The 60,948-nt window shown below is 38.3% G+C and overlaps 1 protein-coding gene and 1 long non-coding RNA gene across 2 annotated transcripts; one reads left to right on the forward strand and one right to left on the reverse strand.

The window, feature by feature from the left end:
- Positions 1 to 14,922: 14,922 nt before the first annotated feature.
- Positions 14,923 to 46,304, forward strand: ATP6V1B2 (ATPase H+ transporting V1 subunit B2). Its single transcript, XM_032332073.1, has 14 exons — positions 14,923 to 15,110; positions 22,025 to 22,080; positions 27,466 to 27,564; positions 28,326 to 28,419; positions 28,551 to 28,628; positions 29,083 to 29,222; positions 29,818 to 29,919; positions 30,820 to 30,917; positions 31,667 to 31,790; positions 33,381 to 33,531; positions 35,238 to 35,320; positions 36,563 to 36,667; positions 37,724 to 37,853; positions 45,728 to 46,304. The coding sequence occupies exons 1-14, from the start codon at positions 14,975 to 14,977 to the stop codon at positions 45,865 to 45,867; spliced, it is 1,536 nt and encodes a 511-aa protein (XP_032187964.1). The 5' UTR covers positions 14,923 to 14,974; the 3' UTR covers positions 45,868 to 46,304.
- A 4,157-nt stretch (positions 46,305 to 50,461) lies between these two features.
- On the reverse strand, positions 50,462 to 58,343 carry LOC116584142. The gene is made up of 3 exons (XR_004283063.1): positions 57,285 to 58,343; positions 51,621 to 51,743; positions 50,462 to 50,762 (listed from the first exon to the last, which is right to left on the reverse strand). It is a non-coding gene; the product is annotated as an uncharacterized LOC116584142 (long non-coding RNA).
- Positions 58,344 to 60,948: the final 2,605 nt, after the last annotated feature.

Below are 60,948 nucleotides of genomic sequence, written 5' to 3' on the forward strand. Positions count from 1 at the left end.
GATGATATCCTTGTGGTTTTGATTTGCATTTCCCTGATAATCAGTGATGCTGAGAAGCTTTTAATATGTCTATTGGCCATCCTGATGCCTTCTTTGAAAAAATGTCTGTTCATGTCTTCTCTCCATTTTTTAATTGAATTATTTAGTTTTTGTATAAGTTCTTTCTATATTTTGAATACTAGCCCTCTATTGGATATGTCATTTATAAATATCTTTTCTCATTCAGTATGTTGCCTTTTAATCTTGTCGGTTATTTTCTTCTTTTTAAAATTGTGTTATGTTCATCACCATATTGTACATCATTAGCTTTTGATATAGTGTTCCAAGATTCATTGCTTATGTATAACACCCAGTGCTCCATGAAATACATGCCCTCCTTAATACCCACCACCAGGCTATTTTCTTTTACTGTGTGGAAGTTTTTTATTTTGATGTAATCCCAGTATTGTATTTTTGCTTTTGTTTCCCTTACCTCAAGAGACAAATCTAGAAGGATATTGCTATGACCAATGTCAAAGAATTTACTGTCTGGGCTCTCTTCTAAGATTTTTATGATTTCAGGTCTCACATTTATGTCCTTAGCTCATTTTGAGTTTATTTTTGTGTATGGTATAAGAAAGTGGTCGAGTTTCTTTCTTTTTGCATGTAGTTGTCCATTTTGTCCACCATCATGTATTGGAGACACTGTCTTTTTCCCATTGCATAATCTTGCATTCTTTGTCAGAGAATAATTGACCATATAATTGTGGGCTTATTCCTGGGCTTCTTGTTCTATGTTCTATGTGTCTACTTTTGTGCCAGTACCCTATTGTTTTGATTACTACAGCTTTGTGATATAACTTGAAGTCTGGAATTGTGATTCTTCCAGTTTTGCTTTTCTGTTTCAATGTTACCTTGGTTATTCAGGGTCTTTTGTAGTTTCATACAAATTTTAGGATTGTTTGTTCTAGTACTATGAAAAGTCCTGTAGGTGTTTCGATAGGGATTGCATTAAATGTGTAGATTGCTTTGTGTAGTATAGACATTTCAACAATATTTATTTTTCCAATCCAGAAATTTTCAATTTCTTTCATCAGTGTTTAATAGCTTTCAAAATACAGGTCTTTCACATTTTCATAAGTATATTCCTAGACATATTAGTTTATTCCTAGACATATTATTATTTTTATTTTATTTTATTTATTTTATTATTTTTAAATTTATTATTTATTTTATTTTTATTATTTTTGGTGCAATTGTAAATGGAATTGATTTTTTAATTTCTCTTTCTGCTGCTTCATTATTAGCATATAGAAATGCAATGGATTTCTGTACATTGACTTTGTATCCTAACTTTACCAAATTCACTTATCAGTTTTTTCATCTCTGATATAATTTCCTAATGTAAAAAAAATGAAGCAGATATGTATATAATGAAATGCAAATTCATGTGCTACTAATTCACTATTAGTAGCTATGCAAACAGACACAATTCTTTTAGAAAGCACTTTGGCTTTCTATCTTTTGTCTTTCAAATCATAAAATGTTCATACCTTTTGATCTAGTAAGTTCACTTCTTAGGAATCTATTCTAAGAAAATAATCTAAAATATGTGAGGAACATGATAAATATAATATTTTTATCATAGTAATTAAGGAAAAATTGAAAATATTAAGCATCAAATATCCAAGTTTTAAGAAATGTGCAAGTACATGGTATTAAGAACTATCTGTTGTTAAAACAGAGAAGAAAAGATTATTATGAAGACCACATATCTGGGGGTGCTTGTGTGGCTCAGTCATTAAGCATCTGTTTTCAGCTCAGGTCATGATCCCATGGTCCTGGGATCAAGCCCTGAATTGGGCTCCCTGCTCACTGCTTCTCCCTATCCCTCTCCTACTCCCTCTGCTTGTATTCCCTCTCTCTCCTTGTCAAATAAATAAATAAAATAATAAATCATAAATCAAATAAATAAAATCTTTAAAAAAACTACATATGAACCTGAAAAAATTATCTATGCATATACATAGTTATTATAATGTGAAGTGAAAGGTAGGACCTGACAGCTTATGTATATTCATGGTAGAATTATATGCAATTGCCAAAAGGTAGAGATAGACCCAAATATTCATTGATGTATGAATGGATAAACAAAATGTGGTGGGATATATCCATACAGTGAATTCTTTAAAAGGAAGGCAATTCCGGGGCACCTGGGTGGTGCAGTTGGTTGAGTGACTGAGTCTTGGCTTCATCTCGGGTCAAGATCTCCAGTCACTGGGGAGATTGAGCCCTGAGTCAGGCTCTGCCCTCCATGACAATTCCGTTTAAGACTTTCCAGGGCAGAGTCTGCCTGAGACGTTTTGTCCCTTTCCTTCTGCCCCTCTCCCTCCAAATAAATAAACGAATCTTTTTAAAAAAAAAAAAAAAAGGCAATTCTGACACATGTTAATCTTGAAGATGAATCTTGAAGACATTACGCTAAGTAAAATAAGCTGGTCAGAAAAATACAAATGCTGTGTAATTTCACTTATAGGAGGTATCTGGAGTAGTGAAATTCATAGAAACAGAAAGCATAATGGTGGTTTCCAGGGCCTGGAGGCAGAGGAGGAAGTGAGGAATTGTTGTTTACCTAATAGACTAAACTAATAGAGTTACAATTTTGCAAGACAAAAAACTGGAGACAGGTTGCACAACAATGTGTATATACTTAATACTACTGAACTGGAAACCTAAACATTTTTAAGATAATAAATTTTGTGTATATTTGACCACAACTAAAAAATGTTTGACATTTCAAGTATATTGTAATTATATGCCTAGGAAAACTCCATATAAATAGTATAAATACACATAAATTATATTAGTGGTTATGCTAAATGGCAAATTATGGGAGATTCTTCATTTATTATCTAAATTGCAGTGGAAAATGTAAAAATAGTCACCAGTAAAAAAAAAAAAAATAGCTCATTCTATATGCTTTTGGACTAGCTAACTCTGAGTCCTTGATATAGACTAGTGATTTCTAGACAGAGCAGCTTATTGAGAGCAATTTGGGACTGAAATGGAAGTTTGAGGACCTTTGATAGTGGTTTTGTTATCATTCCAGTTAAAGCGGCTGGCACACAGCATCATCAGACAGATAGATTTTTCTCCAGACCAAATAACATGCATAACCTAATTACTCTTTTGCCTGTGACTGACATAGCCTGCCAGAGCAGATGGTCTGATAGCTCAGACCTAGAGGGTGCTTTTGTTTCTCATTGCTTCCTGGTTTTCTTGCTGTTGAAATATTGAGCAATCATTTCAGACTTCCTCTTATATCAAGTGTGTATGTCAACGTTCCAGCCTCAGACTAGAGGGGTTTGGTTCCTGTCACAAGCTTCTGAAAAGAACGCCAAGAAGATGTTACTTTATGGCAACGATTTATATGGTATTATAGACCCTGCAGGAATGGGTTTGTGTCCAAAAGGCATGGAAGTGCTATGCCCAATAAACTGAGGGAAGAGTTCATTTCAGAGCAAGGGAAATGAGGTAGTTTAAAACCAAACTCAAAATAAGCTGGAACTTCATAGAATAATTGTATTGTAGGGACCCTGGACACAAACTGGATAAAATGATTAAGTAGACTGGAGATTAGGGAAATTCAGCATTCCCCCATTTCCAACCAACACCTCTTGATCCCCAGTGTTCTTGAGGCTATAGCCCTGCCTATAAGAGATAGCAGACTCAGGAATGTCTAAAACCAAAGAAGATAGAAAATTTGGCCGTATGATAACCAGCTTCTTTATCCCTAGAGCCAGGTCCCTTCAAATTCAGTCTGGATTTCCTTTAGCCAGGCCTACCAAGAGAAGCCTGCAGCCCTTCCATGACAGTAGTAGGTATCTTTGTAGAATTAGGATTTTCTAGCTGTTGATTCTCACCTGCTATCTCAGTCATTTCCTTTGTTTCTTCAGTATAGACCTAAGAATCATATCCACATGGCTGCCTATCTTGTACTTTCTACCTGCTTTTAATCTAACCTGATAAAGTCCCTCCCTTCTTTCTAGTTTCTTATTGCCTTTCAGTATGTCATTTCAGAAATTCCCCCTTGCTATCAATTTTCTGCCTGCTGTCTTTCCCTGATTATCAGGGTGCATCATTTCTGCCTAGTGTGAGTCAAGCCCACTGTGCTTAGGAAATGCAGTCCCAACTACATTTACCAGTCAGTGCTTCCATCTCCTTTCTTTAGTGCCCACCTTGGAGCTATGCAGGAAAACAAGACTGGCCAAAAGCCAGAAGCAGAAATATGATACTTTATTACACTTGTGGCATTTTTCTTTGAATTGCCATTATCTGCTTCTAGACTGCACACCGCTTAAGGGCAGGGTTTTATCTTCCCCATCTTTGCATTCCACATAGCACCTGACATCTTGCCCAGTAGAAGTACTTGATAACTACTAGTAGTAGTAGTAGTAGTTGTTGTTGGTAATGATGATGACAATGATGATGAACTTTCTTTCCTCTTTGAGCATTGCATAAAACTGGTGAAGCATTAGTTGCCTTGAAAGAGACTTGCACTTTCCAGACACTCACTGGTTAGGAATGGGAATAAGGAAATTCCCTTTCCATATGGATTTCAGCTCCCACTCACACCCGCTTTGACTTGTGTGAGCAGAATTCCACAAGCAGAATTGAGAGTTTTGAAATCCACCACTGACCCTTGGGATCTCAGCCTCAGTCATGGCTCCTTACAAAATTAATTCATGGATCAGGGATGGAAAATCTACCATCTCATGCATGACTACATTGGATCAGAGAGTGTATAGAAATATCCATGACTTTAGTAGGCTATTTTTAGGCCACTGGTATTGTCTCTTAAAAACAAGGCCCCTGTTTTCTATAAACATATTTTTATAAGCACAAAGAAACAGAAAAGATACACCTGAATTAGCAAGGTTTGGGTCCTTGTTTCTCTCTTTCCTAGCTATGAAACTTTGGATAAACTACCTGACTTCTTTGTGTCTCAGTTTGCTAACTTCTAGAGTTTGTGTGGAGTAGAGTAATCTACTACAATGAGTAGATTAAAAATGAGTACCTGTAAGAGTACATGGCACACAGACAACATATAATATTAGATTCTATGAACTTATTTATCAGAAAAACAGTAAAACATTGACTGTGCTCCAACTGAATTCTATTTTGGAGTAGAATTTACAAATACTAAGTTTCTTAAAATAAATTCCTCTTCTAAATGGATCATCCACCATGAACCGCTTCAGAGCTATTACTTCTTGTTTACTATGATAATTTACATGCCTGTTCAACTCACATCAGACACCCAATTAATGTCCCTCTGATCCAAATTCTTTCCAGATTCTAACTGAAAAATTTGCATTTCCATGGATATTAACCTAACCTAAGTAAATCTTAGCTGAGTTTCCCCTTACCAATTAGACAATCAACATGTCATTTTATGCTGTTTTGCCTGTTGATTTTTGTCAAGTCAAGTGTGTTAAACTTGTCACCACAATTTAACCTTTAGCTTCTTAGAAATAACACTTTATGATATGTCATCTTTACTTTGAATATGTGACACAGGCCCAAAGAAACTGTCTGCCTGAAAGGACAAAGCTCAGTCCAATGTAGTCCACTCTGCTTACCACTTAGGAGGAGAAACATGTACTCTAGTTCTTCCAATGCTAGGCTTTCCAATGCCTAGTGCCATGTTGAGTTTATTACCAGTATTCATTCAATATGCACTTGTTGATAGAAAATGTCATTTAAGTGCTAACTGTACTTCTTTAATGAACACATGAGGCCTTCCCTAGTGATGGTCAGATGGAGACATTGAGATTGCACAGGCATGTTGCCATGACAACTAGTGGCACAACAGAGATGATCCAGCTCAGAATAAACCCTCGATTTTTTCCTGAGAATCCCAGATATTCTAAGTCTAGTTTGTTTCCATGTCATCTTTGCAACCAAAGTAGGAGCTTCAGGCAAACACCAGCTCAGTGTCTGGGTCTCAGATTCTCATTTCAGAGAATCAGAATCCCCCACCTTTATCAGAATTAATTTAGTCTTCCAAAGGACCCATAAATAGGGATAGAGTAGACCATCTATAATTACTCTGCATCAGAGGGAATCTCCCAGACTTAAAGAAATGTATACTCAGGTGACAGAGAAAAAACTAGGCAGTTGAAGACCAAAAAAACAAAAACAAAAACAAACCATGGTCTAATGTCTAGGAAAGTTAGATTATCTTCTTAGCTCTGCTACTATATTGCTTCTGAAATTGGGAAAATCACTTTCTTTCCCTGAGCTGCAGGTTGCTCATCTGCAAATTGTCCAGTTATATCTAGTTGATTCTTATTGTCTCTTCCAAGTCAAATAACCATAAACTAGTCTGAAAGGTAAAAACAATGAGTTTTTATCAAATGCTAACTCTGTGTCATCTGTCACTACTTTCTTTGACCCAAATTCCTTCCAGGTCTCTGTAATACAGAAGTTTTCATTTGCTTGATTGTATACCTATTTTACCCCTAGTCAAAACTTCTACCTATTAAAATAAAAACTGTACATTTTATTTTAAGATTTTATTTATTTATTTGACAGAGAGAGAGATCACAAGTAGGCAGAGAAGCAGGCGGGGCGGGGGGGGGGGGGGGAAGCAGGCTTCCTGCTGAGCAGAGAGCCCAATGCGGGTCTTGATCCCATGAACTGAGCTGAAGACAGAGACTTAACCCACTGAGCCACCCAGTGCCCCCAAAACTGTACATTTTAAACAGAAACATCTTAACATTCTTAAATTTTGTTGCTGATTAAAAAGTGTAATGGAGGCTGAAGCAAAGAAAAAAAAATTGGCAGATAGAATACAAAACTTCCCATAACTCAGAGGTCACCACTGATAACATGTATTCCTTTTCAATATTTTCTCTGAGGGTATGTGCACAAATACAGATAATAGAGATTATACTGTGTATTCCATTTTATATAAAATTTCAACTTAATACTTTATTATAAAAGGTATTTTTTATGTCTAAATGTCTGAATAATATTCTATCAAAAAACATATCAGCATTTATCCAACTGATTTCCTTTTGTTTGGAGTATTTAGGATGAGAAAAGGCTATTTAGATCTAAGGAAAAAAAAGAAAGGCTTTGACAAGGGGTACCTGGAGTTTCAAACTTTTTCCCACTTTACACTACTAGGCATGATACAGTCAGCACCTGGTAAAGGAACTTCCAACCATTGTCTTTTTCTTGGATTTACATGTTTAAACATTTAAGCCCAAAGTCACACTGTACAATAAGAGATAGTTCACACTGAGACTGGAGCTGCTGACTCTGAGTCTCATGTTCTGAGCTACTTGCTCAGTAGCCATTGCTCTGAGTATAGGGGGACCTCTATTGTTCCCTTCCTTTCCACAATACCTCAGTGACCCTAGTGACATTGAAAATAACACAAAATAAAACCAAAGATCAGTTTTCAGGAAGTCAATACAGTTTTCAACCTACAAAGCTCACTTTCCATCTGATGGTCAGAAATACAAGATAACCACAGTTTGGCGACCGTGGCCATTGCTGCTATAAACATTGGGGTACAGATGGCCCTTCTTTTCACTACATCTGTATCTTTGGGGTAAATATCCACTAGTGCAATGGCAGGGTCATAGGGAAGCTCTATTTTTAATTTCTTGAGGAATCTCCACACTGTTCTCCAAAGAGGCTGAACCAACTTGCATTCCCACCAACAGTGTAAGAGGGTTCCCCTTTCTCCACATCACCTCCAACACATGTTGTTTCCTGTCTTGCTAATTTTGGCCATTCTAACTGGACGAATGGATAAGGAAGATGTGGTCCATATACACTATGGAGTATTATGCCTCCATCAGAAAGGACGAATACCCAACTTTTGTAGCAACATGGACGGGATTGGAAGAGATTATGCTGAGTGAAATAAGTCAAGCAGAGAAAGTCAATTATCATATGGTTTCACTTATTTGTGGAGCATAACAAATAGCATGGAGGACATGGGGAGTTAGAGAGGAGAAGGGAGTTGGGGGAAATTGGAAGGGGAGGTGAACCATAAGAGACTATGGACTCTGAAAAACAATATGAGGGGTTTGAAGTGGCGGGGGGGGTGGGAGGTTAGGGCACCAGGTGGTGGGTACTAGAGAGGGCACGGATTGCATGGAGCACTGGGTGTGGTGCAAAAATAATGAATACTGTTATGCTGAAAATAAATAAAAAATAAATTAAAAAAAAGAAATACAAGATAACCAACACAACAACAACGAGAAAGTATACACACACACACACACACACACACACACTCACACACACAAATACACTCACACCCATATGCAGGGTTTAATTAGGTTCCTTTCCCATATGATGCAAAAAATTTTACATAGATGATTTCACACTGGTTTTTGTGTTCTTACATGGAAATTCACAGCTCTGTTTATTTAATCTACTGTGGTTTGTCTTCACAATGCTTTCCTTGATCAAAATTTTCCAGCAAGTGAAGAGAGATACACTGTATGTGGGGAAAATTAGATCACTGGCATGAGCTTTTCTTTCACTTCCCTTCTCTGATTTTCTTCCCCAATAATAATTTGTAATAAAAGAACAAACTTTTTAGTTTCTTTGTGAGATGTTGATTTCTAGGTGCCTTCTTTTAATTCCTTGAGAACTATCACATAAAAATCTTTCTCACTGACATATGGATGCTCACTGACAGAAGGAATTGAGAATCAGCCCAAAGTCACACTGTACAATAAGAGATAGTCCACACTGAGACTGGAGCTGCTGACTCTGAGTCTCATGTTCTGATCATGTTCCCTACTGCTAGGGCCAGCTGTCTTGTATTCCTTTGGGGTAAAGTAAGGACAAGATTTTAGCAAATAATAAAAGGGCAATAGCCAGCATATGGGATGAGTATTCCTTAGGAAAAAGAAAAAAAAAACTCTCTGTATGGAAGTATAAGATTGGTGAAGAGCTGCTCATCTTCAGAAAAAGAGCAACACATTTTGATTAATCTAATCGCTATGTATTAAATATTATGTGCAAGTTGCCTTGCTAGGTACTATATATATAAGATACAAGAAAATTACAACATTTAATGTCTGCTTACTATGAACTAGTTAGGTAAACATGCCATTTACAAAAGCTATAGAAAAGAATCTAACATATAACAATTAATATGTAAATGTTTGATCAGTCAGAGTATATAATAATAACACTAGCTGAAACATATTTAGCTTTTGCTATTTGCCAAATCACTCTCTTTTATTGCTTACAAATTTATGAAAAAGATAGTATTATGTTTCTCAGTTTGCAAATGAGACCTAGAAAGAATTAATAAACAAATAATTTTTTCAAGGTCATAGAACTAATAAAATCAGGACTCAAATTAAATCTGTCTGGCTCCAGAGTCCCTTAACCCTAATACTGTATTCCATTCCTTTCCTCAGGTTACACTGTCTGCTTGAGTGTATGAGTTTAGATACTTAATTTCTACTTTAAAAGCAAAAAAAGAACCTTAAAAATTCAATATCAATTATTCATATCAGTGCATAATGTCTCCTGGTTTTTATCAGCATACAAAAGTGTTTTATGCTATTGCAATTGGTATGTATTCGTGTTTAGCTCTTTTTACTATTGTTTTGTACAAATAGTTCCATATACTTAAAATCCACTAGTTATATATTATATGTATACTAATACTCCATTAAATATAGATCCTTCTACTAAAAGTCTATTAGAAGTAATAAATGAATTCACTAAAGTTAAAGGACACAGAACTAAGATACAAAAATCTGTTGCATTTCTATACACTAATCATGAAGTAGCAGGAAAAAAAATTAAGAAAACAATTCCACTTATAATTGCACCCAGGAATAAACTTAAACATAGAGGTTAAAGGCCTATATTATAAAACTTTATAAGACACTGATTAAAGAAATTGAAAATAACACAAATGAAAATATATCCCATGCTCATAGATTGGAAGAATTAATATTATTTTTTTTTAATTAATTTTTTATTTTTTATAAACATATATTTTTATCCCCAGGGGTACAGGTCTGTGAATCACCAGGTTTACACACTTCACAGCACTTACGAAAGCACATACCCTCCCCAATGTCCATAATCCCACCCCCTTCTCCCAAACCCCCTCCCCCCAGCAACCCTCAGTTTGTTTCGTGAGATTAAGAGTCACTTATGGTTTGTCTCCCTCCCAATCCCATCTTGTTTCATTTAAGAAGAATTAATATTATTAAAGTATCCATACCACCAAAAACAAACTACAGATTCAATGCAATCCCTATTAAAATACCAGTAGCATTTTTCACAGAACTAGAACAAATAATACCAAAATTTGTAAGAAAAACTCCAATAGCCAAAGCAATTGTGAGAAAGAAGAACAAAGATGGCAGCATCACAATCCCAGATTTTGAGATATCTTACTAAGCTATAATAATCAAAATAGTATGATGTTGGCACAAAACAGACACAACAAGGGAAGAAATAGTATACAATGGGAAAAAAATAATCTCTTCAATAAATAGTGCTGGGAAAACCAGACAGCTACATGCAAAAGAATGAAACTGGATCACTTTCTTACACCATACAGAAAATAATCTCAAAATAGATTCAAGATGTAAATGTGAGACTTTAAACCATTAAAATCCTAGAAGAAAACATAGGCAGTTATCTCTCTGACATCAGCCTTAGCAACATATTCATGGATTTGTCTCTTGAGGAAAAGGAAACAAAAGCATAAACAAACTATTGGGATTACACCACCACCAACAACAACAACAACAACAAACACACAAACTTTTGCATAGCAAAGGAAGCCATCAACAAAGCAAAAAGACAACCTACTAAATTGGGAGAAGATATTTGCAAAAGACATAACCAGTAAAGTGTTACTATCCAAAATATATAAAGAACTTATAAAACTCAATATTAAAAAAACTGATAATCAAATTAAAAATGGCAGAGGACCTGAATAGATACTTTTCCAAGAATACATGTGGATGGGCAAAAGACACACAAAAAGATACTTAGCATCATTAATCATCAGGGAAATGCAAATTAGAAATGTATATGTATATGTATATGTATATGTATATAATGGAATATTATTCAGTCATCAAAAAGAATGCAATCTTGCCATTTACAGTGGTATGGATGGAACTAGAGGGTATTGTGCTAAGTAGAAATAAGTCAGCCAGAAAATAAAAATACCATATGATTTCACTCATATGGAGTGGAATTTAAAAAACAAAACATGAACATAGGGGAAGGGAAGGAAAAATAAAATAAGAGGAAAACAGAGAAGAAGGCAAAGCATAAGAGACTCTTAGCTATAGGGAACAAACTGAGGGTTGTTGGAGGGGAGGTGGGTGGTGTGATGGGGTAAATTCATGATGGGAATTAAGAAGGGCACTTGATATAATGGGCATTAGGTATTGTAAACAACTGATGAGTGACTGAAACTAGTAATACAACATATGTTAATGAAATTGAATTTATTTTTAAAGACTTTATTTATTTATTTGAGAGAGAGATTGAGGTCACAAGTAGGCAGAGAGGTGGAGGGAGGGGGAGTAGACTACCTGCTGAGCAGGGATTCCCAGGACCCTGAGATCATGACCTGAGCCGAAGGCAGAGGCTTAACCTCTGAGCCACCCAGGCACCCCTGAAATTGAATTTAAATTGAACATTAAAAAAATAAATTTTGAGGTTAATACTTTGCTTATGTACTGTAGACCAAAACTGATTCCTGCTTTCAGAATAACAATTACATAAAACTTTTTTAAAATTAAGAATTTTGAACTACTCCTAAGATAAAAAGATAAAAGGTGTAATTATATTAATTCACCTTTTTTTGTTATTCAAGATGTAGAGTCAACCTAAATGCTCATAAAAAGGAGATGTTAAATCAACTACAGTAGATTATACTATGGAATATTGTGTCAAGTTTCAAGACAATGAAGTAAATTTTTATGCATTGATATGAAATGAAACCTAGATTTATTATTAAATAAAAAGAGCAAGTTATAGAACACAGAATGGTATGTACAACATCATCTTATTAATATTAAATACTTACACACACCTCATATCTGTATAGATACCTATCAAATTGACAAGACTGGTTCCCTCTGGATGGAACTGGATGGGAATCAAGAGAAACTTTTGACTGATTTGTGTTATGCACACTTAAAAAAGAAAAAGAATAAATTACTGTATTACTTGTTTGAAAAAAATTAAGAAAACAAGAAAAACAGGTATAACAATAGCTGATAGTTTGATATTCATTATCTGAAATGTACCTACTATTATGAAAAATTAACATAAGAATACCAGATTGTATTTTTATAAGAAAAAAAAAGCTATTGTATACACAGAAAAAAAAAACAGCGCAAAAATCTATTAAATGACTGAAACTACACAGACAGGTTATTAAATTAAAAGAATTCTCTTGGGGTGCCTGGGTAGCTCAGTTAGTTAAGCATCTGTCTTTGGATCAGGTCATGATCTCAGGCTTTGGAATCGAGCCCCATGTCAGGCTCCCTGTTCAACAGGGAGTCTACTTCTCCCTCTCCCTCTGCTCCTCTCCCCTACTTGTACTCTCTTTGTCAAATAAATAAAGGCTTTTTTTAAAAAGTAGAATTCTCTCTCATATATGCATATATCTACATATATACTTTATACATATAACTAACTACATTTATACTTATATAAACTTTTACATATATACTTACAATACTACATATTTATACACTACTTAAAATGTATACAAATTAGGGGTGCCTGGGTGGCTCAGTGGGTTAAAGCCTCTGCCTTCAGCTCAGGTCATGATCTCAGGGTCCTGGGATCCAGCCCCGCATCCGGCTCTCTGCTCAGCAGGAAGCCTGCTTCCTCCTCTCTTTCTCTCTCTGCCTACTTGTGATCTCTGTCAAATAAATAAATAAAATCTTTTTTAAAAAATCTTTTAAAAATGTATACAAATTAATCTACTTTGCAATAGCTTTTTTTAAAAAACAACAATAATTTATTTTGAAAGATTTTTTTTATTTTTAATTCCAACACTTAAGGCTATGAATTCTTCAAAGGTTAAGGAATACCTTTCACTGGATAGGCCGTAACTTATGAATGGGCATCTAGATAATTTCTAGGTTTTTGGCATTTCAAAATGTTTCAATGAATATGACTGTATATATCCGTGTATATGCATATAGATTAATATAGATCACATATCATATAATAATATACATGATGTATATGTATCTAATTAATATATAATTGAAAATATTTATAATATATACTGACATAGATAAATACATGATAGACAGATGAATATGATACCAAATTGCTTTTCTAGATAATATACCGATTATATTTTTAGCAATAAAATATGAAAATTCTTGTTTCCTTATGCTCTTGCCAACTTAATTATTGCTATTCTCACAAAACAAAATGGTGTCTGTTTTCCCTTTTTTTTCAATAATTATTAAGATGTACTAAATGATGCTCAGTATCACTCAAATTTAAGGAACGTTTGCTTCAGTGATATGGTTCAAACGAGCTGTGAGCATTTATACGGAAGGGATAATGAGATTCACCTAGAATGAGATGAGATTCACCTAGAATAGACTTGAAATAACCAAGTAATGTTCACTTAATTTGTAATATACCGTCCAGATGTAAAGTTCAAACCCTAAAATTTTCACATATGTACAAAAGGTTATTGTTCTCTATTAAGCATCTATCTCCCCCGCATATCACAATGATTTTCTAATGGCCAAATATGATGAGTATTTCTAATACTTCGATCACTTGACTTCTCTTCGGTTTTCGGCATTATACAATAATTATACAATATTATACAATTATACAATAATCTTTCCTAAAGATTTTCTCTTCCTTTTGCATCTCGGACATGTGTTCTAGGTTTTCACAACTCTAATATCGTCCAAATTTGATTGCAGGATACTCTTCATTTATTCATCCCCTGATTTTAGTGATCCCTTAAAGATGATCTTTAGCATCTTCCCACAGTGCGCACCTGCTCTGACCTACATATTTTATTTCCTTGTTAGGTACCTGGTGATAAGTCAGAAATTTTGATATTGGTTTAGTCTAGATACCTCCTTGTGAGGCACTAACCCATATAATTCACTAGAAATCTCATTCAGAATGAGATTTCTGGAAACTTAACACATCCCCAATTAGCTTTTCTCTTTTTCTCCACCACCACTGATGAGGTTTTTTACTTCCTTCTCTATGCTGTACCTATAAACAGCACTGCAATCAATTCAATCACTCAGGCCCTACTCCTGGACTGTCACCTCCTATAACCATCTAGTCATTTTTGTATGAGTTCTCCCTTTAAAATAATATTGAAAGATATTACACTTTGAGTTTCACACCGTCCTAAATAGTCCACTATATGTTTTTTAAATGGATATATCAGTAAATAAATCGGATAGGAAGACAGTAAAGTGCAAGAAATGATAGCACATACTACTTTATGTTAATCACTAGAATAGGTTTTACGTTTTTTGTTTTTCAAAGTGGTTTTTCAGCACTTTCAGTGTCATGAAAACGGACACCAGTTGACCTTTTCTTGTACGTGCTTGCCTTTCTTCCCCCTCCCTCCCTTCATGCGCATCCTTTTTTCCTTGTTTCTTCTCTTTCTTTCTTAAGTCGTGCCTTTTTTTCTATCTGGGACCCTCTCAACGCTTCTCTTCCGTCGCCTGGCCCAGCGCCCTCCCTCGCAGCACGCTGGTCAGCTCCTCTGGCCAGTGCGCCCGCTCAGCCCCGCCCACGCGGAACTCGAGTTGCGAGGCTGCGGGAGGTGCGCTGCGCAGGGGGCGGGGCGAGACCGGCGCTCTGCAGCGGGCGTGGGCGGAGTCGGGAGCAGGCCACCTCTGCTATATCTGCGCCTGCGCTGGGCGGCTGCGAAGCCAGTCGGGACGGAGGAGACAAGATGGCGCTGCGGGCGATGCGGGGGATCGTGAACGGGGCCGCACCCGAACTACCCGTGCCCACCAGTGGGCCTGTGGTGGGATCTCGGGAGCAAGCGCTGGCAGTTAGCCGGAACTACCTTTCCCAGCCTCGCCTCAGTGAGTATCAGAGAAAAAGACGAATCCTGTCTTGCTCCTTAGCTCAGCCTCTTGCTTCCATTCACCTGCTTAGCGGGGGAGGGGGCTTTATTTTTCCTTTCTCATCCCACCTGCTCTGACTCATTAGTCTGTCTCTAGAAGGAGATTTGAGTGTACCTGATGTTTTCGTAATATAGGTGGCGGAGGGCAAGAGCGTCGACGAGAACTTTTTCCTGGGGTTGGTGGGCTCCTGGCTATTGACCCGCCCTCTCCAACTTCCTCGACTGGAGCACCCTCGGGCTCTTGCTTCTTGTCACTTCAATCTTAATCACCCTCTGACCTCAGCTGGATATGTAGGGGTCGAGGGAACGCCTCTTCCCATCTCCTCCCACCAGTGTAGATCTTCAGGGCTGGTCAGGAGTTCTTCCGAGGGAGACTAAGTGCCATCGCTGACGTGGTCTGGCCCTTGGTTGATGAAGGTCAGGCCCGCAGCCAGAAGGAGATGTTCTGTGGAGGGGCTGCTCCACAGGAGGACACGTTGGTGTCAGAGACGCTACAGCTGAAAAGTACCCTGTAGGTCATCTAGTCTAACCCTCTCATTCTACAGTAGGAAGCCTAAGGTTCTGGGAGGGACAGGACTTGCCAGATTTTAAACAATTATTGGCAGAACAGAAACTAAAATTTTGTTTGTTTCTTTCTTTCTTTTCTTTTTTTTTTTTTTAAGTAGGCTCCATGCCCGGCGTGGAGCCCAACACTGAGTTTGAACTCAAGACCCTGAGATCAAGAGTCACCTGCTCAACTGACTTGAGCCAGCAGGCTCTTCTGAAATTCCGTTTAATTCTCGTTGGTCCTCCTTTTTTTTTTTTTTAACCATTGTCTCTTCATTTACTGACAAGTTAAACCTAACACAATTAAGTGCAAGGCTATCTTGGGGAAGCCAAGCAGCTTTGGCCATATTATATAGTATTTTTTTAAATATTTTATTTATTTATTTTACAGATCACAAGTAGGCAGAGAAGGGGTGGGGATGCAGGCTCTCTGCTGAGCAGAGAGCTGGATGTGGGGCTCTATCCTGGGACCCGAGATCATGACCTGAGCCGGAGGCAGAGACTTAACCCACTGAGCCACCCAGGCACCCTCATATTATATAGTATTATGTGCAGAATATATCATATGCGTGTTTAAGTGCTGTGATTATTTAAAAAAAAAAAAAACCTGCCTTAATAAATGTGGTTTTACATGGACTACCCAGTAGTTCCAAAAGAAATTTTTTTTTATTACTAACCAGTACAGTTGTACAGCAGCAGAGCTCTTCACAGCTTCCTTCAGAATTCAGGATGAGCCTTGGAAATAGACTCTTTTTAAAACTTGGGAAGCTGATGTTTCCCCAGGTGGTGAGACTATGTTTGCACTGGTTAGTTGCCAGAATGCTTGTTTGTGGGTGGCTCATTGCTTTAAAAGAATTTCAGATGGAAGTGTTTCAGTCTAGCCACCCTCCAGTCTGACTAATCCTATCCTGATCTGTCACTAGGTCATATGACAGCACTGCAGTATGAGGAAGAAGAAAAACACAGTTGATTCCATGGTTTGCTGAGATGTGCTTTTTACAGTGGGGATTAATCTGAATTATCTGAGAATGCTTACTGGAGGTTTATATAAGCTGAAGTGAATGTTTCAAGAAATTAACTGATGCTGCATTCTTCTGTAGATTTTGATAATAAATTTATACCTAATAATTCATATTCTTTTATGAACTGCATTTGCATGCTTTACTTTTCTTTGGGTAGACAGATAATAGTGGTGCTTCTAGGAAAAGATTATAGGGGTGCAATAGTTTCCATATAATTATTCATTCTCTGTCAGTTCAAAGAGTATCAACAGAAATAATAAAATTGTTTCAAGAGTACACCATGATTGTTAACCCTTAAGGGAGATGAGTACGCTTTTTCAGTATTCTTTGTGTGGTTAGCCAGTGGCTAAAGAATTCAGATGAGGGGTGCCTGGGTGGCTCAGTGGGTTGGAGCTTCTGCCTTTGGCTCAGTCATGATCTCGGAGTTCTGGGATGGAGCCCCGCATTGCATCAGGCTCTCTGCTCAGTGGGGAGCCGGCTTCCTCCTCTCTCTGTGCCTGCCTACTTGTGATCTCTCTCTCTCTGTCAAATAAATAAGTAAAATCTTAAAAAAAAAAAAAAAAAAGAACAAAGCAGAATTCCAGATGAGATTCCTCCTGACAAAATTGTTATTATATAATGGTTAAAACTGAACCTCAGGAACCCTTTTTTGTATCCTCACTGCCTATCACAGTACTTGACACATAGAAGGTGTCTTGTAATTGTTTTATAACTTGCATTTAAACCTTGTTCTAATACTTGAGTAGATTTTCAGTGTAGCTGGAATCAGAGTAGGGAATTGCGACACTTGGTTGAGTTGCTTTTCTGTATCTGGGTTATTCTGAATAGCATAAATGATTCCATACTTAGGCTAACAGCAAACTACATTTGAATATCATCCTTTTCTTAAATTGCCACATTCTTTATTTTAGCCCAACAGTTTTAATTGCTTCTGAATAAATACTGATTAACCTCTTAATTTTTCTAAAGATTGATTATACTGTCTTAGGTGCTATATTAATGTAGTTACTTAATGTGTGCTTTTGAATGAAGGAATGGGACTAATAATATTGGCAGTACCACTGTACAAATTGGATCCTGTTTTAAAACAACTTCACGATATTGGATCTGTTAACAAGAAATGGGAAATGAGATGCACAGCCTTAGAATAATCTTGTGCACTTTAGTTGAGTCTCTAAATTCACAAGGAAAGAAAACTTAATTATTTAAACTTTGAGCAAAGTTCAGTAATATATACTGAACTTTTAGATACTGGACATTTTGAATTAGATAATCTCCATTGTTCTTGAGACCTTAGATCAGAACTAACCTTCTTTCTTATTTCATAAAGCAGAGATAGCCTCAATGAAAAAGTCAAGTAAAGGAATCATAGATCTACTTTTTCTGGAACCTCTCCCTTTTTGTCCACCTGTCAGGGTGTGGGTCTCTATTGTTCTTGCACAATAGAAGATGATTGCCGGGGGTTTTTGTTTTGCTAATAAGGTAGAGACTAGAGTACTGGATCTCTTGTGCAATGACTGTCCAATTTTCTCGTTGAAAATTTCACAATCATTAAGTGGCCTTACTAGTGTTGAACAATCTCATATCCTACAGGAGGAAGAGGATGTCATCTTACAGAACATATGCTTCTACAAAAACCTTTATAGATTTTGGTTTTGAAATATTACTCCATAAATATTTATTGCCTGCTTGATAGTTCAGAATCAAAGATGTAACTTTTTGGTCTTAGAATGTGCTCACCACATAATGTAATATGTGTCAGTGTTGTCTGAAATTCTGAATATCACCTGCAGACTTAACTTCTTATTCATTTGGAAATTTTCATAAGAAGAGTGCTCATTATTTTGGTAAACAGAAATTTTTATATAACTTGTGAAAAGGTTTTGAAAACAATACTGTTATGCTGAAAATAAATAAAAAGTAAATTAAAAAAAAAAAAGAAGAGCAGCTATAATATCTTTGGCAGCTTTACTTGAAACTGTTCTCTCTACTTTGGGCCATTAATGATAATAGTGAGGAAGGCTGGATAAATACTGTTTAGAGTTAAGTAGAGTTTGATATCATTTTTTTCTGCTTGTATTTTTTTTAACATTTTATTATTATGGAAAAGAGCTATAGTTGCTATATAAACTGTCTTCTAGTACCTGTTTGTAATCCAAAATGTTAGGAACTGTGTCATCTATATTTTTTAATTATATTGGAGACTAAGTTCAGAAATACTATAAAGTCATAGAATGCCAACCTTAGAATTGGGGTGGGGGGTGGGGGAAACCAAACAAACCAAAAACCAAAAAAAAAAAAAAAAAAAAAAAAACCCACCTCCCTTTTAGTAACAAATTTCTCAGAGCCTTAGTTTCTTTAAATGTAGAGTGGGTATATAAGCCTTGCCTACCCCCAGCATTTTGTGAGCCTGAAATGAGATGACCTATCTGAAGACATTCTGTGTAAGTACAAAGCACTCTCCAAATGTAGTTTGGTGATATTTCTGTTTGGATTTGGGTTATTGTTAGTGTTAAATTTGTATATGTCAGTTTAATTTAAATCATGCATGCTCCTGGGGCACCTGGGTGACTCAGTGGGATAGGCCTCTGCCTTTGGCTCAGATCATGATCCCAGGGTCCCAGGCCCACATCAGGATCTCTGCTCATCGGGAAGCCTGCTTCCCTCTATCGCTGTCTGCCTCTCTGCCTACTTGTGATCTCTGTCTGTCAAATAAGTAAATTAAAAAAAAAAAAAAAAAAATCCATGTTCCTTAAGCTCTGATTTGTATCCGAAGTAGTTTCCTTGCTTTTGTGTGTGTGTGTGTGTGTGTGTGTGTGTGTGTGTTTCAGTGAGGGGAAACTGCTGAAGAAAGCATCTCATTAGATTCTCTCCCTTTTCTGCTTAAAAACTCCAGTGGCTATACTCCCATTAGAGAAAGATTGTTCAGCAATAGTGACAAAATGTAGACACAAGAAAAATACTGTCCAGTGCATTAAATAGTAAAAATAGCTTGCTTTTTTTTTTTTTTTAAGCTTTTTCATAGCTAAGTTGCAGCCTCCTGAAATTATTTTGAGATAGTATAGCTAAGTAAGTCTTGCAAATAATTACAAGAGTGTACCAGACCACAAACAACCAGTTTGTTTTGGAATTTGAGCTGCAGTACAGAGTTAAAAGAACAAGGGACTTTGGTGCCAGACTGTAAGTTCAGATCCTTGGGCAATTTACTTGAGTTCTGAGTATCATTTTTCTCTTCTATAACTTGGTAGATCTTTTATGGAGATTAAGTGGGAATTCCTGACAAGTACTTATTAAATTATATTGATGGTGTAGGTATTAATCAGTTAATTTGAATAGTTACTTGTAGGCTTTTTATATGAAAAGGCTATATACATTGTTGCAAATTTAGAGACTGCTTTTGATGAAGTAGAATCTTAATAGAAGTCAGCTTGATTCACTGTTTCCAGCGAAAACGATGAGTAGTGTTTCTTTTTCTTCCTCATGCTTATGCTTGTGACTGGCAAAACTTCCTAATTTTAAATGAGCTTGAATTTAAACATGAGATTGTGAAGCATATTTGTTGTAGAGGTTAAAGTTAAAGGAGGTGAAATGGTGGAAAAAATTTTCAGAATCTGAAGGATTTTGTTGGTTACATTTTATTCAAAACAGTTGCTTCTAAATCTTAAAACTGGATCTTCCCCCCAACCCCACCAGCCCTCACCCTATTCCTATCCCTTTTTTAAGTAAAGGTTTTGAGCTGCTATTCCTATATTTTTAAAAATTGGTTTCTAAGAAAAAAATGTTTCAAATGTAGCTCCCTCTGCACTTCTGTGTAGCAGTTTTAGAAAGTCATTAAAAAATTGAATGTTTGAACACTAAAAATGAGAACAATAAATTTTTTAGGGGTAGAAATTATTTTTTAGAGTATTAGTTTATTTTCATACAGTGGGGAAGATTTTCATAAAAAATAAGTGTGACAGCTGAGGTTTTTCTGTAATTTAAAGGGAGCAAATGATTAATTGTTTTACATTACCACCCATTCAGGTAACTTAAGTTTTTAAATTTGTGACTTGCTTCTTATTATCTGAGGTTAAAAAAGTCATTTGGGAGCCTTTTAAAATTATTGCAATTGTAGATATTCAGGCAAATATTAGGATCACGTTTAAATGTACTATGAGTATGAATGAAAAGTAAGTGCCCCAATAGTGCTTTCCTGCTTTCAGCATTTGTACCAGGGTACTGGCTTCCTGTTTTTAAGTTCTCAAGCCCCTTGAGTGGACAGACTAGATATATTAAATGGTTTCCTCATTCTTGGAATTCTACATTTGTGCCAGAAATTTCTGTCCCAAGACCTCAGAAGAAATCAAGCAAGTAAAAAATTCTGTCAGTGGACAGTGTATCACAACATATTCAATGCCTTGTAGTAAGTTTTCTTCATTTTTTTTTCAACTGTTCTGATCATTCAATTTAGTTAATTCTGACATTGTTAGAATTACTGTCTCCTGAATGTTCTGTTTTATACTAATTACCATTACATTTGACATGTTTGTAGGTGTGGTAGGGTTGCAGGATAGCTACCTCCTTTCTAAAATGAAGGATTTGAGTCATGCCCTATAGACTAGTAGTTTAATCCTAGAGAATAACTTGGAGTAGAAAATAGAAGCCTCTAAACTGACAGTAACATTTGACTTTTTTTTGTTTGTTTGTTTAAGGATCATATTTGATCTCTGGCCTTTCATTCCATTAGCCACTCCCCTCTTCCTAAAGCACTTTCCCCTGTAGTTTTTATGACATCATGTAATTATGGCTTTTACCTCACAGATGACATTTTCTCAGATTTCCTTTGTGAGTTTTATCACTTGTGCTTCAAGTTGTTGAGACTTTCCTTTATCTACTTTGCTAAGTGCCTCCTTTTCTTTAAAGCATTTCCTTTTCTAGGTAACAACTCCTTACCTAGGTTTTTCCTCTGCTCCCACAAACCCTCTGTACACCTCTGTTTTAGCCCTTAATTCTTCCCCCTTCTCCATATAAAACTGGGAACTCTTCAAAGAACTCTGCTCTTCTGTGTCTTCTTTGTTTTTGTATTCTGGGTCCTTAAAGTGACTTAGAGTAAGAATGCAAAATGGTTTTGGTTGGATGAAGGTAGATTATGAAAAGTTGTACAGGCACAGGTATATTTTATAAATTCAATTAAAAAAATTTCTGTTTCAGTGCTCCATATTATAATAAGTGCCATAGAGAGAGGAGCTTTTTGATAATATTGCAGAGGTAATTGTAGGTTGTCCTGTCTGACTGACTAAAGCTTGATTCTTTTCTTTCTTTCTAGCATACAAGACAGTATCAGGAGTCAATGGTCCACTAGTGATCTTAGATCATGTTAAGGTAATACCACTGTGATAATCATTTAACTATTTATGTAAAAACATGGTTCTGTTCAGTACACTTTAAATTTTATGTTGTGATTTTTTAACCCACTTTTTGGTCTGAATGTCAGTGCTAGATAGGAGATGAGTTTTAAATCAAAAGTCAGAAGACTGGATTCCATTGGTGGATCTAATATGGATTCTGTTAAGCTACATCATCTGCAGAATTCTTTTTTTGGGGGGGTCAATCCTAACTCATAGGTTTATGAGGAAAAACAATAATAATATATGATTGTGTTTTATAACCTATAGGTTATTGTATAGCTCTGATAGCTTCTGGTTCTTGTCATAGACTGCCATGTGTTATAACTATTTGTTAATAGTATTTGTCTTTTTTTACTAAATTTTAAGATCTTTGACTGAATAAACAAAGTTAACTTTTATCTTTGAGGGCCTGATACTGGTATTTAGGTAGCAAACAAGAGCAGATTCTCTCAACAGTGATTAAAGCCCTAAAGCAAAGAATAGTTTTTACTTAGTTTGTTTTAAGGATGTGGAGTTATATCTTTTTTTTTTTTTTTTTGCCACACCTGTACATAAGAATTATAAACACTAAGACTGTTATCATAGAAAAAGTGACGTAGAATATAGACCATAATTGCATACCCTACAGAAAGCCTCCTACCTGAGCTTTATGATCAAAATATCTTCAGAGAAAATAATTGATATAATATGCTCTCTAGAACAGTAATTATGTACTGGTTGATGTTGGGGTACTTTGGGCGTAAGGCACATAATTATTGTTTGTTGAGAAAAGTAATGATGGAAATATGTTTGGCATGTGACCCTTCTAGAAGCAGAAAAGAAATTTAAAAACAGCTCATAAAAGAAAGGGCAAAATGCATTGTTTCTTCAGTTTTATCACTAAGATTATATTTTTATGCATGACAAGGTATCTATACAAATTAACCTCAGTATTAAACATAACAAATTTACCTCCGGGCCATAATCTCATACTAGTAGTCTGCAATTTGATTCAAAGTCTCAATATAGTGTACTCAATTTGCACAAAGTTTAGATCAGTACCCATTAATGTTTTGTGAAAGAGTGGAGCCTGCACTTTTATTTTTGAGGAAAAGATAGGAAGTTTTTTTTTTTTTTTCCTATAGTCTTTTATTAGATAGCATTTTTGGCTTACATTTTAAAAACATGAAACTTTTTTGTTAGCAAATGTTATTGAAACTAAAAATATTTGCCTTTCTTTCTTTTTTCTTTTAAGATTTTATTTATTTGAGAGAGAAGAGGGAGAGAGAGCATGAGAGCATGAGCAGAGGGAGGGGCACTGGAAGAGGGACAAGCAGAGCCCAACACATGGCTCAGTTCAGGACCCTGAGATCATGACCTAAGCTGAAGTCAGTGTTTAGCTGACTTGAGCCACCTAAGTGCCCCCAAAATATTCAGGTTTCAATTATGTTAAACACTGAGCTCAGAATAGAAGATACGATGGTGAACAATGAGTCCTCCCCCAGTGGAGCATCATGTAGGGGAGAAGCAAATATAATGCAGATAAACATACCTAATTAGTAAGTGCTATGAAGGTTAAGTGGGGTGCTGTGAGAATAAGGAGGAAGACTTTAGAAGACATCTTTGAGGAAGTAACTTTAAGAGTGTTCAAAAAGCTTCATTGAATGCTTGCTTGGGGTAGATAGAGCTCCAGCTGAGGAAAAACTGGTAAATAAATGATAGGTAGGTGTAGGAATGGTTTTATAACCCCAGATTTATAGTGGCTTTTTAATTTAAAGGGTAAAGGAAGAGATAATCTTACACAAATTTTGTCAGATTAGAGATGGAGACTGCTACTTAAGTCATGTTATGAAATTGGCTTTTTTTTTTTTTTTTGAGATTTTACTTATTTATTTATTTGTCAGAAAGAGACAGCATAAGCAGGGAAAGTGGCAGGCAGAGGAAGAAGTGGGCTCCCTGCTGAGCAAGGAGCCTGATGTGGGACTCGATCCCAGGACCCTGGGATCATGACCTGAGCTGGAGGCAGACACTTAACCAACCAAAGCACCCAGGCATCCCTGAAATTGGCATATTTTTAATTTCCAAACCAGACAAAGGGTAATACTAGAAAAGAAGAAAGATAATTATCCTCACTTAAAAGCACAGATTCCAAAATTCTTAATAAAAATATACTCATATATTGGAAATTAGCAAATATAATTATGTAAAAAAACAATAGAATTATGACAAAGTAGAATTTATCCCAGTAATACAAAGATGATTTGATGTGGGCACCTGGGCGGCTCAGTGGGTTAAAGCCTCTGCTGTCGGCTCAGGTCATGATCCCAGATTTCTGGGATCGAGCCCCACACCGGGCTCTCTGCTCTCCAGGGAGCTTGCTTCCTCGTCTTTCTCTCTGCCTGCCTCTCTGCCTAGCTGTTATCTCTGTTTGTCAAATAAATAAATAAAATCTTTGAAAAAAAAAAAAAAAGATGATTTGATGTTAAGAAATGTATCAGTAGGGCACCTGGGTGGCTCAGTTGGTTAAGCAACTGCCTTCGGCTCAGGTCATGATCCTGGAGTCCCGGGATCAAGTCCCACATCAGGCCCTCTGCTCATGAGGGAGCCGGCTTCTCCCTCTGCCCCTCGCCCCTTTCATGCTCACTCTCTCTCTCTCAAATAAATAAAATCTTTAAAAAAAAAAAAAGTAATTTTTTTAAAATTACATGTAATTTAAAATGTAAATGTAATTTACATTTTTACATTTACATTTTACATTTACATTTACATATAAAAATGTAAATGTAAAATGTAAAAATGTAAATTTTTTTTTAAAGATACCCACCATAACCTATAGGAAACAACATACTTAAGAGATTCTGGTAAAATTCTTATTTAAATCAGAAACAAGATGAGGATATCTGGTTGTTCCCGCACTATCCGTCTTTGTACTTAGAACCTAACCAGTGCTGCAGAGGAAAAAGAAATAAGGGTATAAAGCTATTAGGAGGGAAACCTAACCAGTGCTTCAGGGGCAAAAAAGAAATAAGGGTATAAAGCTTTTAGAAGAGAAAAGGCACAGCAGTCATCATTTCTTGGTGATACAGTTAACTAAACCAAGTCATTCAGTGGGCAAACTATTAGAAATAATGATGTAACACAGTTGCTGGATACAAGAATCAGTCTACAGAAATCAGGAGTGTTGTATATTCCAGAATTCATTATTTACAGAAAACCATAAAACTTTGTTGGAAGACTTAAAATAAAGGGAGATTCCATGTTTGTGAATGAAAGGACTCAGAGTAAATATATTGATTCCACCCAGGGAACAGAATCCGTTAGAGATAGAGTAATTAAAATTAAAGACTGGGTGCAGGCATAAGCAGTTGTATCAGTGGAGCAAAATTAAGCACTCTGAAACCAGTTCTTACTACACTGGGTATTTGACTTGGGTCAATGATAAAAGCATCATTACAGGTCAATAGGGGACATGTTGTGCTGCTTAGTAAATATTATTGGGGTAATTGGTTTTCTATATGAAAAAGAATGAAAATGAGAAAAGTAAAATTGCATACCACAAACAAAGCCAATTGAATTAAAGGCCTAAACCTGAAGAACCTTTTAGAAGACAAAATCAAAAGCCATTTGTATAAATTTAAATTAAAAGGTTTTCCTAAACAAGATACGAAAGGCACAAATCATAAAGGAGGACAAGTCATTTTAGTACTTAAGAAGTTTTGAGACTTCTGTATGATAAGATAAAAAATAAAGGGCAAGATAACAGAGTGGAAGTCTATATTTTTGAAAGGGTTGATATCCAGAATCTGTAAAGCTCCTACACATTAAAGAAAAAGTAGATCCATTTGAAAAGTGGAAGAAACATAGGGAATATAAAGAGGAGATATAACCCAATAATAGGTAATTAAGTCTCAATTGTCAGTGAACATGAAAAGCTGTTTAGGGCGCCTGGGTGGCTCAGTGGGTTAAGCCGCTGCCTTTGGCTCAGGTCATGATCTCAGGGTCCTGGGATCGAGTCCCACATCGGGCTCTCTGCTCAGCGGGGAGCCTGCTTCCCTCTCTCTCTCTCTGCCTGCCTCTCTGCCTACTTGTGATCTCTGTCTGTCAAATAAATAAATAAAATCTTTAAAAAAAAAAAAAAAAGAAAAGCTGTTTAATACTGGGAAAATACAAGTTGAAAAGATGCTAATTTTTCTTTATCAAAATGGCAAAAATTAAAATTCAGTAAAGTAAGATTGACATAGTTGTAGGGAAATGATGATTTTGTATACTGCTAGGGAGATTGTAAATTAATACAATTCCTTTTCAGAGTAACTTGAAAATTTACGGAATGGGCACAGCCTGTATGTAGCCCACCGCTTGGTTACCTTAGGGAAAACACACTTGGCCTGAGGGAGCTGCATGGAAGAATGTTCTTGTTGAATGTTTGTAATAGTGTAAATTTGGAATAGCCTTGAACTCCATTGACACATAAAATGTGTCATTTTAACTACATTTGTTTTATTTTAACATTGATTCTAAGATGCCCATTTATTCATGTTACCATCTCCATAATCAAGAATTTTAAAATCAGTGATGTACCATATTTTAATTGAGAGATATTTTCCTTCACATCAGTCAAAGTAGTGATGTGCTTTTCAATAGATTAGGTTGATAAAATGAGGTAAATATTACCAAAGTGGATCTATAATATAAGGTCAAGTGAAGAAAACGAAAAGTTGCAGGATAATATATTTAGTATGTTGTCATTTATGTAAAATAACTAAAATCTATTTTTGGAAACTGCATTTTTAATTATTAAAAGTGAAAGAGGAATATGTATTTGGTTAGGAGAATTTGAGGACACATTTATTATAATAGTGATTATTTTTTTTTTTTTAAGATTTTTTAAATTTATTTATCAGAGAGAGGGAGAGAGAGCGAGCACAGGCAGACAGAATGGCAGGCAGAGGATAGTGATTATTGTATTTTTAATTGGCATTTTATCCCCCTCCCCACAAAGCATATAGGTGAGTACACACAGAGCCCAGAAGCAAACATCAGTTCTGAGTGATGGGAATGTGGTTATTGTAAGCTTTGCGTCTTTCTTTAGTCTCAAAGTTCAAAACCTGTACACCGGAGAAAAAACTAATTGCTGCTGTTTTATGGATTTAAGACCTTTCTCACTACCTTATGCTGTGTTTACCAAATTATATGTGCCAGTGTAAGTGTTTTAAGGTTGTAAACTACCTGAGGATGTTACAGACTCTCAGTATATACCTGTGTGGTTTAGAGAGGTGGGGAGATTTTACCTGTATACATGCTTTGATAGAGATAGAGCGTATAGAATAATTTGGGGAGCTTTTAAATATTGGTTATTGACCCTTTATTTTATCTGGTATAGTTTCCCAGATATGCTGAGATTGTCCACTTGACTTTACCAGATGGCACAAAGAGAAGTGGGCAAGTTCTAGAAGTTAGTGGTTCCAAAGCAGTGGTTCAGGTAAGCATCACTTTCCAAATCTGGCCAGCTGAACAAAAACATAAGGAACACCTCTTGCCTTTTCTAGAGATCATTGAGTAAGTCTATTTTTAGAGGTTGATTATTTACTGTGGGAAGAAAAAAATTATTTTTTCTTGTTGTCTTGCTAAATGATAGCCACCTATGTCTATCCTAGTCCAGTACCTCCACTGCCATTGGTAAACTTTTTTTTTTTTTTTTTTTTTTTAAACAAAGCAGATAATCTCACGGAAGGAGAGAGATGAAAGGCAAAATTTATAACTTACGGGATAAAACCAAAGCAGTATCTGAGCCTATTTCTTTAAATCGTCTCTTGTAATACCTAGTTTTTAATGTTACCAATTATGGGAAATGCCAGTTTTCTCAAATTACATGTTCCCCTAAAAAGTAATCTAGAGCAAGTTTTCTGAAAGGGCTAGATAATAAATTGTTTAGGCTTTATGGGACCACCAAAGGTCTCTAATGCATATTCTCTTCATTTCTTTACCTTCCTTTCTTATTTTCTTAAACCCTTTAAAAATGTAAAAAACATTCTTAGCTTGATGGAGTTGGACTAGAGTCATGATCCTTGGTCTAGAGGTTGGCAGTTTGGTTCATCACCGTGGACCTTTCTTCGTTATATTGAAAATAGTTTGTATATATGTATTTTACTTTATATGGGCTGTTGAACAGACAGAAATAATACTTAAGTACTTACAATCTGAATTCCTTTTGCCTTTCTGATTACTTCTCTTTCTCACTAGGTATTTGAAGGGACATCGGGTATAGATGCCAAGAAAACATCCTGTGAGTTTACTGGGGATATTCTCCGAACACCCGTGTCCGAGGATATGCTTGGTAAATGGATGTTGTTACGTATTCTGAGCAGGGATCTGTTTTCTTTTAAACATATTTCCATGGCGTCTTTCTTAAAAAATTACCTATTTGAGTCATGGTCCACTCTGTACTGTCTTGCTACTGTTTCACAGGTCGGGTCTTCAATGGATCAGGCAAACCCATCGACAGAGGTCCTGTTGTACTGGCTGAAGACTTTCTTGACATCATGGGTAAGATAATAAATGGGTTTCTGTGTTTTGAAGAAAATAGCCTCTGTTTTATATCTTTGTCAAATAGTGATTTTTGTGATAGTTTAAGTAGATAACCAATATGGTCCCTATTAATTGCTTTATTTAATAAATTTATGTTTTTTGGAAATCATAAAAATTTTATGTAAAATATTTTAAGGTATTATCAAATGTCACTGTGACGTATCTGAAATGAACATTGCTTTGAAATATAAGTGGCTTCTAAATTAGGATTTTTTTTCTTATTTACTGTATCTTTTTTTCTTTAGGAACTTGTTCTGCTACCATATAGTTTGTAAGTCTACAAAAGACTAATGGGAAGATTTCTTAAATAGTTTCAGATTTTAAAAAACTGATTTTTTTTAAGAGAGCAAAGAAATGGCTTATATGTTTTAGTCTTAATGTCTTAAAATTTTCTCTTTCGGAAATATATTAGGCCAGCCAATCAATCCTCAGTGCCGAATCTATCCAGAAGAGATGATTCAGACTGGCATTTCGGCCATAGATGGCATGAACAGTATTGCTCGGGGGCAGAAAATTCCTATCTTCTCTGCTGCTGGCTTACCACACAATGAGGTGAGAGCTAGGATCTGTTTGGTCTGAAATTTAACAAAGGAGAATTTCTAAATGCTTCACTGTTAATAAGAAGCTAGATAAAAGGTTTTTTTTTTTAAAGATTTTTTTTTTTTTTAATTTATTTATCAGAGAGAGAGAGGGGGAGAGAGCGAGCACAGGCAGACAGAATGGCAGGCAGAGGCAGAGGGAGAAGCAGGCTCCCTGCCGAGCAAGGAGCCCGATGTGGGACTCGATCCCAGGACGCTGGGACCATGACCTGAGCCGAAGGCAGCTGCTTAACCAACTGAGCCACCCAGGCGTCCCTAGATAAAAGGTTTTTAACAATACTCACTTGTACCCAATATCCATTTTAGCAATTTTCAATGTTACTGTTTATATAATCCAGCTACATTGAATCTCAATCTATGCCTGATGTCTGTGTTCTTGCTTACTCTTACAAATCTTTACAAAAAGTACAAAGTAGCTTTTTGGGGTAAGTCCTTTAGAACATAATTTCATTCATTATAATTGCAATTACAAAAAGTTTAGGATAAAAGTTTTTGTTGTAGAAGTATTATTTTAAATTTCAACTTAGTTTTCTTGTACTTCTCATCAGATTGCAGCACAAATCTGTCGCCAGGCTGGTTTGGTAAAGAAGTCCAAAGATGTAGTGGACTACAGTGAGGAAAATTTTGCAATTGTATTTGCTGCTATGGGTGTAAGTATAATTTTTTTCTGTTTTGGTATGACATTATAAGATTATTTATTTTATTAGAACAATGTAGAAAACCACACATACATCATTGGATTTATTTCTAGGCAGAGAAGTTGCAACTTGGCGTTTTGGATAAACTCTGGATTAAAATTTAACATTTGCAAATTTTTTTTTTAGTTTTTATTTTATTTTTTAATTTCTTTTCAGTGTTCCAGAATTCATTGTTTGTGCTCCATGCAATATGTGCCCTCCCATAATAGCCACCACCAGGCTCACCCAGACTCCCACCATCCCTCCAAAACCCTCAGATTGTTTTTCAGATCCACAGTCTCTCATGGTTCATCTCTCCCTCCAATTTTCCCCAACTCCCTTCTCCTCTCCCATCTCCCCATGTTCTCTGTGTTATTTCTTATGCTCCACAAATAAGTGAAACCATATGATAATTGACTCTCTCTGCTTGACTTATTTCACTCAGCATAATCTCTTCCAGTCCTGTGCATGTTGCTACAAAAGTTGGGTATTCATCCTTTCTGATGGAGGCATAATACTCCATAGGACCACATCTTCCTTATCCATTCATCCGTTGAAGGGCATCTTGGTTCTTCCACAGTTTGATGACTGTGGCTTTTGCTGCTATGAATATTGGGGTACAGATGGCCCTTCTTTTCACTACATCTGTATCGTTGGGGTAAATACCCAGTAGTACAATTGCAGGTTGACTGCAAAATTTAAGAGTAATTTTCTTTATGCCCAATGCAGTTTGTTTACTCTGTTGGCTTTTATGAAATTTTGTGGGTACTTGAGATTTCAAAAGAGGGAACAGTGTAGATCCATAGATTAGCCTTCATCAGAAATACTGAGAATTTTTCTTCTCCTAGCACTGATGAAGTCATTGCTATTTAGGTAAACATGGAAACTGCCCGGTTCTTCAAATCTGACTTTGAAGAAAATGGCTCAATGGACAACGTCTGCCTCTTTTTGAACTTGGCTAATGACCCAACGTGAGTAAATAGAGCTGTTTCTTTCTGTTCACTCAGGCTTCAGATCAAAAATGTTACCTAAGACAAGGGAAGTGAAATATGACCATGAAAGGAACATGGGGCTAGGAGTAGGAGAACTGTGGTTAATTAAATTTGGCTCTATTTCTTGCTGGTTACTAGGCTTTGGCCAAATCACAATGGCTCTAAATTTCAGTTTTCTCTTTGAGGAAATATAAGTAATACTTGTCTCATACTGTTGTTGTGCATCTTAAGTGAGATAATACATGTAAATTACTTAGGACCCAGACCATACTTAATGATCTTTTCCTCTTACCTGAGAAATCTAGCCACTCCCCTGTTTCTTCCCTCCCTCCTTGTTTCTCTCTCAATTTTGAGAGGAATATAGTTCTGAGAAATTATGGGTCCATTTCTAAAATAATCTAACTTTGTAGCATTAGGTAGTTCTTATGAAAAAAATGACTACTTATTCTAAAGTAATAATTGCTTTTTTATTTTTTAAATTTAAATTTATTTAGTTACTTAAAACTTAAATAAATTTTCTCAGTTTATTTAAAACTTTTGAAGGGGGACTCTAATTTCTAGCATCATGTTGGTTTGTCTTTTTATTTTTATATATGTATATAAAATATATTTTAATATAAAATATAAATATAAAATATATTTATATAAAATATATTTATATATTTTAATTTATATTTATATTTTTGCCTTTTTATTGGAGTAACAAAGGACTTAATATTCCATTTCAGTATTGAGCGAATTATCACTCCTCGCTTGGCTCTTACTACAGCCGAATTTCTGGCCTATCAATGTGAGAAACATGTATTGGTTATCCTAACAGATATGAGTTCTTATGCTGAAGCCCTTCGAGAGGTAACTTTTTTTTCAAAATGGGTTACTTTTCAGAGTTTTCTGTCTCTTTACAAGTTTTCATTTTTCTTTAATCATCTTTTTTTAAGCTTCATCTCTCACGTATTAGTAGAATACCTTAATTAATTGAAAAGGAAAACACAACTTTTTTGTGTCTAGTTGGAGTGATTATAAATTATATATAATTATTAGCCTAGTTATACTGTCACATCTTTATGTATTTAAGACTTGACTCTAAAAGGCAGCAAATGATGCAAGCTCTTTGTTCAGTTACTCTCCCAGGATGTTTTGTCCAGATTGTCAGTTTTTAACCCTTTTCAGAATTTCATTTTTAATAATATTAATATTTAAATAAATGAAGAGCATACTCTTGACACCACCCTTTTTAGAACTTTTTCCTTCAGAAAACATGGTGTTTATTTAGGAACAGTGTTAAGATTCTAACAGGTACCACCCAGAAGTTTGGGGTGTTCATTCTAATACAAATTACTGAAATTTTAAGCAAGTTACTCTTCTAAACATGTAAAAGGGGATAAAAAAGCTTCTGAAGAGACATGCTATATAAATACCTGGCTTCTTAAAAATCCCTGAGATCCATCACCATATCTCACTCTGCTGCAATGGTTTTTCAGGGAAGCATTTTTCTTTCCATCTGTCACAGACCAGTAATTTTCTAAAGTACAATTAAAATGAGTTATTAGAAAATATTTTAAAGACGATACATAACTTACAACCCTAGAATTTCTTTTTTTTTTTTTTTTCCACTAGATCCAACGGACATAAAAGCACTCTGTCAGATTGCCATTAGGGTTTTTAAATGCTTATCCTACTTTCTGTGTTATCTCATTATCCATTAATAGAAGCTGGTCTGCAGACCACACTTTGAATAACACTGCTATAGGATACTCTTTGGAGGTGCCAGAGTAGCACCTAAAAGTTGGGCTCAGTGCTTTAGGGTTCTTGGTGGTTATCGATTAATATACACAGCTATATTATAATGTGCATGTCTCCATGAGAAAGACTATTTATTCTTATTTTGCACAGTGAATGGGCTCCTGGCTCTGTGATCTTGGGAAATTATTTAACTTACCCTTGATCCCAACTATAAACTGAGGTTAACAATAATCCTATGAGGATTAAATTAAATATGTAAACTGTATCAAATGATTCCTGGGATGTATTTCCTCCCCTTTTGACCTTTTTAACATTAGCTTACATAAATATTGCAAAATCCGTGGCATGACATAGATCTTGTGAACTAAAAATGTTCTTTTAGTTTTAAAATAACTTCCTTTGATTTATAAAATTCCAAGCAGTTTTTTTTTTTTTTTTTTTCCTAGCAAGCTATTTAAAGATTTGCATTATGGTGATAAGATTGTAGCAAAGCACTTTCGGTCCCCAATTGTCAACATTTTTGTTGCAGAATAATCTGAAGTTTTGTTGCTAGATTTTTAAATCATCTTCCAGAGACAGTATTTAAAAGTGAAAGATGATACTTCCAACTTTGCATTTGGGTATGTTCAAGCTAATGTGTTCTAAGCTTTACTTTTCATATTCAGGTATGTCACATTCTTCTTCTTGACTTACTGTCAGGTTTCAGCAGCCAGGGAAGAGGTGCCTGGTCGGCGAGGTTTCCCAGGTTACATGTATACAGATTTAGCCACGATATATGAACGCGCTGGTCGAGTGGAAGGTAGAAATGGCTCAATTACTCAAATCCCTATTCTCACTATGCCTAATGATGGTAAGTTTTTGGTCTTTGGATTATAGCAGACATAAACATTTTAAGGACTTGATTCTGAGAACATCTACCTTTTTGAGTTGAAAATTTTTTTTTCCAAGTTTTTACTTAAATTTCAGCTAATTAACATATACTGTAATATTAGTTTCAGGTGCAGAATTTAGTGATTTATCACTTTCATACAATACCTGGTGCTCATCACAAGTGCCCTCCATCACCATGACCTGTTTTCCCATCCCCCAACCCTTCTCTCCAGCAACCCTCAGTTTCTTCTCTGTAATTAAGAGTCTGTTTCTTGGTTTGCCTTTTCCCCCATGTTCATTTGTTTTAGAGCTGAAATTCTTTTGAAGGTTTATCCTTTAAGAGTTTACCTTAACTAGGTGATTTGTATCTAAATGAAACTTTTCATTTGTAAACTGCCCATAGTAATCATCCTTTTGTAGAAGAAGAAAAGCAATTTCCTTTGTAATTAGAATTTTCAGTTCTCATTTGTTATGTTACTGTTGAGTGTCTACTATTTGTAGGACACTGATCTAGATACAAGGAAATTCTTTTTTATTTAATTCATTCTCTAATGTAAGTTACTTGATCTTTTGGATTGATTTGGGTATTTTTTATGTGCATGCATCAATAAGTTAAGCTAGCTTAAGTGTCAGATAAAGAGCACAAATAGTAAATGTCACAAGACTTTCAGGACAGAGTGATCACCAGAGGCCCATTAAAAGAGGACTCCATTTTACTTGACACACAGTGCAGTACCTGTTTGAATTTATGCTCAAGAGTGAAACAAGTCAGTAGTCTTCTTCTATGACTGCTTTTTTGTTCTTGTCTCAGTGTTTAAAAAGCAATTTTTGCAAGGTATTTTCAGAATAATAACTCATATAATTGAGTGCTGTTTTTAATACTTTATAAATATTACCTCATTTAATCCTCATAGCAGCTTTAAAGTGAATGCTCTACTCTGAGGCACAGGGAGGTAAAGTAATCTCTTGAGGTTAGGAAGTGATAGTTTTAGAACCCAGGCAGTCTGAATTCATAATTCATACTGTACTGTCTCTGACTTGAAAATGATTATTTCAAAAAAGTACCTGTAAGATTACTTTATGTAATTCAACTAACTTAGAAACGTCTTGCTTTGTAGAACTTTCTTGGTGCTGCCCGCATAATGTTGCTTTGCTTATCTAACATTCCTGCACTTCTCATGTTGAAATGGTTTATATCCATCTGAATAGCTTATAAACTAAGAATGCCTTCTCAGTATATGTTAAATTGGCAAACCTCTGCCAGGAAATTTTTGGAGTTTTATTTATATTTTGGGGGGAAATAACTAGGAGACCATGATACTTTTCCTAAATGCAACTAATTTACTTTATGTGCCAATAGATATCTAACTGTGCTGCAACTCAGTAAATAAAACCATCTAATATGATAGTCGCTAGCTACATTTGGCTGTTTAAATTCCAGAGTTCATTAAAATTAGATAAAATTCGAAATTAAGTTTTTCACTTCCAGTAGCCACATTTCAAGTACTCAGTAGCCACATTTGGCTGGTGGCTACCAGCACAGATACAGAACTTTTCTGTCATCATACAAAATTACTTTAAAGAGCACTGTTTTTTATAATGCTGTATGTAACACGCACTGGCTTCCTGTGATTCATTTATATGATATGGATCCTTTAACTAATGTCAGATGTCTTCCTCTGGTAGATATCACTCACCCCATCCCTGACTTGACTGGATATATTACAGAGGGGCAGATCTACGTGGACAGACAGCTGCACAATAGACAGGTATTTGACATTTAAGCAATGCTGCAAAGCTTAGAAATCTACTCTTCAGTTACTCTTTAGTGATTGGTGACTTTGACTTTGCTTTAAGGAATTATTTTGTTAGAAAATACCAAGTTATTTTCCATATGGTTATATAGTTGTCATTTTTGTATACCAAGATCCTCTTGTGGGTAAGAGTGCTAGTATTAAGATTTAAGTATCCACTTTTTTTGTGTGCCTTAAAATGGGGCCAGTGGTCTCAAAGAATTTTGGGGGTATTCTATTATATAATTATCAATCTTATTATTAGTACAGAAATAATGTTTTTTTCTATTTTTTTCTTTACTGATATATAATTAATAGTACATTATATTGGCTTTAAGTACAGAGTAATGATTTTACACTGATATATATTGCAAAATGATCACCATTAAATCCATTTTACCATTAAATCCATTAACATCCATGAATACACATAATTATGAAATACTTTTTCCTTATGTTAACTTTTAATTTTTAAATTCAGTCACCTAGCCACTTTCAAATATGCAGTACAGTATTATACATACTCTAGTCACAATGTTCTGGATTTTATCTTTATGACTTAATTCATTTTGTAACTGGAGGTTTGTACATTTTGACCCCCTTCAGCCATTTCGCCTAGCCCCCATCTCTGGCAGCCACCAGTCTACTCTATCCATAAGCTCATGGTTTTTTTTTGTTTTGTTTTTTTAGGTTCGACATAGAAGTGAGATCATAATAGTACTTACCTGTTTCTGTCTGATTTATGTCACTTAGCATAATCCCCTCAGGGCCCATCCATCTTGTTAAATGACAAGATACCATTTCTTAATGACTGAATAATCAAAAAAAGATTGATGGTTCTGTAACAGATTCCAGCTTCTAATATCAGTGTTTAGGTGAAATTACTGTTAATATTTTTATTTGGTATGTGTTTATGTAAGTCAGAGCTCAGAGGCTATTTAGATTTGATACTGTCAGCAAATGTTGAAAATCTAGTTTTTCAGTATCACCTTGAACTGGTTTTTGTAGACTTCACTTTCTGAGTTTGATTCTCAAAAGAAATGCCATAAAGTCTCACTTCATTTTCTAACTAGGAGAAGATACTAGAACTCCTCTAGGAGATAAATAGAAGTTTTATGTAATTTAAGGGGTAATAATGAGTTTCAGAATGCTTTTTTACTACTGATAAATCTTGAATTTTATATTTAAATGTATTTTTTCTCTCATGTTCTATTCAAGATTTACCCGCCTATTAATGTGCTGCCCTCATTATCGCGGTTAATGAAGTCTGCCATTGGAGAAGGTATGACCAGAAAGGATCATGCCGATGTATCTAACCAGCTGGTATGTATATCCTCTTGAGAAAATGAACACCTTTCTTAGTCCATTCTTTCTGCTGTCTTACACCTCTTATCTTTCTCCCATATCACTGTACTTATCCCCCATACAAGTAGAATTTTAGTATGGGTTACATGTGGAAGATAAAATCGTTCATTAGAACCAAACAGTCTTCCCTTTTTTCAGAGGATAGTTGTGGATACTCAAGATTAAAATCCTTGGCTTGAAACCCACATCTAATGCTATACACGATAATTTCTAAATTAAAAACAAGCCATAAGGCCATTTTAGGTTTTTATTAATAACCATAATAATAAGTACAGAATATTCCTAAAAAGATACTCTAATTTCTTATTTAAGAAATTAAACAATCATCAGAACACTAAGAGATACAGCTTTATTTATTCTATGGAATCTTTGGTTTCTGTAGTTGCTGTTTTTTATTTGACAGAGCCAGAAAGCACGAGCAGCAGGGTAGAAAGGGAAAGGGAGAAGCAGGCTCCCCAATAAGCAGGGAGACCAATGTGGGGCTCATTGCAGGGCTTGGTCCCAGGACTCGGGATCCTGACCTGAGCCTCAGGTACTTAACCGCCTGAGCCACCCAGGTGCCCCATAATCCCTGGTTTCTGTAGTTGTATGAGATTGTACACTAAGTGCAAAGAAAGAAAAATACCTTTGACCTTAAAGTAAAAATGGTAAACCTACTCATACCACAAATATTTTTTTTGAACTTTGAGATGGATTTCTCTGTGGTATGAGTTCTGACTTTCAAATGCTCTTTAAAATGTAAGCTAATTGACATACTGAGGAAGTGTATTTTTTAGAGTGTTAGTAGCATCTGTGGACTGCATACCTGAAGACTTCTTTCTCAATGAGACTATTTTATAATAAAATCTGGTACTTTCATATGATTTATGTGAATTATGTTTGTAAATAATGTGAAATTCCTTCTGTGGTCTCTTACAAAGACAGCTACAGAAATACTCTTAATTTATAGCCCAGATTACTTTTAACATTTATAAAATCTTACCTGTGTTTTTTTAAATATTTTTTTCTCTGTAGTATGCATGTTACGCTATCGGTAAGGATGTACAAGCCATGAAAGCCGTTGTTGGAGAAGAAGCCCTAACCTCAGATGATCTTCTTTACTTGGAATTTCTGCAGAAGTTTGAGAGGAACTTCATTGCTCAGGGTAAGATGACTATTTTCTTGCAAACATAAGCTCATGTGTAGTTTTGAAGACTTCTTTCCCACTCTGAGAGAATTTGCATTGATCTCCAGATGATTTTCCTTCTAATTAGAGAAGAGGTTTTTCTAACTGCCTGTCATGTCTTTGCACTTAACCCTCTGGCTCCTTCCTCTCTGCCTTCAAGTCCGTTATCCATTCAGCTCCCATCTGAACTTTTCCCTTCCTTACACCTGGCATTTTGCTCTGCTGCCTCCATTGCTGGTTCTTCTTCCTTACCCCTCTGAAATGATCTCCTCATGCTTTGGTAGTGTACTGCTTTTGTGATTCATTTATTGTCATCTCCTTTTCTGATTTTGTATCTTCCTGTTCCTACATTGTTTATGTTTTCAAAGGCCTAGTTCCCTGTTCTTTCTGTGCTTCCCCTTCCTCCCCCAGCTTTGACTTTTTCCCTCTACTGTTGACTAAATTCCTATGTATGATCCTTATCCTCTTCCTGAAGCTCTAATCCCACATTGCCGACTAGAATACTTTTGCTTATGCTGCCATCTCCTCAGGCTCAGCATGGTCAGAACCCAAAGTTTTTTTTTTAAGCTGACTACCTGCCTAGCAGTGTGCTTTTCAGTTTGTCTACCTCTTGTAGGAGTGTTGTCCTGCTTAGCCCAAGCTCAGTAATTGGGCATTACTCATAACTTTATTCATTTATTCTCTAGTAACCAAATATTTACTAATTTTTGTTGTTCTTTTTTTTTTAATTTTTTATTTTTTATAAACATATATTTTTATCCCCAGGGGTACAGGTCCGTGAATTGCCAGGTCCACACACCCCATAGCATTCACCAAAGCACACACCCCTCACAATGTCCATAACCCCACCCCTCTTCTCCCAACCCCCCTCCCCCCAGCAACCCTCAGTTTGTTTTGTGAGATTAAGAGTCACTTATGGTTTGTCTCCCTCCCAATCCCATCTTGTTTCATTTATTCTTCTCCTACCCACTTAAGCCCCCATGTTGCATCACCACTTCCTCATATCAGGGAGATCATATGATAGTTGTCTTTCTCCGCTTAACTTATTTCACTAAGCATGATACTCTCTAGTTCCATCCATGTTGTTGCAAATGGCAAGATTTCATTTCTTTTGATGGCTGCATAGTATTCCATTGTGTATATATACCACATCTTCTTGATCCATTCATCTGTTGATGGACATCTAGGTTCTTTCCATAGTTTGGCTGTTGTGGACATTGCTGCTATAAACATTCGGGTGCACGTTCCCCTTCGGATCACTACGTTTGTATCTTTAGGGTAAATACCCAGTAGTGCAATTGCTGGGTCATAGGGCAGTTCTATTTTCAACATTTTGAGGAACCTCCATGCTGTTTTCCAGAGTGGCTGCACCAGCTTGCATTCCCACCAACAGTGTAGGAGGGTTCCCCTTTCTCCACATCCTCGCCAGCATCTGTCATTTTCTGACTTGTTGATTTTAGCCATTCTGACTGGTGTGAGGTGATATCTTATTGTGGTTTTGATTTGTATTTCCCTGATGCCCAGTGATATGGAGCACTTTTTCATGTGTCTGTTGGCCATCTGGATGTCTTCTTTGCAGAAATGTCTGTTCATGTCATCTGCCCATTTCTTGATTGGATTATTTGTTCTTTGGGTGATGAGTTTGCTAAGTTCTTTATAGATTTTGGACACTAGTCCTTTAACTGATATGTCGTTTGCAAATATCTTCTCCCATTCTGTCACTTGTCTTTTGGTTTTGTTAACTGTTTCCTTTGCTGTGCAAAACCTTTTGATCTTGATGAAATCCCAATAGTTCATTTTTGCCCTTGCTTCCCTTGCCTTTGGTGATGTTCCTAGGAAGATGTTGCTGCGGCTGAGGTCGAAGAGGTTGCTGCCTGTGTTCTCCTCAAGGATTTTGATGGATTCCTTTCGCACATTGAAGTCCTTCATCCATTTTGAGTCTATTTTCGTGTGTGGTGTAAGGAAGTGGTCCAATTTCATTTTTCTGCATGTGGCTGTCCAGTTTTCCCAACACCATTTATTGAAGAGGCTGTCTTTTTTCCACTGGACATTCTTTCCTGCTTTGTCAAAGATAAGTTGACCATAGAGTTGAGGGTCTATTTCTGGGCTCTCTATTCTGTTCTGTTGATCTCTGTGTCTGTTTTTGTGCCAGTACCATGCTGTCTTGATGATGACAGCTTTGTAATAGAGCTTGAAGTCCGGAATTGTGATGCCACCAACGTTGGCTTTCTTTTTCAATATCCCTTTGGCTATTCGAGGTCTTTTCTGGTTCCATATAAATTTTAGAATTATTTGTTCCATTTTTTGAAAAAGATGGATGGTACTTTGATAGGAATTGCATTAAATGTGTAGATTGCTTTAGGTAGCATAGACATTTTCACAATATTTATTCTTCCAATCCAGGAGCATGGAACATTTTTCCATTTCTTTGTGTCTTCCTCAATTTCTTTCATGAGTACTTTATAGTTTTCTGAGTATAGATTCTTAGCCTCTTTGGTTAGGTTTATTCCTAGGTATCTTATGGTTTGGGATGCAGTTGTAAATGGGATTGACTCCTTAATTTCTCTTTCTTCTGTCTTGTTGTTGGTGTAGAGAAATGCAACTGATTTCTGTGCATTGATTTTATATCCTGACACTTTACTGAATTCCTGTACAAGTTCTAGCAGTTTTGGAGTCGAGTCTTTTGGGTTTTCCACATATAGTATCATATCATCTGCGAAGAGTGATAATTTGACTTCTTCTTTGCCGATTTGGATGCCTTTAATTTCCTTTTGTTGTCTGATTGCTGAGGCTAGGACTTCTAGTACTATGTTGAATAGCAGTGGTGATAATGGACATCCCTGCTGTGTTCTTGACCTTAGCGGAAAAGCTTTCAGGTTTTCTCCATTGAAAATGATATTTGCGGTGGGTTTCTCTATCCCTACACTTTGAAGAGTTTTGATCAGGAAGGGATGCTGTACTTTGTCAAATGCTTTTTCAGCATCTATTGAGAGTATCATATGGTTCTTGTTCTTTCTTTTATTAATGTGTTGTATCACACTGACTGATTGGCGGATGTTGAACCAACCTTGCAGCCCTGGAATAAATCCCACTTGGTCGTGGTGAATAATCCTTTTAATGTACTGTTGAATCCTATTGGCTAGTATTTTGGTGAGAATTTTTACATCTGTGTTCATCAAGGATATTGGTCTATAGCTCTCTTTTTTGATGGGATCCTTGTCTGGTTTTGGGATCAAGGTGATGCTGGCCTCATAAAATGAGTTTGGAAGTTTTCCTTCCATTTCTATTTTTTGGAACAGTTTCAGGAGAATAGGAATTAGTTCTTCTTTAAATGTTTGGTAGAATTCCCCTGGGAAGCCGTCTGGCCCTGGGCTTTTGTTTGTTTGGAGATTTTTAATGACTGTTTCAATCTCCTTACTGGTTATGGGTCTGTTCAGGCTTTCTATTTCTTCCTGGTTCAGTTGTGGTAGTTTATATGTTTCTAGGAATGCATCCATTTCTTCCAGATTGTCAAATTTGTTGGCGTAGAGTTGCTCATAGTATGTTCTTATAATAGTTTGTATTTCTTTGGTGTTAGTTGTGATCTCTCCTCTTTCATTCATGATTTTATTTATTTGGGTCCTTTCTCTTTTCTTTTTGATAAGTCGGGCCAGGGGTTTATCAATTTTATTAATTCTTTCAAAGAACCAGCTCCTAGTTTCGTTGATTTGTTCTGTTGTTTTTTGGTTTCTATTTCATTGATTCCTCCTCTGATCTTTATGATTTCTCTTCTCCTGCTGGACTTAGTGTTTCTTTCTTGTTCTTTCTCCAGCTCCTTTAGGTGTAGGGTTAGGTTGTGAAACCTGAGACCTTTCTTGTTTCTTGAGAAAGGCTTGTACCGCTATATATTTTCCTCTCAGGACTGCCTTTGTTGTGTCCCACAGATTTTGAACTGTTGTATTTTCATTATTATTTGTTTCCATGATTTTTTTCAATTCTTCTTTAATTTCCCGGTTGACCCGTTCATTCCTTAGAAGGATGCTGTTTAGTCTCCATGTATTTGGGTTCTTTCCAGACTTCCTCTTGTGGTTGAGTTCTAGCTTCGGAGCATTGTGGTCTGAAAATATGCAGGGAATGATCCCAATCTTTTGCTGAGTCCTGATTTAGGACCGAGGATGTGATCTATTCTGGAGAATGTTCCGTGTACACTAGAGAAGAATGTGTATTCGGTTGCTTTGGGATGAAATGTTCTGAATATATCTGTGATGTCCATCTGGTCCAGTGTGTCGTTTAAGGCCTTTATTTCCTTGTTGATCTTTTGCTTGATCTCTCCATTTCTGTGAGGGGAGTGTTAAAGTCCCCTACTATTATTCTATTATTGTTGATATGTTTCTTTGATTTTGTTATTAATTGGTTTATATAGTTGGCTGCTCCCATGTTGGGGGCATAGATATTTAAAATTGTTAGATCTTCTTGTTGGACAGACCCTTTGAGTATGATATAGTGTCCTTCCTCATCTCTTATTATAGTCTTTGGCTTAAAATCTAATTGATCTGATATAAGGATTGCCACTCCTGCTTTCTTCTGATGTCCATTAGCATGGTAAATTATTTTCCACCCCCTCACTTTAAATTTGGAGATGTCTTCGGGCTTAAAATGAGTTTCTTGGAGGCAACATATAGATGGGTTTTGTTTTTTTATCCATTCTGATACCCTGTGTCTTTTGATTGGGGCATTTAGCCCATTAACATTCAGGGTAACTATTGAGAGAAATTTAGTGCCATTGTATTGCCTGTAAGGTGACTGTTACTGTATATGGTCTCTGTTCCTTTCTGATCTACCACTTGTAGGCTCTCTCTTTGCTTAGAGGACCCCTTTCAGTATTTCCTGTAGAGCTGGTTTGGTGTTTGCAAATTCTTTCAGTTTTTGTTTGTCCTGGAAGCTTTTAATCTTTCCTTCTATTTTCAATGATAGCCTAGCTGGATATAGTATTCTTGGCTGCATGTTTTTCTCGTTTAGTGCTCTGAAAATATCATGCCAGCTCTTTCTGGCCTGCCAGGTCTCTGTGAATAAGTCAGCTGCCAATCTAATATTTTTACCATTGTATGTTACAGACTTCTTTTCCCGGGCTGCTTTCAGGATTTTCTCTTTGTCACTAAGACTTGTAAATTTTACTATTAAGTGATGGTGTGTGGGCCTATTCTTACTGATTTTGAGGGGCGTTCTCTGAACCTCCTGAATTTTGATGTTTGTTCCCTTTGCCATATTGGGGAAATTCTCCCCAATATTTCTCTCCAGTATACCTTCTGGTCCCTTCTCTCTTTCTTCTTCTTCTGGAATCCCAATTATTCAAATGTTGTTTCGTCTTATAGTGTCACTTATCTCTCGAATTCTCCCCTCGTGGACCAGTAGCTGCTTGTCCCTCTTTTGCTCAGCTTCTTTATTCTCTGTCATTTGGTCTTCTATATCGCTAATTCTTTCTTCTGCCTCATTTATCCTAGCAGTGAGAGCCTCCATTTTTTATTGCACCTCATTAATAGCTTTTTTGATTTCAACTTGGTTAGATTTTAGTTCTTTTGTTTCTCCAGAAACGGCTTTTATATCTCCCGAGAGGGTTTCTCTAATATCTTCCATGCCTTTTTCGAGCCCGGCTAGAACCTTGAGAATTGTCATTCTGAACTCTAGATCTGACATATTACCAACGTCTGTATTGATTAGGTCCCTAGCCTTCAGTACTGCCTCTTGTTCTTTTTTTTGTGGTGAATTTTTCCACCTTGTCATTTTGTCCAGATAAGAGTATATGAAGGAGAGTAAAATACTAAAAGGGTGGCAACAACCCCAGGAACATATGCTTTTACCAAATCAGAAGAGATCCCAAATTGTGAGGGGGGAGAAAGGGGATAAAAAGAGGTTCAAAAAGAAAGAAAGGAAATTAAAAAAAAAAGAAAATTAAAAAAGAAAACGAATAAAGAAATGTATAAAAAAGAAAAAATATATATATATTTTATATATATATATAAACTAGTTAAAAAACGTTAGGAAAAGGTAAAAGTTAAAAATTAGCAGAAGAAGGGAAAAAAAATGAAAAAGAAAAAACTTAAATTAACTGCAAGACTAAAAAATCACAGGGAGAAAGCCATGAGTTCTGTGCTTTGCTTTCTCCTCCTCTGGAATTCTGCTGCTCTCCTTGGTATTGAAACCACACTCCTTGGTAGGTGAACTTGGTCTTGGCTGGATTTCTTGTTGACCTTCTGGGGGAGGGGCCTGGTGTAGTGATTCTCAAGTGTCTTTGCCCCAGGCGCAATTACACCGCCCTTACCAGGGGCCAGACTGAGTAATCTGCTCAGGTTTGCTTTTAGGAGCTTTTGCTCCCTGAGCGCTTTCCGTAGAGTTCCAGAGGACGGGAATACAAATGGCGGCCTCCTGGTCTCCGGCCCGGAGGAGCCGAGAGCCCGCGGCCCCACTCCTCAGTGCGCCCTCAGAGAACAGCGCCCAGTTACTCCCGTCTGCCTGACCTCCGGCCGTGCTCCGAGCTCACCGAGCCTGCGGCCGGTTCAAGGTAACCCCGAGCTGTGAGCTTACTGTCGGCTCTGTCTCTGTAGCCAGTTTTCCCGTTCTAATTCCCGCAAGCTCTGCGACACTCAGACACCCCCGATCCTTCTGTGACCCTGCGGGACCTGAGGCCATGCTGCCCCCGCGTGGGCTTCGCCCCGGTTTAGCCTCTGGAGCGATGTCCCTCAGCGGAACAGACTTTTAAAAGTCCTGATTTTGTGCGCCGTTGCTCCGCCGCTTGCTGGGAGCTGGCCCCTCCCCCCGGGGTCTATCTTCCCGTCGCTTTGGATTCACGTCTCCGCTGGTCCTACCTTTCAGAAAGTGGTTGTTTTTCTGTTTCTAGAATTGCTGTTCTTCTCTTCGATCTGCCGATGGATTTGCAGGTGTTTGCAATCTTTAGATAAGCTATCTAGCTCATCTCCTGCTAGCTGAAGTAGTCTCAGCCTGCTGCTTCTCCGCCATCTTGACTCCTCCCCCCTAATTTTTGTTGTTCTCATTTAAAATAATCCTCTTCTGGTTTCATTTCCATTAGTGTATCTTAGTCCAGTGTTTCTCAAATTTGAATATGCTTTTGAATCAATTGGAGATCTTGTTAAATTGCAGATTTTGATTCAGTAGAACTAGATGGGGCCAGAGATTCTTCATCTGGACAAGTTCTTGGATAATGTGGAAGGCTATGGATCTGTGACCAACTTTGAATCTTAAGGCCTAGTCTAGACCTTTGTCTCATCATCTTGGTCATTGGTGCCAGCTTTTTCACCACTTTTCCTTACTCTGTATATCCCTCTAATATTTGCCAGAATAAACTTATTACTAATTGTATTGATTGTGTTTCTAGTAAAAAGGCAGTAACGGTTTTCATTACATAGCACATGTACAATTTTCAGGTTGTTTTGATTGGTCTCTCCCTTGCCACTATTTTTGACCTCAGTGGTACTAAACACAGATGTGTTAACTTTGGAATAATGCATCATGCTCACTACACTCTTATATTTACTTGATGCATTTCTTGTTAACATTAAACCCAGTTGACATTTAAGGTTTTGTAAATGTCTGTACTGGCCTCCTTCACATTTCATCTTTTCTTCCTGGAAAACTGCCTGCAGGCCTCTCCCTTTTCTCTGATTCCTAATGGTACTTACTCTCTGTACCCTCACATACATTTGGTTGCATCTGGCCTTAAGAGACCCAACTGCTTTGTCTTTTTTGTTGTTATTGTTAATACTTGATGCTCACAGTAGTCCTATATAGTGGAATAAATAATAACACTGGTAAATTGTAAGTAGTTTGCCTTTATTCATTCAATTTCAATTTTTTCTAAGGTCCTTATGAAAACCGCACTGTCTATGAGACTTTGGACATTGGCTGGCAACTGCTCCGAATCTTCCCCAAAGAGATGCTGAAGAGGATCCCTCAGAGCACCCTGAGTGAATTTTACCCTCGAGACTCTGCGAAGCATTAACTGCTACTGCATCACTGGCTTGATACACTTGTGAAATACTGGTTCTGTTTTCTTTATTCCTTTTGCACTCCCCCATTCCCCCATCTTTGTGTTGGAGTTTACGTTGTTACCCTGTAATTAAAAACAAAGAATAGGTAACATACTGTGCCAGTGTTGCAATGTTTTAAACTTCTAACAGACTTTAAAATATCCCCTGTTCAGAAAACCTGGATCATCAGTGCTGTTTTTAAAATAGCTACAGAGATGGAGGTGAAGTTTTCCTACAGATGTGTGTGTTTGTACATAGTGGTGTAGTTAGTTGCCTAATAATGTCTCATTATATGGGTCTCCTTGACCTTACCTCTCAGCCCCCTCCAGAGTATCACTGTCTGAAGTTATAATGCTTTGATCTGCAGTTTAGAGCCAGGATCAGGTCTAAAAGAAGCCACCTCTCTGAAGAGCCAAGGGCCTCTTCCCTGAGCATTTGTTTTTGGATTGTTGCTGTGCCCATAGGTCTGTGTTGCTGCTCTAAGCAGACGGTTTTTACTGTCCACCTGCTCTTTCCTATTTAATGCCTAGATTAGAGAAGGAGTTTCATTTTTCTCTTTAGTCATTATGAATTGGGATTCCTGTGTCTTACTGTTCTCCCTCCCTCTGAGTAACAGAATCCTGCAGCTTTTGCACAGCTGGCATTGATCTGATAGTAGTGAGATGCTGTGTCTTAATGATCCTTACTGGGTTTCCTTACAGAGAAATCGTAATTAAAATAACTAATAGAACTGTTGCTTGGAAAGAGTGGGGGTACAATAAAAGAAAGAAAAACCCATATCCATTCTACATTCTGACATGATAACAGTGGTTTAAGTTTCTCAAGTGTTTACCAGATGCTGAGGGCAAGGTGGAGAGGAGAAAGTTCTTCTGTGTATGGATATTTTAAACTCTGTTAGAGAGCAGCCTTTGGAAGATCCCCTATTTGATCCTGTTTTCTGACCCATCTCTGCCTTTTCAGGGTAACCTTGTGGCACAAGTGATAACATTTAAAAGCTTTTGCCTTTAATTCTCGCTCCTTCTTGCTGTGAGTTCTGAGCTGTCTCTGCACTTCTGCCATGTCTACTGTTTGGTCTCTTTGTGTTCTTTGTTACTTGGTGCAATAGCAACTTCTCTGTGCATTCCATCTTTCCAGTTATGTAAAGTTCTTCCCTTTTTTCTCTGAGGGTATAGGGGGTGGGGTGGGGAGTCAGCATGATTATATTTTAATGTAGAAAATGTGACATCTGGATATAAAATGAAAATAAATGTTAAATGGAAGTTACCTAAAGTGACTCTGTATCTTCTAATCAGGAAAGCAATATCAACAAATGGATATATAATATATAATAATGCACCTCTTTGATTTATAAGTTTTGAACATCATAACCAGTGTTGTGAGCCAGCCCCCTGTGTTATAGGGACATGGCCCAATTTTTATATCCTTCTGTCTTCAGGCTGCCCTTTCTACCCTTTCAGGTGCTTTCCACAGTAATAGATCTTCCAACATATACTATATTTTGATCCAAGCTTAAGAGTTACTACAGGTGTTGCATTCTTTGTTTCAAACCTATCAGCAGTGAGTGATAGAGGATGGATAAATAGAAAATGAAATACATATTAAAGCCTTGCTTCAAATAAAATCTTAAATAGATGTCCAGAATATAAAGAAAACATGCTGGTTAAGGACCAGTGTGTGTGGCATCACGGACATTCCATTTCTCTCCCCTCTTCAATTTTAGGAGATGTAGACAATCAGGCAAGAGCTAGGTAGACCTGTGTTCTAGTTCTGGTTCTGCCAATAACTGGAGGACCCTGTTTCGTTTTTTAACAAATTTGAGTCCTTTTGCCTAGATTCCTTTTAAGGTTTATTAGAAGTACCAGAGATTCTGTGTATGAGACAGTGTCTAGTACTAGTACTCCAAACAAGACAGTGCCTGATCCAGGGTAGGCCCTCACAATAGGCTTTTATTAATAAACTTTTATTAAGGTAGATTTGACTTACTATATAATTCTTAGCAATAGTTGACTTAGTAGCACCCTTGTTACTTATTTTTTTTTTTTAGTGGAAACATTTTCTTAATACAACTTTTTGTACCAGCAATAAGACCTAATTAAAGGACCAGTTAAAATGAGGTCTTTAACATGGACTCCCACTGTGATTATGTCATTTTAAAAAGGGAATGTTTCAGTCAGCTTAAAATACCTGGGAAGAGAAAAGGTATCTTCAAAAGGTCAGCCTAACTAAATGACTCATTAAACATTTATTGCTTGCAATTGACTGTCACTTCAGTTTGTGAAATTTCATGTAAGTGAAAAAATGTTCTCAAACTAATAAATTCCTCACCAAGCTGTTTTATTTTCAGATGTTTGAGGTCAACAAAGTATTGTGTGCTTTTAAGATTTTCTGATCATTAACACCAGTAAGGGAAAGTTTGCTTAATCTATAAACAACAGAAAATAGTCTCCAGACCAAACTAAATATACCATTCGTAGACTACAAGAAAAACTTGGAAAGGGAATTCTTGAGGGAAAATTATCCCTTGCAGAAAACTTAAGTACAAAGAAATGGGCTTTAAAAATGAAAGTTATGTGCCTTACTCAGTTACCAACTCTAGTTTTATTCCAAATCCTGTACCAAGTTGGGGTTGAACACCTGCCTAGTGCTTAAGTGAGCAGGTGACTTGTTTAGGAACAGTGAGAAATCACTTTCAGTGACTAATCAGTGACAGAGCTTTGTATACTCAGCAAGAACGGCAAAACCTGCCTGGGAAACTTAGTAAATGTTTTCGGACACCTGAACAACCTATCAGTCTGCCTGTCCCTGATCCGTCTGCTACAGTTCCTGAGGAAGGGAAAAGAAGAGATTCTGCCTGTGGCTATATCTGAGGTTGAAGACACAAATGAGCAACACTTCCAGTTGTCTGGTTCCCTTCATTAGAAGCCTGGGGATCCCCTAGTCTAGAACAGAACATCCAGCCATTTGCTCTGATGAGCAGCTGTAAGTAGTGCGCATATATTTGACCACTTCCCAAAAGGATTACATCTCCAAAATCAAAAACCTTTTTATACATGTAACAGATCTGCGACTTATTCAAGTGAAAATAAGGAAGGGCAGAACATGAGCTAGAATCCGGTCTTTTAAGTTAATCTAGCGCTCTTTCCATAGTGTGATGTTAAAGTTCACTTCATAAACTGAAATGGCATCCCCGGATTGTGTCTACTCGAAATCAGGAGTTTACATTGTGACTAGAGTTCCAGTATTCTATGGGTCATAAGAGTGTGTGGTGAATGTGAACAAAAGGCCCTGAGGGGCTGGGGTCTGGAATTTCAGGGCTCACACCAAAAAGTTCAGCTTTTTTGAGGAGAAGTAAGACCAGGCTCTATGTGTGGACTATAACCTCAAGTGCGTCTTGATTACTTTTGAGCGTCATATTCTTCACGTCCACAAGAGGGCAGCAGCTCTTCACAGCCCTGTACTGGCTCAACACTGCTCCAGACACTTCAGCGGCAGCAATAGGCCAATCAATGATTCATTGAATCACATGGTGTTTTTTGGACTACACATTAACCTGGGGGCTATACGGGACCATGCTGTAATAAAAACAAACCAAAATCGGTGCCAAGAGCCCAGGACTGGACTCAGAAGTTCTGGGTTAGAAGGATTTCGGAGGTCCAACTTGCCTGATAATTGAAGGCCCTTTTAAACATCAAAAGCATGGAAACCTGGTTCTGGTTAACGGAACTGTCTCAGGAGGCAGTCTGTTTCAGGAATTAACCTCTCTGATGGTCGGGTTCCCAAGTCAAGGTAAATTTCTCTATAACTACCTTTTTGAAATTTTATTTTTAACCTTGGCCTGTCCCCCAGGGCTCTTCCATGTGATAACCCTACATGACTTTGAAGATAGTTGCCACTTCTAAGAATTCTTCTAATTTTCCTAGTTTCCTTACTTTACGGGTGATGGAATTTTTTACCTCTTTAGTAAGTGAATAGGATTAGGAACCATATCTAACCTCCTAGAACAGGAATCTTTGTACTTCTGTTACTAGCATTCTGAAGGAGAAGTTCTCCAAAACAGAGGCTCAGCTCATGATAATCAAGTACCCTTCCAAGCATATAGCTGGAACCAAAATCATGGAAACACTGTACATGGTCTTTGGGATCAATTCCCATTGAGGCAAGTACTCTGATTCAAGCTTAGGTTACTGGAAATCTCAATGTGCTCTGAGGCAAGACATTCTGTTCTCTGGTTCTATTGTACTTTCCCCTAGGATCTGCTTATTCTGTAGTTCTCAGGTGGAACTCAAGCACTAGGCAAGTTTCATTAATGGTTTACCTAATAGATACTCACTGTACAAGTAAAACTCAAAAAGTACAGATAAGGACAAAGAAATAAAAATCCCATAATCCCCACTCAGAGAAACAACACTGTCATAAAGAATACCTTAACAATCATGGCTTTGCCAACTGTGGCTTTGCCCAGTTAATCTCATTAAGCCAAAACCCATGGCAATTATGGCTTCTTTCTCCATAGATTCTATCAGATTATGAGAATCATGTCAACAGAAGGTGTGGTTAAATTACAAACTCTTAATACAGAACAGCTATATGTTTTAATCTGTGTGCTATCAGAGTTAACACAGCTTGTAACAACAATAATTTCAGATAAAGTTCTTTTGTTCAGATTTCTTCAACTACCATGAAGGGAATTACGGTTTCCTGGCAGTACTTCTTAAGAGCCCCCACACATTGGCCCACTACTTCTATCTCCTTCAGCTGCTTTGATCAAGGTCACAGGCAGGTGTGAGGAAACTATTTTCCATTAGCTGTTTTCTGTGCTTCTCTTCCCATCATGAGACCTCAGGAACCAGAGGAGTCAGGCTGAACCCTGTGGGAGGGCAAGGAAGGAGAGCAGGCTGAGGTATGAGGAAAGCTAGAAGCCCTCATCCTATTGGAAGGCAGAGGCAGGGTAAATGCTGAAAGGTTTGTATTGCTCATTTCTGGGCCATCTAGAGAGTGACTTGAGTCAAGAAGTGTACCCCCTGGCTTCAAAAATGCCAGGCACAACACCTGCGTGTTTTGCCAAAGATTCTGAAAGACAAAAAAACAGAAAACAAAACGAAACTACACAAGTATGAAAGAGGTTTTAAGTTAATAAGGGCTGGCATAGAGAAATTTAATCACAGGTTCAGGCTGCACACCATAGTTTACAGGAGAATCTGTTTTGACAGATCATTGCCTGAAGCACTGGAATGTGCCCTGGACCATTGCAGGTCATAGAGTTGTAGATCATGCAGGAGAATGGTTACTCGTGTGTGTGTGTGTGTGTGTGTGTGTGTGTGCGCGCGCGCGCATGTGTGTGTGTTTTACTAGAGCTGTATTAATACATAATTTACATGTCATACAGTTCACCCATTTAGAGCATGCCAGTCAGTGTTCTTAAATATAGTCACAGAGCTGTGCAGCCATCACCACAATCAATTTTACACATTCCGTTATTTCCCCCCCAAAATTTGTACCAATCCGAAGGCACTCCCTATTTCCCCCAACCCTATCAGTTGCTGTGGGTTTGCCTATTCTGGACATTATACATAAATGGAATTATGTAATAAATCATCCTTCGTAACTGCTTCTTTCACTTAACCTAATGTTTTTAAGTTTCACCCATGTCTAAGCATGTGTCATCTTCATTTATTTTTATTACTGAATAATATTCCATTGTAGGGGTGTACTACGTTTTATTTACCTGTTCACTAGTTGATGGATGGGTCTGGGTTGTTTCCATGTGGCTCTTCTAAATAGCACTGTTGTGAACATTCATGTACAAGTTTTTATGTAGACGTAGATTTCATTTCTCCTGAGTATATATCTAGAAGTAGCATTGCATTGGTGAGGCATGTGGTGACTCCATTTAATCTTTTGAGGAACTACTGTTTTCCAAAGCAACTGCATCATTTTACATTCCCATCAGCCATGTGTGAGGGTGGGATTTTTTTTTTTTTTTAATGCCAAAGAACTCTGTTTGCTTGAGAAGCGAGTGACTTCTAGAACTCAGAATTCTTACTATGAGATCAAGTGCTTAAGTACAGTCCAAACTAAGAGACATAAATGCTGCATCCTGCCTTTTTACGTAGTTGCCTAAGAAGATGCACTTACCAAGCACTCATACAGTTTAAAGACTATATAACACTTTATCATAAACAGACCATATTTCCTCTATTGTCTAACACTTGGGACAGTTCTAATTTTCACTTATGCTGTGATGAATTTGTTGGCATGTAAATAATTGTCTGTATTCTGAGATACTTACTCAAGATATTTCCATAAGTATAGGAAAAAGAATACAAACATTACTAAAGCTCTTGACTTGTATTGGCAGACTGTGTTTAACAAATATTTATGACAGCTTATGGTCCTACCATCAGTGTATGAGTATTCATTTCACTGTGCCCTCACCAGCACTCGGTGTTCTTTCTTGCTAAACAGAATCAGAAGCAAAACCTTAATTTTATTAAGAAAAAATTCCATTCAAGTAACATATATAGAAAATTACATAAATCATTAGTGTATATAGCTTGATGAATTTTCACAAAGTGAACACACCTATATAACCAGACACAACTCAATAAACTGGAAATTTCCAGCACCTCAGAAGTTACCATTATGCTCCCTTCCAGTAACCCAATCATTCCCCGCTCCCTCCCCAGGGAAACCACTATCCTAACTTTTAATATCATGGAGTAGGGTAAGCTTTGCTAATTTAATGCATAAAAATACATATATTTTAATAGTTGAAGGAAATCAAGTTACCACAAAATTCCCAACCTTTTTAGCCATTTGTGTTTCTTTTGGAAATCCAGGGCTTTTACTTTGCAAAGATATATTTATTTCAAGGTCACCCATTGGATGGGGAACCAAGAAACCCACATGATTTCTAAATCCCAGGATCTCAGATTTGACCTGGGCCAGTGTGCCATGCTTCTTGTGCCCTGTACCCCTCTTAGGAATCCAGTGGGACTTTCTAATCATCTTGCTTAGGTGTTGAGGGCTTTTTCCTTCCCCTCATATATCATCAGACCAACCCCCACAGAATGCCACTCCAGGATTCTAAGCCAGGATTCCAAGCCAGAATTTTCACACAATGAATGAAACATTTTACCCAAGACAAGACCACTGCTAAACTCTACTCCTAATCAATTTCTCTATAAGTGACGAACTCCTTTCTAGGACAGGATAGAATAAGTATTAGGAAGCCATTGCTCTTTCCCCCCACAGACCTGGGTAGAAACCTGGAATGGAAGAACTCCTGTTTTTCCAGGTCTGGGAACACAGGATACATTTTTCAGAAGATTCTCCAGCCCTGCCTTGTCTGCTCAGTTTCCTGTCTTTCTCTTACACTAAAACCCAAGAATGAACATACCAGAAGTGATGTCACCACAAATTAGAACAAATTAGGAGATTAGAACACTTACTTTTATGCTGCTACCATGTAAAAAGAAGAAATAAGGAAAATAGTGTTTTCCCCAGAAACTCTTGGATGATACAGTGTATTGCTGTTTTCAGCACCGTCTCCCAACCCCAACGAAACCCACCATACCGTTGGGTTTTTTACAACTATCCTAAGATAGGCCAGGATAACCTTATTCCTTTTTATCCAAGAAGTAGAGAAGTCAAATAATTACTTGGATTTGCTGGTAGAATAAGAACTGAAACTCAGGGCTCCTGAAATCTAGTTGCATACCTTTCTGGCATTCTATATCTTGGCTGTGATGAGGAGTCCTCAGACTGGCAGCCTAGTGGGGGTAATCATGGGGTTTGGAGAACAATGGGTCCAAGAGGAAATCTACCACCAAATTATCAAAATTTAGGCAAATTATTTACCATCTCTGACCCTGCTTATCATATAAATGGGGACAATACCTACTCTAAACTGTTAGATTAAGTGAAAACACCACCAAATACCTAGCAGAATATCTAGGTTTGAATCTCTGTTTTGCCTCTTTCTTGTTGACTGAAGTACTGTTTACTCTCTCATCCTTCATTTCTATGTGTGTAGTAGTATGCCTTTTTTTTTAAAGGAAAGATAAGAAAAGCATTTTTTTTTAAATTGATTATCAACTGATTCACAGTTATGGAGAAATTTAATGCCTCCACCTCAATGAACAAATCAGTTAATTTTAGCTTCCTCAACTATAAATCAATTGGATCAGGAGTCATCCCTATAATCATCAGGTGGTAATACAAATCAAAAGTAAATGAAAACTACTTTATAATGCATGATTAAAAACAAAGTAGAAATATCAAGGCTTCATGTTTCTTAAGAGTTTATGACCTTAAACCTTGAGTATTCAGAAGAAGCTAACACATCTCTTGTATGGTGAGATACTTTCTATTTTATTAGTGTCATCACTGAAGCTAGATATTAAGTAACTCACCCAAGATCACATAGATGGTACACAAGTGACCTGGGTTTAACTCAGAGTTTGTTCTCCAAGACAATGTTTTTTAGAATAAGAAGTTCATGAACAAGACCTTAAGTCTTATTAGAGAAATAAGACCTATAACCATAAAGGTGAGTCATATGAGTTTCTTAGTGGGCTACCAGGATTATATTCCTAAACAAAAGTGTTTGGGGAATGAAGAGGTCAGGACTGGCAACTTTTGTCAAAGAGCAAAACAAAATATCACATAGTGACTCTGTACTGTCTTCTCTCCCCACCCATCACCATCACTCCCAACCAGATCAGCAGAGAGACCTCAAGAGAGCATGGGACCTGGGACCTGGGAGATCTGACTATCCTACCAACCCAAGAAGGCCTCTCATCTCTGCTATGTGATATCTCCCAAGGACCAGGTCTCAGAGGACAGAGATGGCAGTGACTGAGAGCCCTCATAGCTTCAGGGCAAGATAGGATGCCGAGGCTTCTGAGGGACACAGGAAGGTGTAGGAGCAGGTATCAGCTCCAGAAAGACTTTGCCCTTCAAGCTCCAGTGAGTTTCGGTGGCATAGCTCTCTCCCTTCCAAGAGAGGGTGTCTTGCCCCAAGAAGTTCTCAGAAGGCAGCCTTGGCACAGCCCCAGGTAGCAATTGGACATGCTTGAGAGAGGGAGCCCTAACCCCAGCTCTTGGACCACAAGCCCCAGCCACTGCTGCTCACGGTTTGATCATCAGAGATGTCAAATGTTGGGTAGGCCCTGCATTTCAGGTAATGCCTGCTTCATCCTCAGGTTGGAAGCTGTGAGGAGACCATGCCCTGTTAACCTTAGCCAAGATAGATCAGCACTGTGGCCCTGGAAGAGGCAAGTGACCCTGTCAAGTAGTAAAGGGACGAGGGCAGAGAAGGAACAGACGAAGGGGGTGGAAGGAGGAAGAAGGAAGGGAACAGTCTGTCTCTCCTGCCTGTCTGAGCACCGAGGATGCACTGAGACCTAGACTGCCTGATGTTTTTTTCCCAAGTCCCTTAGCCCACCTTCCACGGGTGGTGCTGCAACTTTAACCTTTCCCGAGGCCTCCTGCATCCTCATGGGGAAAGGGCCTGTTAGATATTATTGGTGGGCACTGTGTTATATATACTTTCTCAGGCCCCTCCCCATGATCCATGCAGAAACACCCACTCCTATTGTACAGATGAGAAAACTAAGGCTTGTACTATAGCTATCTTGACCGCAGCCCCACTGTGAGTGGGGTGTACCAGTGACAGTCACCACATCTGTGCTGATTCCCAATCTCTAGGTTTGGGAGCAGAGCCCTGCCTAGTCTTGGGTGCGGGCTTTGGCTCTGGTTTTAGGGTTGGAGGTGAGCCAGATGGTGTTACTGTGTTACTGGTGTTACCGGGAGCAGGAAGCCCCTTCTGCCAAAGGGATGTCTGTGCCTTCTAATGACCAAATTCGCTCACTGATTCTTATCAAAACCATCCAGTGTCCTATCCCCTTCTTGTAAAATAGCTCAGATGCCCCGAAGGCTGCCCGGAAGAAAGCTGCCTGTGAAACAAAGAGTCCCTCATGCCTTCCTCCCCTCCCCCATCACCACAGCCCCTGTGGGGACAGCAGGTATCTAAGCAAATGGCAAAGCAGGACCGCAGCTGCCGCCCAGCACATTAAACACTGTTTTCTTAATTCTCTCTCTCACTAAGTGGCGATTACCCAGACTGCCTGGGGGCTGATCCTTCCAGCCACCTGACTTGAGCCTGTGCTTCTCGGAGCAGCTGTCGGGCACACTTCCGGCAGGGGCAGAACCAGGCGGCAGATGCTAGGCACTGATTATTCTGGGGGTGGGAGGGAGGCTGCATGGAGGGGCCCTCATTTGCACTTCAAAGGGGGACAAGGCCCCATTGCTCCACTCTTGGGACCTGGATCTATTCTGGGGAAAATCAAGTTGCTTGGAGTGAGTTATCCACTGTGGCCCACCCCTTCCCTAACTGGGGGGAGAGCAGTTTTAAACGAACCCCCGCCCCCGCCCCCGAATTAAGGGGCACTGACTGGAGACTCCCAGGTCCTTCCTCTATCTCGACGCTCTGCTTGGATGGGGTTTGTTTCAGTCTCCACTGGGCAAGAGCAGCTGGGGGACCAGCTCCCATGCTGTATTGATGCCCTTTGATCTCAGACCTCCCAATAAGCCCTTGTTATGGGTGGGCTTGTGTCCCCCGCAGAGATATATTGGCGTCCTTACCCCCACTACCTTATTTGGAAATAGGGTCATTGCAGATGTCATTAATTAAGGTGAGAAGACCCCTAATTGGATATGACTGGTGTCCTCAAAGAAGAGCAGAGAGACACAGTGAATGCTGGTGAGGGAGGGACATGGAGGAGGTCAGGGAGATGCCAGCAGAGGTGTGATGGTGCTAAGGAACATGTGCGGCTGCAGAAGCTGGAAGAAAAGGAAGCGTCGTCCCTTGGTGGGTTCAGAGGGAGCAAGACCTTACTAACCCCTCGATTTCAGACTTCTAGCTTCCAGAACCGCGAGAGAATAAATGTCCATTCTTTCAGGACACCCAGTTTGTGGTGTTGTGGTGCTCATTAGGCAGCCCTAGGACAGTAACAGACACCTGAAAAGGAGGTGGCATTATCCTTATTTAACTAAAGAGGAAACAAGCTCCAGAGCTCCCCTGACTTCCCTGACTTCCCTGACTTCCCCAGGCACAGGAAGCTGAAGTTCTGGGGCCTCGCTATCCACACACCAGCCTTCTTGGCATAATTTTGCAAGGGCCTCCTTATAAGCCCAGAGCACTCTGTTGTGGAGGGAACAAGCCCTGGCGCCCTTGCCTGGCCCCCATGGGATGGGCCTCCTGGGAATTAAGGTACAGTAACAGCACCATCCATGGTGACCTAATGGGTCAGAGGGAAGGCTGCTGGGATCCAAGGGTGAGGTTACATCCCTACCCACAACCCGCGCCGCCCAATCCCCCAATCACCAGGAAGCTGAAGTTTTCTTTCAGAAATGTTGCCCATCAGCATTCCAGGGAATGCAAGCCAGTTTGGATAAGCTCAGGAGATGCAGATTGGAGCACAGTGAGGGGGAAAGACAACCAAGGCAGAGCCAGGAGAAAGTGTTCCAAAGGTCATTAGCTACATGGGTGACTGTGGCAGTGTCCCAGTCATTCATGGTCCTATGAAATAGGGATAGCATACATCACAGTACAGGGTTGCCATGGCTTCTGTGGGGCATGGACCTGAAACCATGTAGCCAACATGCTTTTCCACAGGGTCCATAGTTCTGGGCTCCCTCCTTTCTGTGCCTCTGAGAGAAAGGAGGGACTGTTACTGTGCCTGTCCTTTTGGGGACACAATGGGGAGAGGATCCCTCCCCAGCACAGTCCTGGCCCAGCCTTCTTTCCAGGATGCTGAAGCAGACTTCATGATTTCTACTCACCTCATTAGGCTATTGCATGGAGAGACCTCAGCCCTCCCCAGGCCAGTCTCCCCACTGTCACAGTCATTTGTCTTCAGGCCTTTTCCCTATCCTCTATGTAGAGCACAATAATCTGGAAATGTCTACTTCTTCTGTTATTTACCGTCTGGGATGGCTTCACCAGGCAGCCCAAGGGTAAGAGACTTGTTATGTACCCTCCAGATCACCAGGACCATCTGGGTATGGGAAGCCAGGCTCTTGGAGTTAAAGGGTTTGCTCAAGGTCATTTGGGGAACTGGCAATGAAGATCCATGGGAAGTCTGACTCCACATCCATAGCCGTCTGCCAACTACTAAACACCCAGTGTGGCCAAGAAGTTGCTGGGCCAGCTTCTGGGCTACTGCTCGAGGTTAACTACAACCGAACTGGCAAGCTGGTTTTTGGGCAACCCACAGAACAACACAACACAGCACAACCCAGCACAACCCCCCCTGAGCCCTCCTTCCCTGGCCAACTCTAACTCTGGTTGGACTAGCTGTCCTGTGTGCACCTGAAGTTCCGCCATTGGAGAATTGCTGGAGACATCCAAGGATCCTGAAAAGTGTGTGTCAACTAAACACAATGGAAATACTCAACAAATGTTCCTTCTGTCCTCTGTAATCTGTCCAAGTTTATAAACAAGTTTGGTTCTTGGCAGTAAGCATCTCTGAGCATCTGTACAATTGTATTTTGGAAGCAGGAAGGGGATAGTTGTGAATGTAGCCTGTACTTCAGCTTTACCCAGGACCCTTGGTTTGGGTCTTGGTGCCGTCCATGAGGGCTTGGAGGGTGCCTAGAGCCCCCACCGCATCCATAATGCTTTGGTTTGTGGTGCAGTGTTGGGGGGGGGGGTGGCAATTATAAGGATGCAGAGAGGATGGGGAGAAGGGAGCATAGGGGACATGGTGTAGGCCATGGTAGGTGGCCCAGATTCCCCCTCTAGGAAGAGACTCATTCTCTCACCTGCTAGCAGTGTAGTGGCTACAGCTCTCAGAGGAGTCCCTCTCTGAGATTTGCCCTGGGCACCAGAGAGCTTTCTAGACCATAGCCACACTCCTTCCCAGGGGTCCCCAGGTGATGGCTAGGATGGAGGGACAGGTGAGAAGATTGCATAAGGCCCAGCCCTCTCAGCTCATCTTGCGTGAGGATCTGCTAAGGCCTCTATTGTGACTGCCTTAACGTGAAGTCCTCCCTGCAGCTGTAAATTTCAATAACAACTTAAAAAACATCTAGAAACTAAAGAAAAGGAACACTTTTTTTTTTTTTTTTAAATTGGTCTACTTCTGTGTATGTGTGTGAGTGTGTGTGCGTGCTCATGGGCATGTGAGTGTATGGGCATGTGCAGAAGAAAAGTGAATGATCTATCTTCCTAAGTTTTTTCCTTTTCTGATATAGTTGTGCTATTTGAGAATCAATAAGTAGAAAAATACCCTACCAAACCAAGATTTTTTTTTAAAATTTATTTATTTATTTGAGAGAGTGTGTGTGTTTGTGTGTGTGAGCAGGGGGAGGGGCAGAGGGAGAAGGAGAGAATCCTCAAGCAGACTCTTGCTGAGCTTGGAGCCTGATATGGGGCTCATTCCCGGGCCATGAGATCATGACCTGATCTGAAATCAAGGGTTGGCCACTTAACTGACTGAGCCATCTCGGTGCGCCCAAACTAAGATATTTTAAAGATAGCAATATGAAATTGAACCTGAGAATATTTTGCTTTTCTTGGGCTCAGGAGGAGGCAGGAGGAGGGAGGTGGTAATGAGATTAGGGAAACAACACTTTGGGGTGGGGGCTTTTATTTTCGTTTTCCTGTAGCTGTATCTTTCTGTGATGCTAGTTCTCGCTTGGAGCTGGCCAGTTGGCATCACCATGGCCCCTCCTGCTTTCTAAGTACAGTTTTTGAGGCTAAGCCAAATGAGAGCCACAGCCAGAAATTCCCTGGAAAGCATTTGCTTCCACAGGGGCAGGGGCAGGGGCAGGGGCAGGGCCAGGGCCAGAGAAGCTGGTGCAGAAGGCTGGTGGGATTGGAGGGTGTGTCAGTCCCTCCTCATTTCTTCTTTCCTGGAGTGGACAGGGCTCCCTTGGGCTGTCTATATATAAAAGGGCTTCAGTGGATTGTCCTGAGGTTCCTCTCAGGCTGATCCTAGACTGGTGGTGACAAAAGCTGGGGCCAGAGCAGCCCAAGCTCTAAGCTGCTGAGATTGTCATTTTCAGGGGTTGGAGGGTGGGTGGATCTAGCAAGCCTGGGTCTGTCTTGTGGATAATGGGGGAGAAAAGCAAGATGACCTTGAACCAACTGACATTTGTCTACTAACCTCTGCTTTCTTGCTGTACCCTCTTCCCCTCCACCACCACCCTGGAGCCCAGATGTCTGCTGTAACTCTGTTCTTCTCCACTTTGGAAAATGCCTCAGAGAATGTCACCTCTCCTGGGACACTCATGTTTTTGAAAGCTCAGCCCAAAGAAGAGCATTTCTATCAGTAGAATTTCAGGATTCTGATGGAAAAGGCCTGCACTGAGAGGGTTGTGGGACCTCTCTCAGTCTGTGGAACAGTGAGGAACAGGAGCTCAGAATACAACCTTCTATGGCTAGTCGGGGACAGCTGGATCCAAGGGCTGGAATATAGACAGAAGGAAGAAGCAGCTAGTGTCAGTGAGAACTTGTGTTGTGGCCACAATTAGGCCCCACAGATCCGTCATATGTAAAATGTGGGGTTGTTGTGAATAAGAAATGCAGATACCAGCTTGAGAAGCCATCCAGCCCCCTTCTCCTGGGAATGGGCTGTGCCCCCCTTGCGCTCACTCCCTAGCCTGCTCTGTTGTGCCCCTGTCTTCTTGCCTGGAAGAACTGATCAAGCAAAGGGAATCTCAGACCTGGAACTCTCAGGCTAGGTGTGGACTGCCTGGCTCTGCGGCCCGCAGCCCTAGAGGGTGCCTGCCGGTAATGGGTTGTAACAGGAAAATTGTACTGTTACTTCTGGTGTGAGGAATTTAATTTGCCTCACCTGTCACTGATTACAAATGCTGCTGTAAGCTGACTTACAGCTCAATTAGTGATAATGGAGGCAGTGGGGGATGGTGGACACTGAAGGAACAATACAGTGGGGACTCTGCGTGTGCACTTGTGTGTGTGCTAGAGCTGGCATGGTGTTGCTGGGCTAAAGGAGGTCTATTTGACAGGAAAGGCTACACTT

The sequence above is a fragment of the Mustela erminea genome, chromosome 2, assembly GCF_009829155.1.
Source record: "Mustela erminea isolate mMusErm1 chromosome 2, mMusErm1.Pri, whole genome shotgun sequence".
Lineage (NCBI taxonomy): Eukaryota > Metazoa > Chordata > Mammalia > Carnivora > Mustelidae > Mustela > Mustela erminea.

What these genes read in the sequence shown, in the direction of transcription:
- ATP6V1B2 (XM_032332073.1), top strand. Translation starts at nt 14,975, where the DNA reads ATGGCGCTGCGGGCGATGCGGGGGATCGTGAACGGGGCCGCACCCGAA. An exon ending in AGACTTTCTTGACATCATGG is followed by an intron (nt 28,629 to 29,082) that starts GTAAGATAATAA and finishes GAAATATATTAG; the next exon opens with GCCAGCCAATCAATCCTCAG. An exon ending in GAGGAACTTCATTGCTCAGG is followed by an intron (nt 37,854 to 45,727) that starts GTAAGATGACTA and finishes ATTTTTTCTAAG; the next exon opens with GTCCTTATGAAAACCGCACT.